Here is a 72,089-nt window from a genome sequence, read left to right on the forward strand (position 1 = left end):
ACTATTTGGAAAAAAAGATATAAAAATAACTAAAAACTTGTTGAAAAATAAACAAGTGATTCAAATATAAATAAAGATTTTTACACATAGAAGTAATCAAATTAAAGTGCCCTCTTTGGGGATTGCAATAGAGATCCATCTGGATTCATGAACTTCATTCTCAACATTTCTTCACAAAAAAAGAAATCTTTAACATCAATATTTATGGAACATGTCCACTACGCTTTAACCAAGCCTCCATTGTTTTCTACATGGATAGTTGATTGACAGTTGGTGCCGTGTGGCACCGCCAGGTAGAGTCAAACCACCATGGCATGGGGGAAACTCTGGCTTTATGGTAATGAATGGAATAGCCTACTTGATTAGTTGTTCAGTTTATGAACTTACATTCATATTTTGTCGAAGTATTATTCAATAAATATATTTATAAAGGATTTTTGAATTGTTGCTATTTTTAGAATATTTAAAAAAAATCTCACGTACCCCTTGGCATACCTTCAAGTACCCCCAGGAGTACGCGTACCCCCATTTGAGAACCACTGCCTTAGGAGACTAGATGTAAACAGAGTAAAGAGAGAGCGAGTGAGGTGGCCATTCCAAATACTTTTAAAATGCTACCCATATTGGATACTGTTTAGGAACATAAACTGCATTTCTTGACTGTACCAGTTGCTGGTGACAAAGTCACAATAAAACGTTGGATGATCAGCATGGAAGGTGATGTCATCTGCAAAGGCGTCCAACCTAGCTTAATCTCAGGGCTTGCTGCCCTTCTTGCCACCTACTATGTGTTCAACTTGGAATACCAAGAGGAAGGTCCTCGGACATTGGAATTTGTTCAAAGGTAAATCCTCTTGATACTGTTAAAATACTGTTAGGATATTTTATTTTATATTTCTCACCTCTGTTCAGGAATTTGACTTGTCATTTCCCCAATTGTGTGCCTTAAATCAATGACTCTTCTGTTCCTTTGTGTACCTTCTTATTAGGGACCGAAGCACCAGTTTGACTCTAGGATACAGAGAAGGTAGGTAATGTGCAGGTAAAGATATGTTGACTGGGTCAAAGAAGGAAGCACCTGTTTGACCCCAGGATGCAGAAAAAGTAGGTAATTTGCAGGTAAAGATATGTTGACTGGATGATGGCAGGAAGCACCAGCTTGACCCGAGAATGCAGAGCAAGTAGGTAATGTGCGGGTGAAGATATGTTGAATGGGTAAAGGCAGGAAGCACCAGTGTGACCCCACCATGCAGGGAAGGTAGGTAATGTGCGGGTGAAGGTATGTTGAATGGGTGAAAGAAGGAAGCGCAGGTGTGGTCGAGGCCATGCAGACAAGGTAGGTATGTGCAGGTGAAGATATGTTGTATGGTGAAAGAAAGAAGCACCAGTGTGACCCAAGGATGCAGGGAAGTTAGGTAATGTGCAGGTAAAGATATGTTGAATGGGTGAAGGCAGGAAACACCAGCTAAACGCCAGGATACAGAGAAGGTAGGTAATGTGCAGGTAAAGATATGTTGAATGAGTAAAGGCAGGAAAAACCAGCTTGACTCCAGGATACAGAGAAGGTAGGTAATGTGCAGGTAAAGATATGTTGAATGGGTAAAGGTAGAAAGCACCAGCATGACCACACTATGCAGAGAAGGTAGGCAATGTGCAGGTAAAGATATGTTGAATGGGTAAAGGCAAGAAGCACCAGTGTGACCCCAGGATGCAGAGAAGATAGGTAATGAGCAGGTAACGATATGTTAAATGGGTGAAAGCAGGAAACATCAGCGTAAATACACGGTCCCGTAGATGGAGAGAAAACATAAATAGAAAGAGGGATTGGGGAGGCTTTAGCATTGTCTTCCTCTCTGAATTTGTCTTAATGGGTTTTAGAGCATTCACTCATCTACAGCTGTGGTTATGGTATAGGCTCACATATATCCTAAAATTGATATTAATATTTGTGCAGTGCATATTCCTAAATAACAATGTGAGGGGGGTTCTGTATCGACTGCAAGTAATCTTCAATCACAACAGAATATCTAATATGCTTTCTCTCTTTTTTAGGCGATTCATTGGCGTTAACCCTGAGAGGGGAACAAAGGCTAGCCAGGGAAAGGTGGTGTCCAAGAAGACCAGGAAGCTGGTCCAGAAAAAGGCAGCAACTGTAAATCCTCACGTAGCCACCCTTATAAAACATCTCACAGACTTTGAGTGGGGCTTTATGTAGCCGACAACTAAACACTGGACTCGTGTTCAGTGTTTTGTCTCCAGTTAGAAATTAAGTGGACATGTTATAAATGTTAAAATGCTTTACTGAAAATAAGAAGAATGCACTAAATGTACTTTGAATGTATTTGATGCACTTTAAAATAATTGGTTAATAAAAACATAATCTTGCAAGGCCATTTCTCCAGTCATTTTTATGCCAGCAGATTGCAGGGATTTTGATTTTGAAAAATTAAAAGTTCAACTCATTAACTTCTAGTGGCATTATACTGTAAAGCTCAGTCTATAGTGCTTACAATTATTTTACTGTAATTAACTGTTAATGGATATTACAGTAGATACACTAAAATAACAGTGTAATGCCGCTAAACAGATGACAGTATTATGCTGTGAAGCGTATATTTGACCGGTAAATTGAGAGCTTTTCCTTCTGGCGCAGCTCCTTCTTACCACAACGAATCGATATAACGTCCTCATTACTGAAGACGCCGCACCGATCAGCCTGTGCATCTCATGATCCACTCTTCCCTCACTCATGAACAAGACTCCAGGTACTTGAACTCATCCACTTGGGGCAAGATCTCCTGCCCAACCTCGAGATAGCACTCCACCCTTTCCCGGGCGAGAACCTCGGACTTGGAGGTGCTGATTCTCATCCCAGTCGCTTCACACGTGGCTGCGAACCAATCCAATGAGAGCTGAAGATCCTGGCCAGTTAAAGCCAAAAGGACCACATCATCTGCAAAAAGGAGAGACCTAATCCTGCAGCCTCCAAACCGGATCCCCTCAACGCCATGACTGCGCCTAGAAATTCTGTCCATAAAATTTATGAACACATTTGGTGACAAAGGGCAGCCAACACGAGGGTTGGACTCCGGTCCAACCCTCCCTGGAAAGGGGTCCGACTTACTGCTGGCAATGCGGACCAAGCTCTGACACTGATCATACAGGGAGCGACCCGCCACAATCAGACATGCCGATACCCCATACTCTCTAAACACTCCCCACAGGACTTCCCGGGGTGGCCACGGTCGAATGTCTTCTCCAAGTCCAAAAAGCACATGTAGACCGGTTGGACAAACTCCCATGCACACTCAAGGACCCTGCCGAGAGTATAGAGCTGGTCTACCGTTCCACGACCAGGACGAAAACCACACTGTTCGTCCTGGATCCGAGGTTCCTCCTCTCCAGTACACATGAATAGACCTTACCGGGAAGGCTGAGGAGTGTGATCTACGATAGTTGGAACACACCCTCCGGTTCCCCTTCTTAAAGAGAGGAACCACCATCCCGGTCTGCCAATCCAGAGGTACCGCCCCTGATGTCCACGCGATGTTGCAGAGTCTTGTCAACTAAAACAGCCCCACAGCATCCAGAGCCTTAAGGAACTCCGGATGGAGCTCATCCACCCCCGGGGCCTTGCCACCGAGGAGCTTTTTAACTACCTTGGCAACCTCAGCCCCAGAAATAGGAGAGCCCAACACAGATTCCCCAGGCACTGCTTGGCCTGTCGGTATGCCCGCTGCCTCTGGAGTCCCATGAGCCAAAAGGACCAGATAAGCTCTTTCTTCAGCTTGACGGCATCCCGCACTGCTGGTGGCCACCAGCGGGTTCTAGGATTACCGCCACGACAGGCACCAAACACCTTGCGGCCACAGCTCCAATCAGCTGGCTTGAAAAGAGAGGCACGGAACATGATCCATTCAGACTCAATGTCCAGCACCTCCTTTGTGACATGTTCAAAGTTCCTCCGGAGGTGGAAAAAGAAACTCTCTCTGACAGGAGACTCTGCTAGGCATTCCCAAAAGACTCTCACAATGCGTTTGGGCCTGCCAGGTCTGTCCGGGATCCTACCACACCATCGGAGCCAGCTCACCAGGTGGTGATCGGTAGAAAGCTCGCCCCTCTCTTCACCCGAGTGTCCAAAACATGAGGCCGCAAATCTCATGACACAACTACAAAGTCAATCATGGAACTGCGGCCGAGGGTGTCCTGGTGCCAAGTGCACATATGGACACCCTTATGTTTGAACATTGTGTTTGTTATGGACAATCCGTGACGAGCACAAAAGTCCAATAACAAAGCACCACTTGGGTTCAGATCCGGGTGGCCATTTTTCCCAATCACGACTCTCCAGGTTTCAAAGTCGTTGCCAACATGAGCGTTGAAGACCCCCAGCAGATCAAGGGAATCACCCGAGGGAGCACTCTCAAGGGAATCCAAAAAGAGTGGGTACTCTGAGCTGCTGTTTGGTGCGTAAACACCAACAACAGTCAGGACCCGTCACCCAACCCGAAAGCGGAGGGAAGCTACCATCTCGTCTTCTGGGTTAAGTCCAACGTGCAGGCTTTGAGCCGGGGGGCAACAAGAATTGCCAACCCAGCCTCTCATTACTTGCAACGCCAGAGTGGAAGAGAGTCCAACCCCTCTTGAGATAACAGGTTCCAGAGTCCTTGCTGTGCGTCGAAGTGAGTCCAGCTTTATCTAGCCGGGAACTTCTCCACCTCGCGAGGTGACGTTCCACGTCCCAAGAGCGAGCTTATGTAGCCGATAATCGGACCGCCAAGTGCCCTGCCTTCGGCTTCCGCCCAGCTAACACTGCACCCGACCTCTATGACCCAGCCCATGAGTGGTGAGCCTATTGCAGGGGGGACCCACGTTGCCTCTTCGAGCTGGGCCCCATGGGCACCAGTCGCTCGCCATCGTGCCCCACCTCTGGGCCTGGCTCCACAGGGGAGCCACGGTGACCCGCGTCTGGGCAAGAAAATATCTAGGTCCTCGATTTGTACTTTTCATAAAGGTCTTTGAGCTGCTCTTTGTCTGATTCCTCACCTAGGACCTGTTTGTCTTGGGGGACCCTACCAGGGGGCATAGAAGCCCCCGGACAACATAGCTCCTAGGATCAGTGGGACACGCAAACCACAAAGGTGGCGGCTCAGAAAGCAGGTTATATAAACATAACTCCAAAACCAAACATGCAAGATGTCTAAACATGCCTGTAATATTGTATCAATGTGAGTTTTACTAGAATCGGTTGTTTTTTTAAGGCTTGCAAACACAAAAAGTTTTTTTTACTCAATATGACAGTAAGTTCTTAAAATGCTGAGATAATGTGAAAAAAAGCAATACAAATGTATTCCAACATAATTCCTAAACCAAACATGCAAAATGTCTAAAAATGCCTGTAATATTGAATCCATGTGAGTTTTACTAGAATCATTTGTTTTTGTAAGGTTTGCAAATACAAAAATTGAGTTTTATGACAGACACAAGTTAGTTTTGTTTACTCATTATAACAGTATAAATGTCATACTATATATTAAACTTATATGAACATAACTCCAAAACCAAACGTGCATTATGTCCAAAATTGCCTGTAATATTGTATAGATGTGAGTTTTACTAGAATCAGGTTTGCAAATACAAAAATTGGGTTTTATGACAGTATACTGTCACACTCAATATGACAGTATAACTGTCATACTAAATCCATCCATTTTCTTCCGCTTATCCGAGGTCGGGTTGCGGGGGCAGCAGCCTAAGCAGAGAGCCCAGACTTCCCTCTCCCCAGCCACTTCGTCCAGCTCTTCTCGGGGGATCCCGAGGCGTTCCCAGGCCATAGTCTTTCCAATGTATCCTAGGTCTTCCCCATGGCCTCCTGCCGTTCGGACCTAGGGAGGCGTTCGGGTGGCATCCTGAGCAGATGCCCGAACCACCTCATCTGGCTCCTCTCAATGTGGAGGAGCAGCGGCTTTACACTGAGTTCCTCCCAGATGACAGAGCTTCTCACCCTATCTCTAAGGGAGAGACCCACCACCCGGCGGATGAAACTCATTTCGGCCGCTTGTACCCGTGACCTTGTCCTTTCGGTCATAACCCACAGCTCATGACCATAGGTGAGGATGGGAACATTGATCGACCGGTAAATTGAAAGCTTTTCCTTCTGGCTCAGCTCCTTCTTCACCACAACAGATCGATATAGCGTCCTCATTACTGAAGACGGCGCACCGATCCGCCTGTAGATCTCACAATCCACTCTATCCTCACTCGTGAACAAGACTCCTAGGTACTTGAACTCCTTCACTTGGGGAAAGATCTCTTTCCAAACCTCGAGATGGCACTCCACCCTTTCCCGGGCGAGAACCATGGACTCTGACTTGGAGGTGCTGATTCTCATCCCAGTCGCTTCACTGCGAACCGATCCAATGAAAGCTGAAGATCTTGGCCAGTGAAGCCATCAGGACCACATCATCTGCAAAAAGCAGAGACCTAATCCTGCAGCCACCAAACCAGGCGCAGTCATGGCGTTGAGGGGATCCTCAAAGCCATGACTGCGCCTAGATATTCTGTCCATTAAAGTTATGAACAGAATCGGTGACAAAGGGCAGCCTTAGCGGAGTCCAACCCTCACTGGAAAGGGGTCCGACATACTGCCGGCAATGCGGACCAAGCTCTGACACTGATCATACAGGGAGACACCCGCCACAATCAGACATGCCGATACTCCATACTCTCTGAGCACTCCCCACAGGATTTACCGGGGACCAAGGTCGAATGTCTTCTCCAAGTCCACAAAACTTATGTAGACTGGTTGGGCAAACTCCCATGCACACTCAAGGACCCTGCCGAGAGTATAGAGCTGGTCTACCGTTCCACGACCAGGACGAAAACCACACTGTTCGTCCTGGATCCGAGGTTCCTCCTCTCCATTACACATGAATAGACCTTACCGGGAAGGCTGAGGAGTGTGATCTACGATAGTTGGAACACACCCTCCGGTCCCCTTCTTAAAGAGAGGAACCACCACCCCGGTCTGCCAATCCAGAGGTACCGCCCCCGATGTAGACGCAATGTTGCAGAGTCTTGTCAACCAAGACTGCCCCACAGCATCCAGAGCCTTAAGGAACTCCGGACGGAGCTCATACCCCCGGGGCCTTGCCACCGAGGAGCTTTTTAACTACCTTGGCAACCTCAGCCCCAGAAATAGGAGAGCCCACCACAGACTTCCCAGGCACTGTTTCCTCATAGGAAGACGTGTTGGTGGGACTGAGGAGGTCTCGCTTGGCCTGTCGGTATGCCCACTGCCTCTGGAGTCCCATGAGCCAAAAGGACCCGGTGGCTCTTTCTTCAGCTTGACAGCATCCCTCACTGCTGGTGGATTACCGCCACGACAGGCACCAAACACCTTGCGGCCACAGCTTCAATCAGCTGGCTCAACAAGAGAGGAACGGAACATGGTCCACTCAGACTCAATGTCCAGCACCTCCCTCGTGACATGTTCAAAGTTCTTCCGGACATGTTCAAAGTTCTTCAGGAGACTCTGCTAGGTGTTCCCAGCAGACCCATACAATGCGTTTGGGCCTGCCAGGTCTGACCGGCATCCTCCCCTAACATCGGAGCCAGCTCACCACCAGGTGGTGTTTGGTGGAAAGCTCTGCCCCTCTCTTCACAGAGTGTCCAAAACATGAGGCCGCAAATCCCATGACACAACTACAAAGTCAATCATGCGGCCGAGGGTGTCCTTGTGCCAAGTGCACATATGGACACCCTTATGTTTGAACATTGTGTTTGTTATGGACAATCCGTGACAAGCACAAAAGTCCAATAACAAAGCACCACTTGGGTTCAGATCCGGGTGGCCATTTTTCCCAATCACGACTCTCCAGGTTTCACTGTCGTTGCCAACATAGCGTTGAAGTCCACCAGCAGAACAAGGGAATCACCCGAGGGAGCACTCTCCAGTACTCCCTCAAGGGAATCCAAAAAGAGTTGGTACTCTGAGCTGCTGTTTGGTGTGTAAACACAAACAACAGTCAGGACCCGTCACCCAACCCGAAGGCTGAAGGAAGCTACCATCTCGTCTATTGGGTTTAAAGTCCAACGTGCAGGCTTTGAGCCGGGGGGCAACAAGAATTGCCACCCCAGCCTCTCATTAGTTGCAACGCCAGTGTGGAATCTCTTCCACTCTGGCGTTGCAAGTAATGAAAGTTCAGCTCAGTCCAGCCCCTCTGAGAGAACAGGTTCCAGAGCCCTTGCTGTGAGTCCAACTATATCTAGCCGGGAACGTCTCCAACTCATGCACCAGCTCAGGCTCCTTCCCTCCCAGCGAGGTGACGTTCCATGTCCCAAGAGCGAGCTTATGTAGCCGATAATCGGACCACCAAGTGCCCTGCCTTCGGCTGCCGCCCAGCTCACACTGCACCCTCTATGACCCAGCCCATGAGTGGTGAGCCCTGGAAGGGGGATCCACGTTGCCTCTTCGAGCTGAGCACGGCAGGGCCCCATGGGGACAGGCCCGTCAATCGCCATCGTGCCACACCTCTGGGCCTGGCTCCACAGGGGAGCCACGGTGACCTGCGTCCGGGCGAGAAAAAATCTAGGTCCTCAATTGTACTTTTAATAAAGGTCTTTGAGCTGCTCTTTGTCTGATCCCTCACCTAGGACCTGTTTGTCCTGGATCAGTGGGACACGCAAACCACAAAGGTGGCGGCTCAGAAAGCAGGTTATATAAATATAACTCCAAAACCATCGGTTGTTTTTGTAAGGTTTGCAAATACAAAAATTAGGTTTTACTCACAATGACAAAATCACACTCAATATGACAGTTATTTAAACATAACTCATAAACCACACAAAAAAATGGCTAATAATGCCTGAAATAATGAATCATTGGGAGTTTTACTGAGTTTTATATTTTGCAAACACAAAAAGTAGTTTTTTACTTGACTCTAATGTTCTTAGAACCCTGAGATAATGGGAAAAAAGCAATAAAAATGTATTTAAACCTAACTCCTAAACAACACATGCAAAATGGCTAATAATGCCTAGGGAGACATGTAACGTTGTTAGTTTAAAAAAATGATCTTTTGTAAAGATATCAAAGACACAAGCTAGTTTTTTTATTCAATATGACAGTATAACAGTCATACTAAATATGAAAGTTATATAAACATAACTCCAAAACCAAACATGTGTCATGTCTAAAAATGCCTGTAATAATGTATTTATGTGAGTTTGTAAGGTTTGCAAAAACAAAAAGTAGTTTTTTACTCAATATGAAAGTAATGTTCTTAGAATCCTGAGATAATGCGAAAAAAGCAATAAAAATGTATTCAAACATAACTCCTAAACAACCCAGGCAAAATGGGTAATAATGCCTGGAGACATGTATCTTTGTTAGTTTTACTAGAAAATGTATTTTTTGTAAAGTTTGCAAAGACACAAGCTAGTTGTTTTTATTCAATAAGACAGTATAACAGTCATACTACATATGAAAGTTATATAAACATAACTCCAGAACCAAACGTGTGTCATGTCTAAAAATGCCTGTAATAATGTATTTATGTGAGTTTGTAAGGTTTGCAAACACAAAAAGTAGTTTTTTACTCAATATGAAAGTAATGATCTTAGAATCCTGAGATAATGCAAAAAAGCAATAAAAATGTATTTAAACATAATTCCTAAACAACCCATGCAAAATGGGTAATAATGCCTGGAGACATGTATCTTTGTTAGCTTTACTAGAAAAATGATCTTTTGTAAAGTTTGCAAAGACACAAGCTAGTTTTTTTTTAATCAATATGACTGTATAACAGTCATACTAAATATAAAAGTTATATAAACATAACTCCAAAACCAAACATGTCTCATGTCTAAAAATGTCTGTAATAATGTATTTATGTGAGTTTGTAAGGTTTGCAAAAACAAAAAGTAGTTTTTTACTCAATATGAAAGTAATGATCTTAGAATCCTGAGATAATGCGAAAAAAGCAATAAAAATGTATTTAAACATAAATCCTAAACAACCGATGCAAAATGGGTAATAATGCCTGGAGACATGTATCTTTGTTAGTTTTACTAGAAAAATGATCTTCTGTAAAGTTTGCAAAGACACAAACTAGTTTTTTTTAATTCAATATGACAGTATAACAGTCATACTAAATATGAAAGTTATATGAACATAACTCCAAAACCAAACATGTGTCATGTCTAAAAATGCCTGTAATAATGGATTTATGTGAGTTTGTAAGGTTTTCAAAAACAAAAAGTAGTTTTTTACTCAATATGAAAGTAATGATCTTAAAATCCTGAGATAATGCGAAAAAAGCAATAAAAATGTATTTAAACATAATTCCTAAACAACCCATGCAAAATGGGTAATAATGCCTGGAGACATGTATCTTTGTTAGTTTTACTAGAAAAATGATCTTTTGTAAAGTTTGCAAAGACAAAAGCTAGTTTTTTTTATTCAATATGACAGTATAACAGTCATACTAAATATAAAAGTTATATAAACATAACTCCAAAACCAAACATGTGTCATGTCTAAAAATGTCTGTAATAATGTATTTATGTGAGTTTGTAAGGTTTGCAAAACAAAAAGTAGTTTTTTCCTCAATATGAAAGTAAGGATTTTAGAATCCTGAGATAATGCGAAAAAAGCAATAAAAATGTATTTAAACATAACTCCTAAAAAACACATGCAAAATGGCTAATAATGCCTGGAGACATGTATCTTTGTTAGTTTTAGTAGAAAAATTATCTTTTGTAAAGTTTGCAAAGACACAAGCTAGTTTTTCTTATTCAATATGACAGTATAACAGTCATACTAAATATGAAAGTTATATAAACATAACTCCAAAACCAAACATGTGTCATGTCTAAAAATGCCTGTATTAATGTATTAATGTGAGTTTGTAAGGTTTGCAAAAACAAAAACTCGTTTTTTACTCAATATGAAAGTAATGATCTTAAAATCCTGAGATAAAGCAAAAAAAGCAATAAAAATTTATTTAAACATAATTCCTAAACAACCCATGCAAAATGGGTAATAATGCCTGGAGACATGTATCTTTGTTAGTTTTACTAGAAAAATGATATTTTGTAAAGTTTGCAAAGACACAAGCTAGTTTTTTTGTATTCAATATGACAGTATAACTGTCATACTAAATATGAAAGTTATATAAACATAACTCCAAAACCAAACATGTGTCATGTCTAAAAATGCCTGTAATAATGTATTTATGTGAGTTTGTAAGGTTTGCAAAAACAAAAAGTAGTTTTTTACTCAATATGAAAGTAATGATCTTAGAATCCTGAGATAATGCGAAAAAAGCAATAAAAATGTATTTAAACATAATTCCTAAACAACCCATGCAAAATGGGTAATAATGCCTGGAGACATGTATCTTTGTTAGTTTTACTAGAAAAATGATCTTTTGTAAAGTTTGCAAAGACACAAACTAGTTTTTTTTAATTCAATATGACAGTATAACAGTCATACTAAATATGAAAGTTATATGAACATAACTCCAAAACCAAACATGTGTCAGTCTAAAAATGCCTGTAATAATGTATTTATGTGAGTTTGTAAGGTTTGCAAAAACAAAAAGTAGTTTTTTACTCAATATGAAAGTAATGATCTTAAAATCCTGAGATAATGCGAAAAAAGCAATAAAAAATGTATTTAAACATAATTCCTAAACAACCCATGCAAAATGGGTAATAATACCTGGAGACATGTATCTTTGTTAGTTTTACTAGAAAAATGAACTTTTGTAAAGTTTGCAAAGACACAAGCTAGTTTTTTTTTATTCAATATGACAGTATAACAGTCATACTAAATATGAAAGTTATATAAACATAACTCCAAAACCAAACATGTGTCATGTCTAAAAATGCCTGTAATAATGTATTTATGTGAGTTTGTAAGGTTTGCAAAAACAAAAAGTAGTTTTTTACTCAATATGAAAGTAATGATCTTAGAATCCTGAGATAATGCGAAAAAAGCAATAAAAATGTATTTAAACATAATTCCTAAACAACCCATGCAAAATGGGTAATAATGCCTGGAGACATGTATCTTTGTTAGTTTTACTAGAAAAATGATCTTTTGTAAAGTTTGCAAAGACACAAACTAGTTTTTTTTAATTCAATATGACAGTATAACAGTCATACTAAATATGAAAGTTATATGAACATAACTCCAAAACCAAACATGTGTCAGTCTAAAAATGCCTGTAATAATGTATTTATGTGAGTTTGTAAGGTTTGCAAAAACAAAAAGTAGTTTTTTACTCAATATGAAAGTAATGATCTTAAAATCCTGAGATAATGCGAAAAAAGCAATAAAAATGTCTTTAAACATAATTCCTAAACAACCCATGCAAAATGGGTAATAATGCCTGGACACATGTATCTTTGTTAGTTTTACTAGAAAAATGATGTTTTGTAAAGTTTGCAAAGACACAAGCTAGTTTTTTAAAATTAAATATGACAGTATAACAGTCCTACTAAATATGAAAGTTATCAAAACATAACTACAAAACCAAACATGTGTTATGTCTAAAAATGCCTGTAATAATGTATTTATGTGAGTTTGTAAGGTTTGCAAAACAAAAAGTAGTTTTTTCCTCAATATGAAAGTAAGGATTTTAGAATCCTGAGATAATGCGAAAAAAGCAATAAAAATGTATTTAAACATAACTCCTAAAAAACACATGCAAAATGGCTAATAATGCCTGGAGACATGTATCTTTGTTAGTTTTAGTAGAAAAATTATCTTTTGTAAAGTTTGCAAAGACACAAGCTAGTTTTTCTTATTCAATATGACAGTATAACAGTCATACTAAATATGAAAGTTATATAAACATAACTCCAAAACCAAACATGTGTCATGTCTAAAAATGCCTGTATTAATGTATTAATGTGAGTTTGTAAGGTTTGCAAAAACAAAAACTCGTTTTTTACTCAATATGAAAGTAATGATCTTAAAATCCTGAGATAAAGCAAAAAAAGCAATAAAAATTTATTTAAACATAATTCCTAAACAACCCATGCAAAATGGGTAATAATGCCTGGAGACATGTATCTTTGTTAGTTTTACTAGAAAAATGATATTTTGTAAAGTTTGCAAAGACACAAGCTAGTTTTTTTGTATTCAATATGACAGTATAACTGTCATACTAAATATGAAAGTTATATAAACATAACTCCAAAACCAAACATGTGTCATGTCTAAAAATGCCTGTAATAATGTATTTATGTGAGTTTGTAAGGTTTGCAAAACAAAAAGTAGTTTTTTACTCAATATGAAAGTAAGGATTTTAGAATCCTGAGATAATGCGAAAAAAGCAATAAAAATGTATTTAAACATAATTCCTAAACAACCCATGCAAAATGGGTAATAATGCCTGGAGACATGTATCTTTGTTAGTTTTACTAGAAAAATGATCTTTTGTAAAGTTTGCAAAGACACAAACTAGTTTTTTTTAATTCAATATGACAGTATAACAGTCATACTAAATATGAAAGTTATATGAACATAACTCCAAAACCAAACATGTGTCAGTCTAAAAATGCCTGTAATAATGTATTTATGTGAGTTTGTAAGGTTTGCAAAAACAAAAAGTAGTTTTTTACTCAATATGAAAGTAATGATCTTAAAATCCTGAGATAATGCGAAAAAAGCAATAAAAAATGTATTTAAACATAATTCCTAAACAACCCATGCAAAATGGGTAATAATACCTGGAGACATGTATTTTTGTTAGTTTTACTAGAAAAATGAACTTTTGTAAAGTTTGCAAAGACACAAGCTAGTTTTTTTTTATTCAATATGACAGTATAACAGTCATACTAAATATGAAAGTTATATAAACATAACTCCAAAACCAAACATGTGTCATGTCTAAAAATGCCTGTAATAATGTATTTATGTGAGTTTGTAAGGTTTGCAAAAACAAAAAGTAGTTTTTTACTCAATATGAAAGTAATGATCTTAGAATCCTGAGATAATGCGAAAAAAGCAATAAAAATGTATTTAAACATAATTCCTAAACAACCCATGCAAAATGGGTAATAATGCCTGGAGACATGTATCTTTGTTAGTTTTACTAGAAAAATGATCTTTTGTAAAGTTTGCAAAGACACAAACTAGTTTTTTTTAATTCAATATGACAGTATAACAGTCATACTAAATATGAAAGTTATATGAACATAACTCCAAAACCAAACATGTGTCAGTCTAAAAATGCCTGTAATAATGTATTTATGTGAGTTTGTAAGGTTTGCAAAAACAAAAAGTAGTTTTTTACTCAATATGAAAGTAATGATCTTAAAATCCTGAGATAATGCGAAAAAAGCAATAAAAATGTCTTTAAACATAATTCCTAAACAACCCATGCAAAATGGGTAATAATGCCTGGACACATGTATCTTTGTTAGTTTTACTAGAAAAATGATGTTTTGTAAAGTTTGCAAAGACACAAGCTAGTTTTTTAAAATTAAATATGACAGTATAACAGTCCTACTAAATATGAAAGTTATCAAAACATAACTACAAAACCAAACATGTGTTATGTCTAAAAATGCCTGTAATAATGTATTTATGTGAGTTTGTAAGGTTTGCAAAACAAAAAGTAGTTTTTTCCTCAATATGAAAGTAAGGATTTTAGAATCCTGAGATAATGCGAAAAAAGCAATAAAAATGTATTTAAACATAACTCCTAAAAAACACATGCAAAATGGCTAATAATGCCTGGAGACATGTATCTTTGTTAGTTTTAGTAGAAAAATTATCTTTTGTAAAGTTTGCAAAGACACAAGCTAGTTTTTCTTATTCAATATGACAGTATAACAGTCATACTAAATATGAAAGTTATATAAACATAACTCCAAAACCAAACATGTGTCATGTCTAAAAATGCCTGTATTAATGTATTAATGTGAGTTTGTAAGGTTTGCAAAAACAAAAACTCGTTTTTTACTCAATATGAAAGTAATGATCTTAAAATCCTGAGATAAAGCAAAAAAAGCAATAAAAATTTATTTAAACATAATTCCTAAACAACCCATGCAAAATGGGTAATAATGCCTGGAGACATGTATCTTTGTTAGTTTTACTAGAAAAATGATATTTTGTAAAGTTTGCAAAGACACAAGCTAGTTTTTTTGTATTCAATATGACAGTATAACTGTCATACTAAATATGAAAGTTATATAAACATAACTCCAAAACCAAACATGTGTCATGTCTAAAAATGCCTGTAATAATGTATTTATGTGAGTTTGTAAGGTTTGCAAAACAAAAAGTAGTTTTTTACTCAATATGAAAGTAAGGATTTTAGAATCCTGAGATAATGCGAAAAAAGCAATAAAAATGTATTTAAACATAATTCCTAAACAACCCATGCAAAATGGGTAATAATGCCTGGAGACATGTATCTTTGTTAGTTTTACTAGAAAAATTATCTTTTGTAAAGTTTGCAAAGACACAAGCTAGTTTTTTCTTATTCAATATGACAGTATAACAGTCATACTAAATATGAAAGTTATATAAACATAACTCCAAAACCAAACATGTGTCATGTCTAAAAATGCCTGTATTAATGTATTAATGTGAGTTTGTAAGGTTTGCAAAAACAAAAACTAGTTTTTTACTCAATATGAAAGTAATGATCTTAAAATCCTGAGATAATGCGAAAAAAGCAATAAAAATGTATTTAAACATAATTCCTAAACAACCCATGCAAAATGGGTAATAATGCCTGGAGACATGTATCTTTGTTAGTTTTACTAGAAAATTATCTTTTGTAAAGTTTGCAAAGACACAAGCTAGTTTTTTCTTATTCAATATGACAGTATAACAGTCATACTAAATATGAAAGTTATATAAACATAACTCCAAAACCAAACATGTGTCATGTCTAAAAATGCCTGTATTAATGTATTAATGTGAGTTTGTAAGGTTTGCAAAAACAAAAACTAGTTTTTTACTCAATATGAAAGTAATGATCTTAAAATCCTGAGATAATGCGAAAAAAGCAATAAAAATGTATTTAAACATAATTCCTAAACAACCCATGCAAAATGGGTAATAATGCCTGGAGACATGTATCTTTGTTAGTTTTACTAGAAAAATGATCTTTTGTAAAGTTTGCAAAGACACAAACTAGTTTTTTTTAATTCAATATGACAGTATAACAGTCATACTACATATGAAAGTTATATGAACATAACTCCAAAACCAAACATGTGTCATGTCTAAAAATGCCTGTAATAATGTATTAATGTGAGTTTGTAAGGTTTGCAAAAACAAAAAGTAGTTTTTTACTCAATATGAAAGTAATGATCTAAGAATCCTGAGATAATGCGAAAAAAGCAATAAAAATGTATTTAAACATAATTCCTAAACAACCAATGCAAAATGGGTAATAATACCTGGAGACATGTATCTTTGTTAGTTTTACTAGAAAAATGATCTTTTGTAAAGTTTGCAAAGACACAAGCTAGTTTTTTTTTATTCAATATGACAGTATAACAGTCATACTAATTATGAAAGTTATATAAACATAACTCCAAAACCAAACATGTGTCATGTCTAAAAATGCCTGTAATAATGTATTTATGTGAGTTTGTAAGGTTTGCAAAAACAAAAAGTAGTTTTTTACTCAATATGAAAGTAATGATCTTAGAATCCTGAGATAATGCGAAAAAAGCAATAAAAATGTATTTAAACATAATTCCTAAACAACCCATGCAAAATGGGTAATAATGCCTGGAGACATGTATCTTTGTTAGTTTTACTAGAAAAATGATATTTTGTAAAGTTTGCAAAGACACAAGCTAGTTTTTTTTAATTCAATATGACAGTATAACTGTCATACTAAATATGAAAGTTATATAAACATAACTCCAAAACCAAACATGTGTCATGTCTAAAAATGCCTGTAATAATGTATTTATGTGAGTTTGTAAGGTTTGCAAAAACAAAAAGTAGTTTTTTACTCAATATGAAAGTAATGATCTTAGAATCCTGAGATAATGCAAAAAAAGCAATAAAAATGTATTTAAACATAATTCCTAAACAACTCATGCAAAATGGGTAATAATGCCTGGAGACATGTATCTTTGTTAGTTTTACTAGAAAAATGATCTTTTGTAAAGTTTGCAAAGACACAAGGGAGTTTTTTTTTTATTCAATATGACAGTATAACAGTCATACTAAATATGAAAGTTATATAAACATAATTCCAGAACCAAACGTGTGTCATGTCTAAAATTGCCTATAATAATGTATTTATGTGAGTTTGTAAGGTTTGCAAAAACAAAAAGTAGTTTTTTCCTCAATATGAAAGTAAGGATTTTAGAATCCTAAATAATGCGAAAAAAGCAATGAAAATGTATTTAAAGATCATTCCTAAACAACCCATGCAAAATGGCTAATAATGCCTGGAGACATGTATCTTTGTTAGTTTTACTAGAAAAATGATCTTTTGTAAAGTTTGCAAAGACACAAGCTAGTTTTTTTTATTCAATATGACAGTATAACATTCATACTAAATATAAAAGTTATATAAACATAACTCCAAAACCAAACATGTGTCATGTCTAAAAATGTCTGTAATAATTAATTTATGTGAGTTTGTAAGGTTTGCAAAAACAAAAAGTAGTGTTTTACTCAATATGAAAGTAATGATCTTAGAATCCTGAGATAATGCGAAAAAAGCAATACAAATGTATTCAAACACAACTTTTAAACCCAACATGTAAATTGTCTAAAAATGCCTGTAATATTGAATCTATGTAAGTTTTACTAGAATCAATTGTTTTTGTAAGGTTTGCAAATACAAAAATTAGGTTTTACACATAATGACATTATAACTTTAACACTCAATATGAAAGTTATTTAATTATAACTCCTAAATACACATGAAACATGTCTAATAGCGTGAAAAAAATTATCTTTGTGAGTGTTGCTAGAAACATTTTCTTTTGTAAGGCTTGCAAAGACACAAGTTAGTTTTCTTAACTCAATATGACAGTATAACGCCACACTCAATATGAGAGTTATTTAAACATAACTCCTAAACCACACCTGAAAAATGGCTAATAATGCCTGAAATAATGCATCTTTGGGAGTTTTACAGGAAACATATGCTTTTTTTAAGGCTTGCGAACACAAAAATTATTTTTTTACTCAATATGACAGTAATGTTCTAAAAATCCTGAGATAATGTGAAAAAAGCAATACAAATGTATTACAACATAATTCCTAAACCAAACATGCAAAATGTCTGAAAATGCCTGTAATATTGAACCCATGTGAGTTTTATTTGAATTAGTTGTATGGTTTGCTAATACAAAAATTGGGTTTTATGACAAACACAAGTTATTTTTTTTACTCAATATAACAGTTTAGCTGTCATACTATATATATGAAAGTTATATAAACATAACTCCAAAACCAAACATGCATTATGTCCAAAACTGCCCGTAATATTGTATATATGTGAGTTTTACTAGAATCAGGGTTGCAAATACAAAAATTGGGTTTTATGACAGTATACTGTCACACTCAATATGACAGTTATTTAAACATAACTCAAACAACACATGCAAAATGGCTAATAATGCCTGGAGCATGTATCTTAGTTAGTTTTACTAGAAAAATGGTATTTTGTAAGGTTTGCAAAGACACAAGTTAGTTGTTTTTTTTTTATTCAATATGACAGTATAACTGTCATACTAAATATGAAAGTTATATAAACATAACTCTAAAACCAAACATGCATTATGTCTAAAAATGCCTGTAATGTTGTATCTGTGTGAGTTTAACTAGATATAGTTGTTTTTGTAAGGTTTGCAAATACAAAATAAGGGTTTTACTCACTGTCACAGTTTACTGTCACACTCAATCTGACAGTTATTTATTTAAACATAACTCCTAAACCACACATGCAAAATGGCTAATAATGCCTGGAGATATGTATCTTTGTGAGTTTTACTAGAAACATTATATTGTGTAAGGATTAGTTAGTTTTTGTACTCAATCTGACAGTATAACTGTCATTCTAAATCCATCCATTTTCTTCCGCTTATCCGAGGTCGGGCAGCAGCCTGAGCAGATAATCCCAGACTTCCCTCTCCCCAGCCACTTCGTCCAGCTCTTCTCGGGGTATTCCGAGGCGTTCCCAGGCCAGCCGGGGACATAGTCTTTCCAATGTGTCCTAGGTCTTCCCCGTGGCCTCCTGCCACACCTCCCTAGAGGCGTTCGGGTGGCATCCTGAGCAGATGCCCGAACCAACTCATGGCTCCTCTCAATGTGGAGGAGCAGCAGCTCTACTTTGAGTACCTCCCGGATGACAGAGCTTCTCACCCTGTCTCTAAGGGAGAGACCCACCACCCGGCAGAGGAAACGCATTTCGGCCGCTTGTCCTTTCGGTCGTAACCCAAAGCTGGGAACGTAGATCGACGGTAAATTGAGAGCTTTTCCTTCTGGCTCAGCTCCTTCTTCACCACAACGGATCGATATAGCGTCCTCAATACTGAAGACGCCGCACCAATTCGCCTGTGGATCTCTCGATCCACTCTATCCTCACTCGTGAACAAGACTCCTAGGTACTTGAACTCCTCCACTTGGGGCAAGATCTCCTCCCCAACCTGGAGATGGCACTCGACCCTTTCCTGCGCGAGAACCATGGACTTGGACTTGGAGGTGCTGATTCTCATCCCAGTCGCTTCACACTCAAGGACCCTGCCGAGAGTATAGACCTGGTCTACCGTTCCACGACCAGGACGAAAACCACACTGTTCGTCCTGGATCCGAGTTTCCTCCTCTCCAGTACACATGAATAGACCTTACCGGGAAGGCTGAGGAGTGTGTTTCACGATAGTTAGAACACACCCTCCGGTTCCCCTTCTTAAAGAGAGGAACCACCACCCCGGTCTGCCAATCCAGAGGTACCGCCCCCAATGTTCACGCGATGTTGCAGAGTCTTGTCAACCAAGACAGCCCCACAGTATCCAGAGCCTTAAGGAACTCATCCACCACCGGGGCCTTGCCACAGAGGAGCGTTTTAACTACCTAGGCAACCTAAGCCCCAGAAATAGGAGAGTCCACCACAGACTCCCCAGGCACTGCTTGGCCTGTCGGTATGCCCGCTGCCTCTGGAGTCCCATGAGCCAAAAGGACCCGATAGGCTCTTTCTTCAGCTTGACGGCATCCCTCACTGCTGGTGGCCACCAGCGAGTTCTAGGATTACCGCCACGACAGGCACCAAACACCTTGCGGCCACAGCTCCAATCAGCAGACTCGACAAGAGAGGCACGGAACATGGTCCACTCAGACTCAATGTCCAGCACCTCCCTCGTGACATGTTCAAAGTTCTTCCTTATGTTTGAACATTGTGTTTGTTATGGACAATCCGTGACGAGCACAAAAGTCCAATAACAAAGCACCACTTGGGTTCAGATCCGGGTGGCCATTTTTCCCAATCACGACTCTCCAGGTTTCACTGTCCTTGCCAACATGAGCATTGAAGTCCCCCAACAGAACAAGGGAATCACCCGAGGGAGCACTCTCCAGTACTCCCTCAAGGGAATCCAAAAAGAGTGGGTACTCTGAGCTGCTGTTTGGTGCGTAAACACAAACAACAGTCAGGACCCGTCACCCAACCCGAAGGCGGAGGAGCTACCATCTCGTCTACTGGGTTAAAGTCCAACGTGCAGGCTTTGAGCAACAACTATTGCCACCCCAGCCTCTCATTGCTTGCAACGCCAGAGTGGAAGAGAGTCCAGCCCCTCTTGAGAGAACAGGTTCCAGAGCCCTTGCTGTGCGTCGAAGTGAGTCCAACTATATCTAGCCGGAACTTCTTCACCTCGCGCACCAGCTCAGGCTCTTTCCCTCCCAGCGAGGTGACGTTCCACGTCCCAAGAGCGAGCTTATGTAGCCGATAATCGGACCGCCAAGTGCCCTGCCTTCGGCTGCCACCCAGTTCACACTGCATCCGACCTCTATGACCTCAATGGGCCCATGAGTGGTGAGCCCATTGGAGGGTTGACCCACGTTGCCTCTTCGAGGCAGGGCCCCATGGAGACATGCCCGGCCACCAGTCGCTCGCCATCGTGCCCCACCTCTGCGCCTGGCTCCACAGGGGAGCCACGGTGACCTGCGCCTGGGCGAGAAAAACTCTAGGTCCTCGATTTGTACTTTTCATAAAGGTCTTTGAGCTGCTCTTTGTCTGATCCCTCACCTAGGACCTTTTCTCAGGGGATCCCGAGGCGTTCCCAGGCCAGCCGGGAGACATAGTGTTCCCAATGTGTCCTGGGTCTTCCCCGTGGCCTCCAGGATGACAGAGATTCACCTTCACCAGGGGTGTCAAACTCAAATACAGAGTGGGCCAAAGTTTAAAACTGAACAAAGCCGCGGGCCAAGGTTGAACAAATTAACCTTTTAATAGGGACCCAAACAAGTTTTGCATTGAATATTGAACAAGCAAGGCTTATATAACTTTATAGTGACATGCAAAATGGAGTTTCAAATAATAATAATAATCATTAAAAAATATCAATTGCATATCAAATACAATTTAAATAAAAATTGAATGCCTCTTTTCTATTTGCAGCCTTCTGAGGTAAATATCAACATTAAAGGCCTACTGAAACCCACTACTACCGACCACGCAGTCTGATAGTTTATATATCAATGATGAAATCTTAACATTATAACACATGCCAATACGGCCGGGTTAACTTATAAAGTGACATTTTAAATTTGCCGCTAAACTTCCGGTTCGAAACGCCTCTGAGGATGACGTATGCGCGTGACGTAGCCCGACGAACACGGGTATGCCTTCCACATTGAAGCCAATATGAAAAAGCTCTGTTTTCATTTCATAATTCCACAGTATTCTGGACATCTGTGTTCGTGAATCTGTTTCAATCATGTTCATTGCATTATGGAGAAGGAAGCCAAGCAAGCAAAGAAGAAAGTTGTCGGTGCGAAATGGACGTATTTTTCGAACGTAGTCAGCCACAACAGTACACAGCCGGCGCTTCTTTGTTTACATTCCCGAAAGATGCAGTCAAGATGGAAGAACTCGGATAACAGAGACTCTAACCAGGAGGACTTTTGATTTGGATACACAGACGCCTGTAGAGAACTGGGACAACACAGACTCTTACCAGGATTACTTTGATTTGGATGACAAAGACGCAGACGTGCTACTGTGAGTATGCAGCTTTGGCTTTTTTTTGCGTATGTACGTAACTTTTTTAAAATATATAAGCTTTATGAACCTTGGGTTAGGTGAACGGTCTTTTGGGCTGAGTGATTGTGTGTGTTGATCATGTGTTTGAATTGTATTGGCGTGTTCTATGGAGCTAGGAGCTAGCAGAGGAGCTAGGAGCTAGCATAACACGTACCGTACCGTAAGTGCGCGTCACGTACGTAACTTTTTAAAAATATATAAGCTTTATGAACCTTGGGTTAGGTGAACGGTCTTTTGGGCTGAGTGATTGTGTGTGTTGATCGGGTGTTTGAATTGTATTGGCGTGTTCTATGGAGCTAGGAGCTAGCAGAGGAGCTAGGAGCTAGCATAACAAACACGCAGGTGTTTTTATGCAGGATTAATTTGTGGCATATTAAATATAAGCCTGGTTGTGTTGTGGCTAATAGAGTATATATATGTCTTGTGTTTATTTACTGTTGTAGTCATTCCCAGCTGAATATCAGGTACCGTGAGTATGCAGCCTTGGCTGCTAAACATTCGATAACTTCACCGTATGTGCGCGTCACGTACGTAACTTTTTAAAAATATATAAGCTTTATGAACCTTGGGTTAGGTAAACGGTCTTTTGGGCTGAGTGATTGTGTGTGTTGATCAGGTGTTTGAATTGTATTGGCGTGTTCTATGGAGCTAGGAGCTAGCAGAGGAGCTAGGAGCTAGCATAACAAACACGCAGGTGTTTTTATGCAGGATTAATTTGTGGCATATTAAATATAAGCCTGGTTGTGTTGTGGCTAATAGAGTATATATATGTCTTGTGTTTATTTACTGTTGTAGTCATTCCCAGCTGAATATCAGGTCACCCCCGGCTCTCACAGCATCTTCCCTATCTGAATAGCTTCAACTCCCCACTAGTCCTTCACTTGCACTTTACTCATCCACAAATCTTTCATCCTCGCTCAAATTAATGGGGAAATTGTCGCTTTCTCGGTCCGAATCTCTCTCACTTCATGCGGCCATCATTGTAAACAATAGGGAACTTTGCGTATATGTTCAACTGACTACGTCACGCTACTTCCGGTAGGTGCAAGCCTTTTTTTTATCAGATACCAAAAGTTGCAATCTTTATCGTCGTTGTTCTATACTAAATCCTTTCAGCAAAAATATGGCAATATCGCGAAATGATCAAGTATGACACATAGAATAGATCTGCTATCCCCGTTTAAATAAAAAAAATTCATTTCAGTAGGCCTTTAACTTTTTCCACAGGCTACTAAATTTGAAAATAAAATAACAATGAATAAAACAACCATTCAGGACTTTAAACTGCTCAGTTTGCAACACACTGATCTAATTTGATGTGCCCAAGCCAGATACCTAACATCTTTTTTTAGATGCTAGTTCTTTAATGTCAGGGCTCAGGCTTTGAGCTGAGGCAACTTTCATTATCGAACGAAGGTGTTCAACAGTCATATCTCGTACATCCAATTCTAACATCATTCACACCCAGTCACAAGATATGTGCAGCTTCAGCACGCATACACAAATGAATGCAACGCATACTTCATCAACAGCGATACAGGTTACACTGAGGGTGCCAGTATAAAAAACTTTAACACTGTTAGAAATATACGCCACACTGTGAACCCACACCAAACAAAAATAAGAAACACTTTTCGGGAGAACATCCGCACCATAACATAACATAAACACAAAAGAACAAATACCCAGAATCTTTTGCAGCACTAACTCTTTCGGGACGCTACAAAATACACCCCCGCTACCACCAAACCTCCCCCCCCCCCCACACACACACACACCTTGTAGCGTCCCGGAAGATTTAGTGCTACAAAGGGTTCTGGGTATTTGTTGTGTTGTGTTTATGTTGTGTTACGGTGCGGATGTTCTCCCGAAATGTGTTTGTCATTCTTGTTTGGTGTGGATTCACAGTGTGGCGTATATTTCTAAAAGTGTTAAAGTTTTTTATTTGGCTACCGTCAGTGTAACCTGTATCGCTCTTGATGAAGTATGCGTTGCATTCAATTGTGTGTGTGTTGGTGCTTCTGAGTAACCCCTGGCTGCACCCCGCAGATCGAGGAGGGGCTTATTTTCCCTCAATGTGGGCGGGCTCCATCTGGTGGCGGAGATCCGAAGATGGAAAAAGGTTCATGTATTTGATAGACTTAGACATTCCTACTTTTAACTTGTCAAATGTGTTTTTTTACCATGAAAATATATATATATATATATATATATATATATATATATATATATATATATATATATATATATATATAAACCATAGCATTTACCATGAAAAAAAAAGAATAATAATTATATATAAACCATAGCATTTCCAAAAGAGTATAGACACATATTATTTTGCACACTCAATTATATTAGCTAAGTCAAATAAACCAAAGACAGAATACTTTGCATCATTGATTTTATTTTTCACCCCAGGTTAAAAATGTTTGATCTGTAAAGAAAAAAAAAATGTTGTAGCCTAGCCAAATACATTCCTTAAGCTTCCATAAATGTTTAACAATGGCAAGTATCAAGGTATTTTTCTGGCCCATAACAAGCAACCCTGTTCCCTGTTTCCAGTTCTGTTCATTTTCCACTGTCTAGAAAGGAAACCGATTGCGGTTCTTATAGGCACAATAACAATGCAAGATGTAAAACTAAGGTAATTGAAATAAGTGGAGGAATTACGCTTTAGTCTAGCAATAGTTGACTACAAGACTAATTAATCACATGACCTCTCACCTGTAGCCCTCCTTGCACTCGTCGCCGTTTTCTGTCCTGCAATCGGTCTTCTTCAGACCTTAGTGATTTAATGACAACATACATTCACTATGAAAACATTCATGTTGGTCTGTTGACCGTGAGTAAAACATTTTTTTTGTGATTTGTGATATTCAAAGCACTTACGGCATGGGGAAGTTCTGCAGGAGAGCGAGACACCACCATCTCCTAATTTGCAGCATGTTTTCCTTTGAAGAAGGAAATGCAGGAAGATGTTAATATCCATCCATCCATCCATTTTCTACCGCTTATTCCCTTCGGGGTCGCGAGGGGCGCTGGAGCCTATCTCAGCTACAATTGGGCGGAAGGTGGGGTACACCCTGGACAAGTCGCCACCTCATCGCAGAGATGTTAATATGTTGTAAAAAAAATAACACCTTGTACACTAAGCATAATGTGTCACGATTTACACATACCTCTCTGAAATCACAATTGGCCCCCATTACAATGTACAGAGTGTACTGTAAGCCAAGAGGTACTGCTTAATATAATGTCAGGCGTATTCCCAAGGATACATTTTTTTCAATACAAATTAATGTGGTTTTAATGTAGCAAGCAAACATTTTGACAGACAACAGCAATGCTATAACATGCTGATTTGGTCTTACCATCAAAACAAACACGCCACAGTTGTTGGAGCACCCTTGCTTTGTTAGGCCCTGAGGTGTGAACAATGTATTTTAATAAAAGTATGGCAAGAAAATAGTAAAAAGTTAGCAAGTGCTATTATGTAATGTCTCACCTGGACATCATTCACACCAAGCTCTCTCCAGGGGCCAGAAGAGAGGCTGTGAGCAACGTGTCTGTACAAATAATAAGCGAAATAAAAGTCACTCAACTTCAATCAACTTTTGATTGAAAAGCACGCATAAACGCTTGGAACAAAGCCTGAACTGAATAAGGAAAAGGTTGGAACTTCAAATCAAAAAGTTTTCATAACAGGCTTAAACAGAACTGCCCGTCTCAAAAAAGATAAATAGTTCTGTTTCCATCTGTTTAAGGAATCAAAATAGTTGGAATATGGAATGGAATATTTTAGATCAAATAAAAACAGAACCATTAATTAAAACAAACAAAGGACAAGTGGTTTAAAACAGAACTACCACTGTCCAGGAGGTGCCCTAAAAACCTGAATAGACTGGTTCTACTCTCATCTCTCCAAGACATGAGACAGCTAGTGGAAGAAAACAAAGTCTTAATACGTGTATGATTATATGAGTGACATTCATAGATAACCACAGTGGCACAATAGTTAACTTTACCAGTTGTTCCTGGCTGTCTTGGAGTTTCTGTCCCCAGTATGCAGTGTGTGCTGAAAACTTGTGGAGACTAGGGAAGTCTCCATGAGGTCTCTGCTCACTGTCATCATTTACTAGTGTAGAAAGCAACAACCGAAAAATAAAATCAAGTGTGAAATGTCACATTTCTCATTTGAATGATGTGCAAAATAGAGCCAAAACTTTTTGATTTGAAGTTCAAACCTTTTCCTTATTCAGTTCAGGCTTTGTTCCAAGCGTTTATGCGTGCTTTTCAATCAAAAGTTGATTGAAGTTGAGTGACTTTTATTTCGCTTATTATTTGTACAGACATGTTGCTCACAGCCTCTCTTCTGGCCCCTGGAGAGAGCTTGGTGTGAATGATGTCCAGGTGAGACATTACATAATAGCATTTGCTAACTTTTTACTATTTTCTTGCCATACTTTTATTAAAATACATTGTTCACACCTCAGGGCCTAACAAAGCAAGGGTGCTCCAACAACTGTGGCGTGTTTGTTTTGATGGTAAGACCAAATCAGCATGTTATAGCATTGCTGTTGTCTGTCAAAATGTTTGCTTGCTACATTAAAACCACATTAATTTGTATTGAAAAAAATGTATCCTTGGGAATACGCCTGACATTATATTAAGCAGTACCTCTTGGCTTACAGTACACTCTGTACATTGTAATGGGGGCCAATTGTGATTTCAGAGAGGTATGTGTAAATCGTGACACATTATGCTTAGTGTACAAGGTGTTATTTTTTTTACAACATATTAACATCTCTGCGATGAGGTGGCGACTTGTCCAGGGTGTACCCCCGCCTTCCGCCCAATTGTAGCTGAGATAGGCTCCAGCGCCCCTCGCGACCCCGAAGGGAATAAGCGGTAGAAAATGGATGGATGGATGGATATTAACATCTTCCTGCATTTCCTTCTTCAAAGGAAAACATGCTGCAAATTAGGAGATGGTGGTGTCTCGCTCTCCTGCAGAACTTCCCCATGCCGTAAGTGCTTTGAATATCACAAATCACAAAAAAAATGTTTTACTCACGGTCAACAGACCAACATGAATGTTTTCATAGTGAATGTATGTTGTCATTAAATCACTAAGGTCTGAAGAAGACCGATTGCAGGACAGAAAACGGCGACGAGTGCAAGGAGGGCTACAGGTGAGAGGTCATGTGATTAATTAGTCTTGTAGTCAACTATTGCTAGACTAAAGCGTAATTCCTCCACTTATTTCAATTACCTTAGTTTTACATCTTGCATTGTTATTGTGCCTATAAGAACCGCAATCTGTTTCCTTTCTAGACAGTGGAAAATTAACAGAACTGGAAACAGGGAACAGGGTTGCTTGTTATGGGCCAGAAAAATACCTTGATACTTGCCATTGTTAAACATTTATGGGAGCTTAAGGAATGTATTTGGCTAGGCTACAACATTTTTTTTTCTTTACAGATCAAACATTTTTAGCCTGGGGTGAAAAATAAAATCAATGATGCAAAGTCTTCTGTCTTTGGTTTATTTGACTTTGCTAATATAATTGAGTGTGCAAAATAATATGTGTCTATACTCTTATGGAAATGCTATGGTTTAGATATATATTTTTTTAAATTGTTTTTTCATGGTAAAAAAAAATACATTTGACAAGTTAAAAGTAGGAATGTCTAAGTCTATCAAATACATGAACCTTTTTCCATACTAGGGTTTATATATATTTTTTTAAAATTGTTTTTTCATGGTAAAAAAAAATACATTTGACAAGTTTTTTGTGTGTTTTTTTTTGCAAATATTTGTATTGAATTTTACAGTTAAAATCACATTTAACAGTCATACTTTGGTCACGCAAAACCTTCATACAATCGCACATCCACTCATACCCACTCACATGCACACTTGAGGAGAGAGGTGCACTTAAACTTTAACAATTCAAGGTTTACAGTATAAACAGTATTAGAAAAGATACCCAGATATTGTATATATATATATATATCCATCCATCCCGCTCTGGCTCAGGATCAGCTACAGGCTATCCAGACCATAGTGGATGAACATTCCTCGGCATCAAGGATCCTCAGGAAGTGATCCCAAGATCACCTCTCGAGGACCTCTCCACCGTTCACACTTAAAAAAGAAAAGGAAAGTCACAGAAGTTGATCAGATGTAAAACAATACAAAATAAAAAGACACAAAAAATAAATAAATAAATAAGCAAATAAACCGTGGCAAGGCCATATCAGAAGTAACAAAAAAAACACAATAATAGTGTAGGATCAATACAGAAAATAATGAAGATAATAAAAAAGGAATAAAACTACAAAAAAGATGGCAGATACATTTGACAAGTTAAAAGTAGGAATGTCTAAGTCTATCAAATACATGAACCTTTTTTCATACTATGGTTTGTATATATATATATTTTTTATTGTTTTTTCATGGTAAAAAAAATACATTTGACAAGTTAAAAGTAGCTTTATTGACGTTTGAGAATGTGTGCTGCCGGATCTCCGCCACCAGATGGAGCCCGTGGGCTCAACGTTGAGACCCGCCCACATTGAGGGAAAATAAGCCCCTCCTCGATCTGCGGGCTGCAGCCAGGGGAACTTGAGTAATTCCGCTGGTCATCACAGTGTTAAAAATAACCACGTATCAACCAGACTACAAAACCATGCAGCATTAAAGGTAAGAAGTATTTAATTTATTATTGGTTACCTTCAGAATAACAATGTTATTAAAAAGAAAAATAAACTTATTGTACTCTAAAAATGTTGGTCTTACTTAAAAATGCACGCACTTAGTTGTATTCAGAGTTAAAGAATATTATATGGCTCTCACGAAAATACATTTTAAAATATTTGGCTTTCATGGCTCTCATGGCTCTCTCAGCCAAAAAGGTTCCCGACCCCTGTTATAGAGGATAAGACTAGAGAAAGCAATTATATCCCAAGCTCACTTGTGCTTAATTTGCTAATTTTCATTTGCAGTTATGGAGCTAGGAAAAAGTCTGCCGCAGCTGCGATTGGACCTGACCAGCTTCCGGGTACAAGTACTGGAGTACCAATTGCTTGCCAGGGAACATCTTCCCCAGGAAGCAAGGATTGACCGGTTTTGGGCCATGCTAGGGAGAGATGAAAGATTCCCAACACTCGTGCATTTGATGAAAGCACTTTTGTGCGTGCCACACAGCAATGCATCATCAAAGAGGGTGTTCAGTATGGTTCGAAAAATAGTGACAGAGAATTGAAAGAGGATGGACAATTCAACCCTTAAAGGCCTACTAAAAGCCACTACTACCGACCATGCAGTCTGATAGTTTATATATCAATGATGAAATCTTAACATTGCAACACATGCCAATACGGCCGGGTTAACTTATAAAGTGACATTTTAAAATTCCCGGGAAATATCCGGCTGAAACATCGCGGTATGATGACGTATGCGCGTGACGAAGTCCGAGTAACGGAAGTTATGGTACCCCGTAGAATCCTATACAAAAAGCTCTGTTTTCATTTCATAATTCCACAGTATTCTGGACATCTTTTGCAAGTTTTTTAATGAACAATGAAGGCTGCAAAGAAGACAGTTGTAGGTGGGATCAGTGTAGTAGCAGCGGACTACAGCAACACAACCAGGAGGACTTTGTTGGAGCGCAAGCCGCGCTAGCCGCCGACCTCACCTTGACTTCCTACGTCTTCGGGCCGCCAAACGCATCGGGTGAAGTCCTTCGTCCTTCTGCCGATCGCTGGAACGCGGGTGAGCACGGGTGTTGATGAGCAAATGAGGGCTGGCTGGCGTAGGTGGAGAGTTAATGTTTTTAGCATAGCTCTGTGCAGTCCGGTTGCTAAGTTAGCTTCAATGGCGTCGTTAGCACAGCATTGTTAACCTTCGCCAGCCTGGAAAGCATTAACCGTGTATTTACATGTCCACGGTTTAATAGTATTGTTGATTTTCTATCTATACTTCCAGTCAGGGGTTTATTTCTTTTGTTTCTATATGCAGTTAAAGCAAGATGCTATCACGTTAGCTCGTAGCTAAAGCATTTCGCCGATGTATTGTCGTGGAGATAAAAGGCACTGAATGTCCATTTCGCGTTCTCGACTCTCCTTTTCAAGAGGATATAGTATCCGAGGTGGTTTAAAATACAAATCTGTGATCTACAATAGAAAAAGGAGAGTGTGGAATCCAATGAGCCAGCTTGTACCTAAGTTACGGTCAGAGCGAAAAAAGATACGTCCATCGCTGCCTCTCAAGTCATTCACTGTAACGTTCCTCATCTACGAATCTTTCATCCTCGCTCAAATTAATGGGGTAATCATCACTTTCTCGGTCCGAATCTCTCTCGCTCCATTGTAAACAACGGGGAATTGTGAGGAATCCTAGCTCCTGTGACGTCACGCTACTTCCGGTAAAGGCAAGGCTTTTTTTTTATCCGCGAGCAAAAGTTGCGAACTTTATCGTCGATTTTCTCTACTAAATCCTTTCAGCAAAAATATGGCAATATCGCGAAATGATCAAGTATGACACATAGAATGGATCTGCTATTCCCGTTTAAATAAAAAAAAATCATTTCAGTAGGCCTTTAACTCACTCCTTTCCTGCAAAATAAATTTCACAGATGCTGCCCACAACTATATTCCTTCAAAGGCTGTGCTTCTGGCTGCAAAGCATTGTACTTTCAAGTACAACAATGAGTAGATGAGTGTTGTGTGTGTGTGTGTATATGTGTAAATAAATGAACACTAAAATTCAAGTATTTCTTTTATTTATATTTATATATATATAATAAAATAAATATATATATATAGCTAGAATTCACTGAAAGTCAAGTATTTATATATATATATATATATATATGTATATATACATATATATATATATATATATATATATATATATATATATATATATATATATATATATATATATATATATATATTGAAATACTTGAGTTGGTGAATTCAAGCTGTAAAATACTCTCCTCTTAACCACGCCCCCAACCACGCCCCCGGTCAGCCACGCCCTAAACCACGCCCCCCGGCCAAGACACTGTTTTGCAGGACACTGTAATAAAATAAATTCATAATCCACCTGGTGCCAGTGATATGTTGAAGCGACAGCAGTGTGGAGCTGCATTTTGCCACATACAGTTGTGGACCGTCACATATACATATATATATATATATATATATATATATATATATATATATATATATATATATATATATATATATATATATATATATATATATATATATATATATATATATATATATATATATATATATATATATACATGTATATATATATAGCTAGAATTCACTGAAAGTCATGTATTTATATATATATATATATATATATATATATATGTATATATATATATATATATATATATATATATATATATATATATATATATATATATATATATATATATATATATATATATATATATATATATGAAATACTTGAGTTGGTGAATTCTAGCTGTAAATATACTCTCCTCTTAAACACCTCCCGATATTGGAGGTCTCAAGGTTGGCAAGTATGCCAGGGGGCATAGAAGCCCCCGGACAACATAGCTCCTAGGATCAGTGGGACACGCAAACCACAAAGGTGGCGGCTCACAAAGCAGGTTATATAAACATAACTCCAAAACCAAACATGCAAGATGTCTAAACATGCCTGTAATAATGTATCAATGTGAGTTTTACTAGAATCGTTTTTTTTGTAAGGTTTGCAAATACAAAAGTTAGGTTTTACTCACTATGACAGTGTCACACTCAATATGACAGTTATTTAAACATAACTCCTAAACTACACATAAAAATGGCTAATAATGCCTGAAATAACTCGAAACATTGCTTTTTTAAGGCTTGCAAACACAAAAAGGTTTTTTTACTCAATATGACAGTAATGTTCTTAAAATGCTGATATAATATGAAAAAAGCAATACAAATGTATTCCAACATAATTCCTAAACCAAACATACAAAATGTCTACAAATGCCTGTAATATCAATCAATCTTGAATAATGATAAATAAATAATGATAAATGGGTTGTACTTGTATAGCGCTTTTCTACCTTCAAGGTACTCAAAGCGCTTTGACAGTATTTCCACATTTACCCATTCACACACTGATGGCGGGAGCTGCCATGCAAGGCACTAACCAGCAGCCATCAGAGGCAAAGGGTGAAGTGTCTTGCCCAAGGACACAACGGACGTGACTAGGAAGATAGAAGGTGGGAATTGAACCCCAGTAACCAGCAACACTCCGATTGCTGGCACAGCCACTCTACCAAATTCGCCACGCCATCCCATGAGAGTTTTACTAGAATCAGTTGTTTTTGTAAGGTTTGCAAATACAAAAATTGGGTTTCATGACAGACACAAGTTAGTTTTTTTACTCATTATAACAGTATGGATGTCATACTATATATTAAAGTTATATAAACACAACTCCAAAACCAAACGTGCATTATGTCCAAAATTGCCTGTAATATTGTATAGGTTTGAGTTTTACTAGAATCAGGTTTGCAAATACAAAAATTGGGTTTTATGACAGTATACTGTCACACTCAATATGACAGTATAACTGTCATACTAAATTCATCCATTTTCTTCCGCTTATCCGAGGTCGGGTTGCGGGGGCAGCAGCCTAAGCAGCGAGCCCAGCCTTCCCTCTCCCCAGGCACTTCGTCCAGCTCTTCTCGGGGGATCCCGAGGCGTTTCCAGGCCAGCCGGGAGACATAGTCTTTCCAATGTGTCCGGGTCTTCCCCATGGCGTCCTGCTGGTCGGACTTGCCCTAAACACTTCCCTAGGGAGGCGTTCGGGTGGCATCCTGAGCAGATGCCCGAACCACCTCATCTGGCTCCTCTCAATGTGGAGGAGCAGCGGCTTTACACTGAGTTCCTCCCGGATGACAGAGCTTCTCACCATATCTCTAAAGGAGAGACCCACCACCCGGCGGAGGAAACTCATTTCGGCCGCTTGTACCCGTGACCTTGTCCTTTCGGTCATAACCCAAAGCTCATGACCATAGGTGAGGATGGGAACGTTGATCGACCGATAAATTGAAAGCTTTTCCTTCTGGCTCAGCTCCTTCTTCACCACAACGGATCGATATAGCGTCCTCATTACTGAAGACGCCGCACCGATCTGCCTGTAGATCTCACGATCCACTCTATCCTCACTCGTGAACAAGACTCCTAGGTACTTGAACTCCTTCACTTGGGGCAAGATCTCTTTCCCAACCTGGAGATGGCACTCCACCCTTTCCCGGGCGAGAACCATGGACTCGGACTTGGAGGTGCTGATTCTCATCCCAGTCGCTTCACTGCGAACCGATCCAATGAGAGCTGAAGATCCTGGCCAGTTGAAGCCATCAGGACCACATCATCTGCAAAAAGCAGGGACCTAATCCTGCAGCCACCAAACCAGGCGCAGTCATGGCGTTGAGGGGATCCTCAACGCCATGACTGCGCCTAGATATTCTGTCCATTAAAGTTATGAACAGAATCGGTGACAAAGGGCAGCCTTGGCGGAATCCAACCCTCACTGGAAAGGGGTCCGACATACTGCCGGCAATGCGGACCAAGCTCTGACACTGATCATACAGGGAGACAGCTGCCAATCAGACATGCCGATACTCCATACTCTCCGAGCACTCCCCACAGGATTTACCGGGGGGACCAAGGTCGAATGTCTTCTCCAAGTCCACAAAACTTATGTAGACTGGTTGGGCAAACTCCCATGCACACTCAAAGACCCTGCCGAGAGTATAGAGCTGGTCTACCGTTCCACGACCAGGACGAAAACCACACTGTTCGTCCTGGATCCGAGGTTCCTCCTCTCCAGTACACATGGATAGACCTTACCGGGAAGGCTGAGGAGTGTGATCTACGATAGTTGGAACACACCCTCCGGTTCCCCTTCTTAAAGAGAGGAACCACCACCCCGGTCTGTCAATCCAGAGGTACCACCCCCGATGTCCACGCAATGTTGCAGAGTCTTGTCAACCAAGACTGCCCCACAGCATCCAGAGCCTTAAGGAACTCCGGACGGAGCTCATCCACCCCCGGGGCCTTGCCACCGAGGAGCTTTTTAACTACCTTGGCAACCTCAGCCCCAGAAATAGGAGAGCCCACCACAGATTTCCCAGGCACTGCTTCCTCATAGGAAGACGTGTTGGTGGGATTGAGGAGGTCTCGCTTGGCCTGTCGGTATGCCCACTGCCTCTGGAGTCCCATGAGCCAAAAGGACCCGATGGCTTTTTCTTCAGCTTGACAGCATCCCTCACTGCTGGTGGATTAACGCCACGACAGGCACCAAACACCTTGCGGCCACAGCTTCAATCAGCTGGCTCGACAAGAGAGGAAAGGAACATGGTCCATTCAGACTCAATGTCCAGCACCTCCCTCGTGACATGTTCAAAATTCTTCCGGACAGGTTCAAAGTTCTTCAGGAGACTCTGCTAGGCGTTCCCAGCAGACCCTAACAATGCGTTTGGGCCTGCAAGGTCTAACCGGCATCCTCACCTACAATCGGAGCCAGCTCACCACCAGGTGGTGATTGGTAGAAAGCTCTGCCCCTCTCTTCACCGAGTGTCCAAAACATGAGGCTGCAAATCCCATGACACAACTACAAAGTCAATCATGCGGCCGAGGGTGTCCTTGTGCCAAGTGCACTTATGGACACCCTTATGTTTGAACATTGTGTTTGTTATGGACAATCCGTGACAAGCACAAAAGTCCAATAACAAAGCACCACTTGGGTTCAGATCCGGGTGGCCATTTTTCCCAATCACGACTCTCCAGGTTTCACTGTCGTTGCCAACATGAGCGTTGAAGTCCACCAGCAGAACAAGAGAATCACCCGAGGGAGCACTCTCCAGTACTCACTCAAGGGAATCTAAAAAGAGTGGGTACTCTGAGCTGCTGTTTGGTGCGTAAACACAAACAACAGTCAGGACCCGTCACCATCTCGTCTATTGGGTTAAAGTCCAACGTGCAGGCTTTGAGCAACAATAATTGCCACCCCAGCCTCTCATTAGTTGCAACGCCATTGAGGAATTTCTTCCACTCTGACGTTGCAAGTAATGAAACTTCAGCTCAGTCCAGCCCCTCTTGAGAGAACAGGTTCCAGAGCCCTTGCTGTGAGTCCAACTATATCTAGCCGGGAACTTCTCCACCTCATGCACCAGCTCAGGCTCCTTCCCTCCCAGCGAGGTGACGTTCCATGTCCCAAGAGCGAGCTTATGTAGCCGATAATTGGACCACAAGTGCCCTGCCTTCGGCTGCCGCCCAGCACACACTGCACTCTCTATGACCCAGCCCATGAGTGGTGAGCCCTGGAGGGGGGGTCCACGTTGCCTCTTCGAGCTGAGCACGGCTGGGCCCAATGGGGACAGGCCCGTACACCATTCAATCGCCATCGTGCCCCACCTCTGGGCCTGGCTCCACAGGGGAGCCACGGTGACCTACGTCCGGGCAAGAAAAAATCTAGGTCCTCAATTGTACTTTTCATAAAGGTCTTTGAGCTGCTCTTTGTCTGATCCCTCACCTAGGACCTGTTTGTCTTGGGGGACCTTACCAGGGGGCATAGAAGCCCCCGGACAACATAGTTTGTGGATCAGTGGGACACGCAAACCACAAAGGTGGTGGCTCAGAAAGCAGGTTGTATAAATGTAACTCCAAAACCAAACATGCAATATGTCTAAACATGCTTGTAATATTGTATCAATGTGAGTTTCACTAGAATCGCTTGTTTTTGTAAGGTTTGCAAATACAAAAATTAGGTTTTACTCACTATGACTAAATCACACTCAATATGACAGTTATTTAAACATAACTCATAAACTACACATAAAAAAAGCTAATAATGCCTGAAATAATGAATCCTTGGGAGTTTTACTGAGTTTTACATTTTGCAAACACAAAAAGTAGTTTTTTACTCAATATGACTGTAATGTTCTTAGAATCCTGAGATAATGCGAAAAAAGCATTAAAAATGTATTTAAACATAACTCCTAAACAACACATGCAAAATGGCTAATAATGCCTAGGGAGACATGTAACGTTGTTAGTTTAAAAAAATGATCTTTTGTAAATATATCAAAGACACAAGCTAGTTTTTTTTAATTCAATATGACAGTATAACAGTCATACTAAATATGAAAGTTATATAAACATAACTCCAAAACCAAACATGTCTCATGTCTAAAAAGCCCAGTAGGTATGTATTTATGTGCGTTTGTAAGGTTTGCAGAAATAAAAAGTAGTTTTTCACTCAATATGAAAGTAATGATTTTAGAATCCTGAGATAATGTGAAAAAAGCAATAAAAATGTATTTAGACATAACTCCTAAAAAACACATGCAAAATGGCTAATAATGCCTGGAGACATATATCTTTGTTAGTTTTACTAGCAAAATTATCTTTTGTAAAGTTTGCAATGACAAAGCTTGTTTTTTTTTAATTCAATATGACAGTATAACATCCATCCATCCATCCATTTTCTACCGCTTATTCCCTTCGGGTCGTGGGGGGTGCTGGAGCCTATCTCAGCTACAATCGGTCTGATGGCGGGGTACACCATGGACAAGTTGCCACCTCATCGCAGGGCCGACAGTATAACTGTCATACTAAATATGAAAGTTATATAAACATAACTTCAAAAGCAAACATGTGTCATGTCTAAAAATGCCTTTAATAATGCATTTATGTGAGTTTCTAAGGTTTGCAAAAACAAAAAGTAGTTTTTTACTCAATATGAAAGTAATGTTCTTAGAATCCTGAGATAATGCAAAAAAAGCAATACAAATGTATTTAAACATAATTCCTAAACAACACATGCAAAATGGCTGATAATGCCTGGAGACATGTATCTTTGTTAGTTTTACTAGAAACATGATCTTTTGTAAAGTTTGCAATGACACAAGCTAGTTTTTTTAATTCAATATGACAGTATAACAGTCATACTAAAAATGAAAGTTATATATTAATATAACTCCAAAACCAAACATGTGTCAAATCTAAAAATGCCTGTAATAATGTATTTATGCAAGTTTGTTAGGGTTGCAAAAACAAAAAGTAGTTTTTTACTCAATATGAACGTAATGATTTTAGAATCCTGAGATAATGCGAAAAAAGCAATACAAATTTATTTAAACATAACTCCTAAACAACACATGCAAAATGGCTAATAATGCCTGGAGACATGTATCTTTGTTAGTTTTACTAAAAAAAATATCTTTTGTAAAGTTTGCAAAGGAACAAGCTAGTTTTTTTTATTCAATATGACAGTATAACAGTCATACTGAATATGAAAGTTATAAAAACATAACTCCAAAACCAAACATGTGTCATGTCCAAAAAGCCCTGTAGTAATGTATTTATGTGAGTTTGTAAGGTTTGCAAAAACAAAGAGTAGTTTTTTACTCAATGTGAAAGTAATGTTCTTAGAATCCTGAGATAATGCAAAAAAAGCAATACAAATTTATTTAAACACAATTCCTAAACAACACATGCAACATGGCTAATAATGCCTGGAGACATGTATCTTTGTTAGTTTTACTAGAACAATGATCTTTTGTAAAGTTTGCAAAGACACAAGCTAGTTTTTTTTTTATTCAATATGACAGTATAACAGTCATACTAAATATGAAAGTTATATAAACATAACTCCAAAACCAAACATGTGTCATGTCTAAAAATTCCTGTAATAATGTATTTATGTGAGTTTGTAATGTTTGCAAAAACAAAAAGTATTTTTTTTTACTCAATATGAAAGTAATGATCTTAGAATCCTGATATAATGTGAAAAAAGCAATACACATGTATTTCAACATAACTCCCAAAGAACACATGCAAAATGGCTAATAATGCCTGGAGACATGCATCTTTGTTAGTTTTAATAGAAAAATTATCTTTTGTAAAGTTTGCAAAGACACAAGCTAGTTTTTTTTTATTCAATATGACAGTATAACAGTCATACTAAATTTGAAAGTTATATAAACATAACTCCAAAACCAAACATGTGTCATGTCTAAAAATGCCTGTAATAATGTTTTTATGTGAGTTTGTAAGGTTTACAAAAACAAAAAGTATTTTTTTACTCAATATGAAAGTAATGTTCTTAGAATCCTGAGATAATGCGAAAAAAGCAATAAAAATTTATTTAAACATGACTCCTAAACAACACATGCAAAATGGCTAATAATGCCTGGAGACATGTATCTTTGTTAGTTTTAATAGAAAAATTATCTTTTGTAAAGTTTGCAAAGACACAAGCTAGTTTTTTATTCAATATGACAGTATAACAGTCATACTAAATATGAAAGTTGTATAAACATAACTCCAAAACCAAACATGTGTCATGTCTAAAAATGCCTGTAATAATGTATTTATGTGAGTTTGTAAGGTTTACAAAAACAAAAAGTATTTTTTTACTCAATATGAAAGTAATGTTCTTAGAATCCTGAGATAATTCGAATAAAGCAATACAAATGTATTCAAATACAACTTTTAAACCAAACATTTAAAATGTCTAAAAATGCCTATAATATTGAATCTATGTAAGTTTTACTAGAATCAGTTGTTTTTGTAAGGTTTGCAAATACAAAAATTAGGTTTTACACATAATGACAGTATAACTGCCACACTCAATATGACAGTTATTTAATTAAAATTCTAACCACACATGAAACATGTCTAATAATGCGTGAAGAAATGTATCTTAATATGACAGTTATCTAAACAAAACTCTTAAACTACACATGAAAAATGATTAACAATGCCTGAAATAATGCATTCTTGTGAGTTTTACTCGAAACATATGCTTTTTTAAGGCTAGCAAACACAAAATTTTTTTTTTACTCAATATGACAGTAATGTTTTTAAAATCCTGAGATAATGCGAAAAAAGCCATAACAATGTATTCCAACATAATTCCTAAACCAAACATGCAAAATGTCTAAAAATGCCTGTAATATTGAATCCATGTGAGTGTTATTTGAATCAGTTGTAAGGTTTGCAAATACAAAAATTGGGTTTTATGACCAACACAATTTAGTTTTTTTACTCAATATAACACTACTATACTATATATGAAAGTTAAATAAACATAACTCCAAAGCCAAACATGCATTATGTCCAAATATGCCTGTAATAGTGTATATATGTGAGTTTTACTAGAATCAGGGTTGCAAATACAAAAATGGGTTTTATGACAGTATACTGTCACACTCAAGATGACATTTATTTAAACATAACTCAAACAATAGATGCAAAATGGCTAATAATGCCTGGAGACATGTATCTTAGTTAGTTTTACAAGAAAATGGTCTTTTGTAAGGATTGCAAAGACACAAGTTAGTTTTTTTAATTCAATATGACAGTATAACTGTCATACTAAATATGAAAGTTTTATAAACATAACTCTAAAACCAAACATGCATTATGTCTAAAAATGCCTGTAATATTGAACTGTGTGAGTACAACTAGATTTAGTTGTTTTTGTAAGGTTTGCAAATACAAAATATGGGTTTTAAACACTATGACAGTATACTGTCACACTCAATCTGACAGTTATTTAAACATAACTCCTAAACCACACATGCAAAATGGCTAATAATGCCTGGAGATATGTATCTTTGTGAGTTTTACTAGAAACAATATATTGTGTAAGGTTTAGTTAGTTTTTGTACTCAATCTGACAGTAAACTGTCATGAATCCATCCATTTTCTTTCGCTTATCCGAGGTCGGGTTGCGGGGGCACAGCCTAAGCAGAATAGCCCAGACTTCCCTCTCAACCAGCCACTTCGTCCAGCTCTTCTCGGGGTAATCCGAGGCGTTCCCAGGCCAGCCGGGAGACATAAATCCTAGGTCTTCCCCGTGGCCTCCTGCCGGTCGGACTTGCCCTAAACACCCCCCTAGGGAGGCGTTCGGGTGGGATCCTGAGCAGATGCCCGAACCACCTCATCTGGCTCCTCTCAATGTGGAGGAGCAGCGGCTTTACTCTGAGTTCCTCCCGGATGACAGAGCTTCTCACCCTATCTCTAAGGGAGAGACCCACCACCCGGCAGAGGAAACTCATTTCGGCCGCTTATACCCGTGACCTTGTCCTTTCGGTCATAACCCAAAGCTGGGAACGTAGATCGACCGGTAAATTGAGAGCTTTTCCTTCTGGCTCAGCTCCTTTTTCACCACAACGGATCGATATAGCATCCTCATTGCTGAAGACGCCGCACCGATCCGCCTGTGGATCTCCTGATCCACTCTATCCTCACTCGTGAGCAAGACTCCTAGGTACTTGAACTCCTCCACTTGGGGCAAGATCTCCTCCCCAACCTGGAGATGGCACTCCACCCTTTCCCGGGCGAGAACCATGGACTAGAACTTGGAGGTGCTGCTTCTCATCCCAGTCGCTTCACACTTGTTTGCGAACTGATCCAATGAGAGCTGAAAATCCTGGCCAGTTGAAGCCATCAGGACCACATCATCTGCAAAAAGCAGAGACCTAATCCTGCAGCCACCAAACCAGATCCCCTCAACGCCATGACTGCGCCTAGAAATTCTGTCCATAAAAGTTATGAACAGAATCGGTGACAAAGGGTTGCCTTGGCGGAGTCCAACGCTCACTGGAAAGGGGTCCGACTTACTGCCGGCAATGCGGACCAAGCTCTGACACAGATCATACAGGGAGCCACCCGCCACAATCAGACATACTCTCCCCACAGGACTTCCCGGGGGGGGGGGGGACACTGGTCTACCGTTCCACGACCAGGACGAAAACCACACTGTTCGTCCTGGATCCGAGGTTCCTCCTCTCCAGTACACATGAATAGACCTTACCGGGAAGGCTGAGGAGTGTGTTTCACGATAGTTGGAACACACCCTCCGGGTTCCCCTTCTTAAAGAGAGGAACCACCACCCCGGTCTGCCAATCCAGAGGTACCGCCCCCAATGTCCACGCGATGTTGCAGAGTCTTGTCATCCAAGACAGCCTTACAGTATCCAGAGCCTTAAGGAACTCCGGACGGAGCTCACCACCGAGGAGCTTTTTAACTACCTTGGCAACCTCAGCCCCAGAAATAGGAGAGCCCACCACAGATTCCCCAAGCACTGCTTCCTCATAGATTGAGGAGGTCTCGCTTGGCCTGTCGGTATGCCCGCTGCCTCTGGAGTCCCATGAGCCAAAAGGACCCGATAGGCTCTTTCTTCAGCTTGACGGCATCCCTCACTGCTGGTGGCCACCAGCGGGTTCTGGGATTACCGCCACGACAGGCAGCAAACACCTTGCTGCCACAGCTCCAATCAGCCGGCTCGACAAGAGAGGCACGGAACATGGTCCACTCAGACTCAATGTCCAACACCTCCCTTGTGACATGTTCAAAGTTCTTCCGGAGGTGCATATTGAAACTTTCTCTGTCAGCAGACTCTGCTAGGCGTTCCCAGCAGACCCTCACAATGCGTTTGGGCCTGCCAGGTCTGTCCGGCATCCTCTCTCACCATCGGAGCCAGCTCACCACCAGGTGATGATCGATAGAAAGCTCTGCCCGTCTCTTCACCAGAGTGTCCAAAACATGACACAACTACAAAGTCAATCATGGAACTGCGGCCGAGAGTGTCCTGGTGCCAAGTACACATATAGACACCCTTATGTTTGAACATTGTGTTTGTTATGGACAATCAGTGACGAGCACAAAAGTCCAATAACAAAGCACCACTTGGGTTCAGATCCAGGTGGCCATTTTTCCCAATCACAACGCTCCAGGTTTCACTGTCGTTGCCAACATGAGCATTGAAGTCCCCCAACAGAACAAGGGAATCACCCGAGGGAGCACTCTCCAGTACTCCCTCAAGGGAATCCAAAAAGATTGGGTACTCTGAGCTGCTGTTTGCTGCGTAAACACAAACAACAGTCAGGACCCGTCACCCAACCCGAAGGCGGAGGGAAACTACGATCTCGTCTACTGGGTTAATAAAGTCCAACGTGCAGGCTTTGAGCAACAACAATTGCCACCCCAGCCTCTCATTGCTTGCAACGCCAGAGTGGAATAGAGTCCAGCCCCTCTAGAGAGAACAGGTTTCAGAGCCCTTGCTGTGCGTCGAAGTGAGTCCAACTATATCCAGCCGGAACTTCTCCACCTCGCGCACCAGCTCATGCTCCTTCCCTCCCAGCGAGGTGACGTTCCACATCCCAAGAGCGAGCTTATGTAGCCAATAATCGGACCGCCAAGTGCCCTGCCTTCGGCTGCCGCCCAGCTCACACTGCATCCAACTTCTATGACCTCAACTGGCCCATGAGTGGTGAGCCCATTGGAGGGTTGACCCACGTTGCCTCTTCGAGCTGAGCCCAGCAGGGCCCCATGGGGACAAGCCCGGCCACCAGTCGCTCGCCATCGTGCCCCACCTCGACGCCTGGCTCCACAGGGGAGCCACGGTGACCCGCGCCCGGGCGAGAAAAAATCTAGGTCCTCGATTTGTACTTTTCATAAAGGTCTTTGAGCTGCTCTTTGTTTGATCCCTCACCTAGGACCTGTTTGTCTTGAGGGACCCTACCAGGGGGCATAGAAGCCCTCGGACAACATAGCTCCCAGGTTCAGTGGGACACGCAAACCACAAAGGTGGCGGTTCAGAAAATGGGTTATATAAACATAACTCCAAAACCAAACATGCAATTTGTCTAAACATGCCTGTAATATTGTATCAATGTGAGTTATACTAGAATCGTTTTTTTTTGTAAGGTTTGCAAATACAAAAATTAGGTTTTACTCACTATGACAGTGTCACACTCAATGTGACAGTTATTTAAATATAACTCGTAAACCACACATGAAAAATGGCTAGTAATGCCTGGAGAAATGTATCTTTGTGAGTTTTACTGGAAAAAATTTTTTTTGTAAGGTTTGCAAAAACAAAAAGTAGTTTTTTACTCAATATGAAAGTAATATTCTTAGAATCCTGAGATAATGCGAAAAAGCAATAAAAATGTATTCAAACACAACTCCTAAACCAAACATGCAAAATGTCTAAAAATGCCTGTAATATTGAATCCATGTGAGTTTTAATAGAATCCGTTGTTTTTGTAAGGTTTGCAAATACAAAAATTGGATTTTATGACAGACACAAGTTACTCATTTTAACAGTATAGCTGTCATACTATATATCAGGGGTGTCAAACTCAAATACAGAGTGGGCCAAAGTTTAAAACTGAACAAAGCCGCTGGCCAAGGTTGAAAAAATTAACCTTTTAATAGGGACCCAAACAAGTTTTGCATTGAATATTGAACAAGCAAGGCTTATATACCTTTAGAGTGACATGCAAAATCGAGTTTCAAATAATAATAATAATAATTAAAAAATATCAATTGCATATCAAATACAATTTAAATAAAAATGGAATGCCTCTTTTCTATTTGCAGCCTTCTGAGGTAAATATCAACATTAACTTTTTCCACAGGCTAATACATTTGAAAATAAAATAACAATGAATAAAACAACCATTCAGGACTTTAAACTGCTTAGTTTGCAACACACTGATCTAATTTGATGTGCCCAAGCCAGATACCTGGCATCCTCTCTTGGATGCAAGTTCTTTAATGTCGGGGCTCAGGCTTTGAGCTGAGGCAACTTTCATTATCGAGCGAAGGTGTTCAACAGTCATATCTCGTCCACCCAATTCTAACATCGTTTAGACCCAGTCACAAGATATGTGCAGCTTCAGTACGCATACACAAATGAATGCAACGCATACTTCATCAACAGCGATACAGGTTACACTGAGGGTGACAGTAGAAAAAAACTTTAACACTGTTAGAAATATACGCCACACTGTGAACCCACACCAAACAAAAATGCCAAGCACTTTTCGGGAGAACATTCGCATCGCAACACAACATAAACACAACAGAACAAATACCCAGAATCCTTTGCAGCACTAACTCTTTCGGGACGCTACAAAATACACCCCCGCTTCCACCAAACCTCCCCCCCACACACACACACCTTGTAGCGTCCCGGAAGATTAAGTGCTACAAAGGGTTCTGGGTATTTGTTCTGTTGTGTTTATGGTTAGGGTTGTGTTTACCCTAATCTGACAGTTATTTAAACATAACTCCTTAACCACACATGCAAAATGGCTAATAATGCCTGGAGATATGTATCTTTGTGAGTTTTACTCGGAACAATATATTGTGTAAGGTTTAGTTAGTTTTTGTACTCAATATGACAGTATACCTGTCATACTAAATCCATCCATTTTCTTCCGCTTATGGTCGGGTTATGGTCGGGTTGCGGGGGCCGCAGCCTAAGCAGAGAAGCCCAAACTTCCCTCTCTCCAGCCACTTCGTCCAGCTCTTCTCGGGGGATCCCGAGGCGTTCCCAGGCTAGCCGGGAGACATAGTATTCCCAATGTGTCCTGTGTCTTCCCCGTGGCCTCCTGCCGGTCGGACTTGCCCTGAACACCTCCCTTGGGAGGCGTTCGGGTGGCATCCTGAGCAGATGCCCGAACCACCTCATCTGGCTCCTCTCAATGTGGAGGAGCAGCGGCTTTACTGTGAGTTCCTCCAGGATGACAGAGCTTCGCCTTACACTGTAAAAAATTACTGTAAAAATACAATAAAATTACAGTTATATACTGTTCTTCTTAAATGCAGTTAAGTACTGTAAATTTTGTTGCATTTTACAAAAAATATCAACCAGCAGTAAGCTACTGTAAAACCTACAGTGTAATTCAGTATTTTTCAGACTTGTTTCTTGGGTCCGCCCACAATTCGTCCAACCGAGCTTCATTTCACCTGGCCGCCCCTGCTAAATCCATCCTACTGCATCGTGTGTCTTTGATAACAAGGTAAGAGTCACTTGTACCTTGATGTGTCATTTTCTGTTTGAATTACTTTATATATATATTTATAAAGTCCGAAATGACATAGCGTCACAGTCAGCTAGCTAAGTTTTCTTCTTTTTTGTCATAGTCATCATAAAAAGATGATAACTTGCAACATATGTGCTACGACTTGCAATGTATTTGCGTATGTTAGACACATGCGAAGTCATAGTTATATGCCTAATGCATCGTTTAAGTGTGCTTTCCCTAAATGCACAAGAGTTTTTTCCAACTTCTCAGCCTTCAAAACTCACAGCCGTCGTCATAAATATGGCAAGAGTAGGACTGATATGTACAGCGCAGAAGGTTTACCTTGTAATATGTAGCGCGAAGTGCGATGATATACTTCTCCTGCATTTGAAAAGTCATATTACCGAAGGTAGGACAGTTGCGTGCCCCTTCGGTCAATGTGAAAAAAGATTTACAGTCAAGTCTACTTTCACAACGCACGTGTCAAGGAAGCACTACGGCTACACTGAACAAAGTTTGACTTCCTGAACAGCAAATCCAAGCAGCTCTTGTGTTATTAACACTGATGATGACTATTGTGATATGCAACTTGAGAATTCAGGATATTCCTGTTATGAAGACATGGAGGTCTACTTGCATTAAAAAAATGTTCACAGCACTGAAAAAAGGTTAAGAACCACTGCCTTAGGACAGTGGTTCTCAACCTTTTTTCAGTGATGTACCCCTGTGAACATTTTTTAAATTCAAGAACCCACTAATCAGAGCAAAGCATTTTTGGTTGAAAAAAAGAGATAAAGAAGTATAATACAGCACTATGTCATCAGTTTCTGATTCATTAAATTGTATAACAGTGCAAAATATTGCTCATTTGTTGAGGTCTTTCTTGAACTATTTGGAAAAAAAGATATAAAAATAACTAAAAACTTGTTGAAAAATAAACAAGTGATTCAATTATAAATAAATATTTTTACACATAGAAGTAATCAACTTAAAGTGCCCTCTTTGGGGATTGCAATAGAGATCCATCTGGATTCATGAACTTCATTCTCAACATTTCTTCACAAAAAAAGAAATCTTTAACATCAATATTTATGGAACATGTCCACTACGCTTTAACCAAGCCTCCATTGTTTTCTACATGGATAGTTGATTGACAGTTGGTGCCGTGTGGCACCGCCAGGTAGGGTCAAACCATCATGGCATGGGGGAAACTCTGGCTTTATGGTAATGAATGGAATAGCCTACTTGATTAGATGTTCAGTTTATGAACTTACATTCATATTTTGTCGAAGTATTATTCAATAAATATATTTATAAAGGATTTTTGAATTGTTGCTATTTTTAGAATATTTTTAAAAAAATTTCACATACCCCTTGGCATACCTTCAAGTACCCCCAGGAGTATGCGTACCCCCATTTGAGAACCACTGCCTTAGGAGACTAGATGTAAACAGAGTAAAGAGAGAGCGAGTGAGGTGGCCATTCCAAATACTTTTAAAATACTACCCATATTGGATACTGTTTAGGAACATAAACTGCATTTCTTGACTGTACCAGTTGCTGGTGACAAAGTCACAATAAAACGTTGGATGATCAGCATGGAAGGTGATGTCATCTGCGAAGGCGTCCAACCTAGCATCATCTCAAAGCTTGCTGCCCTTCTTGCCACCTACTATGTGTTCAACTTGGAATACCAAGAGGAAGGTGCTCGGACATTGGAATTTGTTCAAAGGTAAATCCTCTTGAAACTGTTAAATACTGTTAGGATATTTTGCCCCGTTTCTCACCTCTGTTCAGGAATTTGACTTGTCATTTCCCCAATTTTGTGCCTTAAATCAAAGACTCTTCTGTTCCTTTGTGGACCTTCTTATTAGGGACCGAAGCACCAGTTTGACTCTAGGATACAGAGAAGGTAGGTAATGTGCAGGTAAAGATATGTTGACTGGGTCAAAGAAGGAAGCACCTGTTTGACCCCAGGATGCAGAAAAAGTAGATAATTTGCAGGTAAAGATATGTTGACTGGGTGATGGCAGGAAGCACCAGCGTGACCCGAGAATGCAGAGCAAGTAGGTAATGTGCGGGTGAAGATATGTTGAATGGGTAAAGGCAGGAAGCACCAGTGTGACCCCACTATACAGAGAAGGTAGGTAATGTGCGGGTGAAGGTATGTTCAATGGGTGAAAGAAGGAAGCGCATGTGTGGTCGAGGCAATGCAGACAAGGTAGGTATGTGCAGGTGAAGATATGTTGTATGGTGAAAGAAAGAAGCACCAGTGGACCCCAGGATGCAGGGAAGGTAGGTAATGTGCAGGTAAAGATATGTTGAATGGGTAAAGGCAGGAAACACCAGCTGGACGCCAGGATACAGAGAAGGTAGGCAATGTGCAGGTAAAGATATGTTGAATGAGTAAAGGCAGGAAACACCAGGTTGACTCCAGGATACAGAGAAGGTAGGTAATGTGCAGGTAAATATATGTTGAATGGGTAAAGGCAGAAAGCACCAGCATGACCACACTATGCAGAGAAGGTAGGTAATGTGCAGGTAAAGATATGTTGAATGGGTAAAGGCAAGAAGCACCAGTGTGACCCCAGGATGCAGAGAAGATAGGTAATGAGCAGGTAACAATATGTTAAATCGGTGAAAGCTGGAAACATCAGCGTAAATACACGGTCCCGTAGATGGAGAGAAAACACATAAATAGAGAGAGGGATTGGGGAGGCTTTAGCATTGTCTTCCTCTCTGAATTTGTCTTAATGGGTTTTAGAGCATTCACTCATCTACAGCTGTGGTTATGGTATAGGCTCACATATATCCCAAAATTGATATTAATATTTGTGCAGTGCATATTCCTAAATAACAATGTGAGGGGAGTTCTGTATCGACTGCAAGTAATCTTCAATCACAACAGAATATCTAATATGCTTTCTCTCTTTTTAAGGCGATTCATTGGCGTTAACCCTGAGAGGGGAACAAAGGCTAGCCAGGGAAAGGTGGTGTCCAAGAAGACCGGGAAGCTGGTCCAGAAAAAGGCAGCAACTGTAAATCCTCACGTAGCCACCCTTATAAAACATCTCACAGACTTTGAGTGGGGCTTTATGTAGCCGACAACTAAACACTGGACTCGTGTTCAGTGTTTTGTCTCCAGTTTGAAATTAATTTGACATGTTCTAAATGTTAAAATGCTTTACTGAAAATAAGAAGAATGCACTAAATGTACATGATGCACTTTAAAATAATTGTTTAATAAAAGCATAAACTTGCAAGGCCATTTCTCCAGTCATTTTTATGCCAGCAGATTGCAGGGGTTTTGATTTTGAAAAATTAAAAGTTCAATTCATTAACTTCTAGTGGCATTATACTGTAAAGCTCAGTCTATAGTGCTTACAATTATTTTACTGTAATTAACTGTTAATGGATATTACAGTAGATACACTAAAATAACAGTGTAATGCCGCTAAACAGATGACAGTATTACGCTGTGAAGCGTATATTTGATACAGGACATTGATTGATTGAGATTGATTGATTGAGACTTTTATTAGTAGGTTGCACAGTGAAGTACATATTCCGTACAATTGACCACTAAATGGTAACACCCGAATAAGTTTTTCAACTTGTTTAAGTCGGGGTCCACTTAAATTGATGCATGATACAGATATATACTATCATATATACTATCATCATAATACAGTCATCACATAAGATAATCACATTGAATTATTTACATTATTTACAATCAGGGGTGTGGAGGGGGGGGGAGGATATGGACATCAAGTAGTGGACATAGAGAGAGAGAGAGAGAGAGAGAGAGAGAGAGAGAGAGAGAGAGAAAGAGAGAGAGAGAGAGAGAGAGAGAGAGAGAGAGAGAGAGAGAGAGAGAGAGAGATCAGAAGGCATAAGAAAAAGAAAAAGTATCTGCATTTGATTGTTTACATTTGATTATTAGCAATCCGGGGAGGGTGTTAGTTTAGGGTTGTAGCTGCCTGGAGGTGAACTTTTATTGCGGTTTTGAAGGAGGATAGAGATGCCCTTTCTTTTATACCTGTTGGGAGCGCATTCCACATTGATGTGGCATAGAAAGAGAATGAGTTAAGACCTTTGTTAGTTCGGAATCTGGGTTTAACGTGGTTAGTGGAGCACCCCCTGGTGTTGTGGTTATGGCGGTCATTTACGTTAAGGAAGTAGTTTGACATGTACTTCGGTATCAGGGAGGTGTAGCGGATTTTATAGACTGGGCTCAGTGCAAGTTGTTTAACTCTGTCCTCCACCTTGAGCCAGCCCACTTTAGAAAAGTGGGTAGGAGTGAGGTGGGATCTGGGGTGGAGGTCTAGAAGTAACCTGACTAGCTTGTTCTGAGATGTTTGGAGTTTAGATTTGAGGGTTTTGGAGGTGCTAGGGTACCAGGAGGTGCATGCGTAATCGAAAAAGGGTTGAACGAAAGTTCCCGCCAGAATCCTCATGGTGCTTTTGTTGACCAGAGAGGAAATTCTGTAGAGAAATCTCGTTCGTTGGTTAACCTTTTTGATTACCTTGGTTGCCATTTTATCACAGGAAAGGTTAGCCTCTAGAATGGAACCTAGGTAGGTGACCTCATCTTTCCTGGTGATAACAATGTCACCTACTTTTATGGTGAAGTCATTGACTTTCTTAAGTTTGATGTGGGACCCAAACAGGATGGATTCTGTTTTACCCAAGTGTATGGATAGCTTGTTGTCAGCGAGCCAGGTGCAAGTTCTACAGAGCTCAGTACTGAGGATTTTCTCCACCTGTGACTTGTCCTTGCCGGATACCAGCAAGGCAGAGTCATCCGCAAACAAAAACAATTCACAGTCGCATGCCGATGACATGTCGTTTATGTATATTAGGAACAGTAAAGGTCCCAATATACTGCCTTGGGGGACTCCACAGCTCACCGAGAGGGGTTTGGGGAGACACGGTGCTGTTCACCTTTACCACCTGCTCCCTCCCCTCCAAGTAAGATTGCATCCAGCTCCATGAGGTTTTGTTAAATCCGATTGCTCTGAGCTTATCCAACAGTATAGCGTGGTTAACGGTGTCAAAGGCCTTCTGAAGGTCCAGCATGACCATGCCGCAGTATTTGCCCGCGTCCACCTCATGTTTGATGTGGTCGGTCAGATAGAGAAGGCATGTGTCAGTGGAGTGGTTAGTTCTGAAGCCGGATTGGAATTTGTACATGAGTTTATTAGTGGCAAGGTAACTATCGACCTGTTCATAAACTATTTTCTCCATTACTTTCGAAACGGAACTGAGAATAGAAACAGGTCAGTAGTTGCCAGGTTCCAATTTGCTTCCTTTTTTAAAGAGGGGAGTTACTCTTGCTATCTTAAAATCTTTTGGTACTTGGCCTTGTGTAATTGATAGGTTTATTATGTGCGTGATGATCGGGGCAATGATGGAGGCAGAGTCCCTGAGGAATCTGGAGGGAATATTATCAAGGCCTTGTTAGGGTGGAGCGCGCTCAATTTTTTAAACACCTCACAGCTGTGACCATTTCTAATTTGAAATCATCGTTGGATACTCCTAGCTTTCTGTAGAAGGCTTTAATGTGTTCTACACCAAAGCGACCAGAGTGGTGGGACAGCTTGTTGACAAGAGTTGCGGCTATGCTGGTGAAAAAGATGTTAAGTCTGCTAGCTACCTCCATTTTGTCTGTAATGAGGGAGTCACCCTCCTTGATGCTGATGTTGGTGAGTCTTGTTTTAAGTTTCTGGCTGCAACCAGGAAGCTGGTTGTTGAGAATTTTCCAGAGCTCACGTGGCTTATTTGTGTTTTCCTCTATTTTGTCGTTAATGTAATTTTTTTTAAGGATTTAGTCAGGTTGGTTGACTTATTTCTTAATTTATTGCATTGCTTTTTGAGAGTTGAAAGGAGTAATTTGAGGTTGATATTATTGGGTTGTTTATCTACTTCTGTTTTACATTTTTGGTATTCAGAGTATTTCCTGTCTCTGTCTTTTATGGCAGCTAATAGGTCCGGATTCATCCATTGTTCCGAGCGGGCTTTGATCCTGACTGTTTTCACGGGAGCCATGTCATTTAGTATCTTTAGGAACGCCGTTTTGAAGCGATCCCAAGCAACATCGACCAGGTTGCTCGCGAGCACAGGGGACCAGTCCCACTCATCTAATTTTAAATTGAAATTGTCATTGGAGTATTTTTTGAGGGATCTGGATTGGGCTGTTATGTGGCCATTGGCTTCAGGTTTAGCTATTTTACGGGTGCAGAAGGTTAGATAGTGGTCGCTAAGACCACAGATCATGACCCCACTATTTTTTATTTTAGGCCGGTCTGAAGTGAGAATGAGATCTATGGTTGATTGGGTGGAATCACACACCCTTGTAGGTAGCGCTATTAGCTGGGAAAGACCGTGCAGATTACAAAACTTGCTGAAGGATCTGAAGACAGGCGCATCTTTGCGTTGAATATCTGTGTTCAGATCCCCAGTTATAATTTTCTCCATGTTGTCTGTCCCTGCCAAGCATTCTTCCAAAGCCCCATAGAAATCACTCTGATTAGGGGGTCTATAAACAGTCCCTATTAGAACCGGCTTAGCGTTTTTAAATTTGATTTCCGCCCACACAGATTCCAGGTCATTGTGCTTAAGATCAGTGCGAGTTATGTATCTAATATCCTGGTGAATATACATACAAATGTCCCCCCCGTGTTTATTCCTATCCTTTCTGATAACCGAAAAGTTTTGTATTTCTATCTCTGAGTCAGAAATACTTTGATCAAATTTGGTTTCAGAGAAACACACAATTTTTACCTTCGTGTTGAGGAACATTTCTCTGATTTGGTCAAGTTTGGCTCCAGAGAGGCTGTTCACATTAAGGTGGATGATGTGTAGTCCACTGGAACCAAAAAGAGCATCAGAGTCCGCTGTGTTGTGGTACTGACCAGAAAAATTGTTGGTTATTATCGCTGTTGAAGTTGAAGAGCAAGGAGAGAGAGGAGAGAGAGAGAGAGGCATATTGATCGTCCTCCAGGTGAAGGGGGAGGGAGAGGGAGGGCGAGGGGCGGAGTTGGAGAGGGGGAGAGGGGGAGGCCAGGTAGGGTTGCTGGGGGTGGGGTTGGGTTTCCTTTTGGCGGGCTTTTTTGAAGACAAAGAGAAAGAGAATAACGAAAATGTTTGTGTAAAGGCGCCTCTAAATCCTGTGTATGCCGCGTCCTCAACCGTCTGGGACCGGGGAGAGGCCGCGTGGACCCCCGCCATCTCGTGCAGTTCCCCGCAATCACCGATGTCTGGGTCTCCGTCCACCGCAGCCGCCGCGTCGTTCACCGCCGCTGAGTCGCTGCCTTCTCCGATGACCGGGTCGTCCTCCACCGCCGCTGCCGAGCCTCCGACCGTGTCGATGAACGGGGCGAAGTCCTCCGCCGAGCCGCCGATCACTGGAGCACAGGTGAGCTTGAGCTGAGATGAGCCGGTAGTCGAGTTAGATTCGATGGCGACGCTAGCAGTAGCATTGCTAGTCTTCGCCAGTCGGGACAACATTAACCGTGTTGTTGCAGGTCCATGGTTGAGTTCAGTGTTTCCTGATAGTAGAAGTAATAGTAGTATTATTGACTTTCTGTCTATCCTTCCAGTCAGGGGCATGTTTCTTCTGTCTCGATGTGCAGACAAGCATGATGCTAACACGTTAGCTCCAAAGCCAAGGTGCTAAGCTGATGTATTGTCGTGGAGATAAAAGTCACTGTGTATGTCCATTTCGCGTTCTTGACTCTCATTTTCAAGAGGGTAGAGTATCCGAGGAGGTTTAAAATATAAATCCGTGATCCACAGTAGAAAAAGGAGGAAGTGTGGGATAATCCGAGCAGTTGTTTGGATTCCCGATCGGGAGCGAAAGAGAGTGCGACCGCTCATCTCGGCGTCCAGAGTGTATGACAGTACTGTGATACCTTTTACAGTATAAACTGTAGTAATGAATCACAGTATGTGTGCTGTAGAAAAACAGTTTTATACTGGAACCATTAGCTGCCAGTAGGTTACTGTAATTAAACGGTGAAAATTCTTACAGTAAGGGAGACACCCGCCACACAGCGGAGAAAACTCATTTCGGCCACTTGTACCCGTGATCTTGTCCTTTCGGTCATAACCCAAAGCTCATGACCATAGGTGAGGATGGGAACGTAGACTGACTGGGAAATTGAGAGCTTTTCCTTCTGGCTCAGCTCCTTCTTACCACAACAAATCGATATAGCGTCCTCATTACTGAAGACGCCGCACCGATAAGCCTGTGCATCTCACGATCCACTCTTCCATCACTCATGAACAAGACTCCAGGTACTTGAACTCATCCACTTGGGGCAAGATCTCCTGCCCAACCTCGAGATGGCACTCCACCCTTTCCCGGGCGAGAACCTCGGACTTGGAGGTGCTGATTCTCATCCCGGTCGCTTCACACTCGGCTGCGAACCGATCCAATGAGAGCTGAAGATCTTAGCAAGTTGAAGCCATAAGGACCACATCATCTGCAAAAAGCAGAGACCTAATCCTGCAGCCACCAAACCGGATCCCCTCAACGCCATGACTGCGCCTAGAAATTCTGTCCATAAAAGTTATGAAGATAATTGGTGACAAAGGGCATCCTTGGCGGAGTCCAACCACACTGTTCGTCCTGGATCCGAGGTTCCTCCTCTCCAGTACACATGAATAGACCTTACCGGGAAGGCTGAGGAGTGTGATCTACGATAGTTGGAACACACCCTCCGGTTCCCCTTCTTAAAGAGAGGAACTACCACCCCGGTCTGCCAAACCAGAGGTACCGCCCCCGATGTCCACGCAATGTTGCAGAGTCTTGTCATCCAAGACTGCCCCACAGCATCCAGAGCCTTAAGGAACTCCGGACGGAGCTAATTCACCCTTCGGGGCCTTTCCACCGAGGAGCTTTTTAACTACCTTGGCAACCTCAGCCCCAGAAATAGGAGAGCCCACCACAGATTTCCCAGGCACTGCTTCCTCATAGGAAGATGTGTTGGTGGGATTGAGGAGGTCTCGCTTGGCCTGTCGGTATGCCCACTGCCTCTGGAGTCCCATGAGCCAAAAGGACCCGATGGCTCTTTCTTCAGCTTGACAGCATCCCTCACTGCTGGTGGATTACCGCCACGACAGGCACCAAACACTTTGCGGCCACAGCTTCAATCAGCTGGCTCGACAAGCGAGGAAAGGAACATGGTCCACTCAGACTCAATGTCCAGCATCTCCCTTGTGACATGTTCAAAGTTCTTCCGGACAGGTTCAAAGTTCTTCAGGGGACTCTGCTAGGCGTTCCCAGCAGACCCTTACAATGCGTTTGGGCCTGCAAGGTCTAACCGGCATCCTCCCCTACAATCGGAGCCAGCTCACCACCAGGTGGTGATTGGTAGAAAGCTCTGCCCCTCTCTTCACCGAGTGTCCAAAACATGAGGCTGCAAATCCCATGACACAACTACAAAGTCAATCATGCGGCCGAGGGTGTCCTTGTGCCAAGTGCACATATGGACACCCTTATGTTTGAACATTGTGTTTTTTATGGACAATCCGTGACAAGCACAAAAGTCCAATAACAAAGCACCACTTGGGTTCAGATCCGGGTGGCCATTTTTCCCAATCACGACTCTCCAGGTTTCACTGTCGTTGCCAACATGAGCATTGAAGTCCACCAGCAGAACAAGGGAATCACCCGAGGGAGCACTCTCCAGTACTCCCTCAAGGGAATCCAAAAAGAGTGGGTACTCTGAGCTGCTGTTTGGTGCATAAACACAACCAACAGTCAGGACCCGTCACCCAACCCGAAGGCTGAGGGAAGCTACAATCTCGTCTATTGGGTTAAAATCCAACGTGCAGGCTTTGAGCCGGGGGGCAACAAGAATTGCCACCCCAGCCTCTCATTAGTTGCAACGCCAGTGTGGAATTTCTTCCACTCTGGCGTTGCAAGTAATGAAAGTTCAGCTCAGTCCAGCCCCTCTTGAGAGAACAGGTTCCAGAGCCCTTGCTGTGAGTCCAACTATATCTAGCCGGGCACTTCTCCACCTCATGCACCAGCTCAGGCTCCTTCCCTCCCAGCGAGGTGACGTTCCATGTCCCAAGAGCGAGTTATGTAGCCGATAATTGGACCACTAGTGCCCTGCCTTCGGCTGCCGCCCAGCTCACACTGCACCCTCTATGACCCAGCCCATGAGTGGTGAGCCCTGGAGGGGGGATCCACGTTGCCTCTTCGAGCTGAACACGGCTGGGCCCAATGGGGACAGGCCCGTACACCAGTCAATCGCCATCGTTCCCCACCTCTGGGCCTGGCTCCACAGGGGAGCCACGGTGACCAGTGTCCGGGCAAGAAAAAATCTAGGTCCTCAATTGTACTTTTCATAAAGGTCTTTGAGCTGCTCTTTGTCTGATCCCTCACCTAGGACCTGTTTGTCTTGGGGGACCCTACCAGGGGGCATAGGAGCCCCCGGACAACATAGTTCCTGGATCAGTGGGACACGCAAACCACAAAGGTGGCGGCTCACAAAAAAGGTTGTATAAATATAACTCCAAAACCAAACATGCAATATGTCTAAACATGCCTGTAATATTGTATCAAAGTGAGTTTTACTAGAATCGGTTGTTTTTGTAAGGTTTGCAAATACAAAAATTAGGTTTTACTCACTCTGACAAAATCGCACTCAATATGACAGTTATGTAAACATAACTCATAAACTACACATAAAAAAAGCTAATAATGCCTGAAATAATGAATCCTTGGGAGTTTTACTGAGTTTTAAATTTTGCAAAAATAAAAAGTAGTTTTTTACTCAATATGACTGTAATGTTTTTAGAATCCTGAGATAATGCGAAAAAAGAAATAAAAATGTATTTATACATAACTCCTAAACAAGACATGCAAAATGGCTAATAATGCCTCGGGAGACATGTAACGTTGTTAGTTTAAAAAAATGATCTTTTGTAAAGATATCAAAGACACAAGCTATTTTTTTTAATTCAATATGACAGTATAACAGTCATACTAAAAATGAAAGTTGTATATTAATATAACTCCAAAACCAAACATGTGTCGTGTCTAAAATTGCCTATAATAGTGTATTTATGTGAGTTTGTAAGGTTTGCAAAAAAAAGAAGTAGTTTTTTACTCAATAGGAAAGTAATGATTTTAGAATCCTGAGTTAATGCGAAAAAAGCAATACAAATGTATTTAAACATAACTCCTTAAAAACACATGCAAAATGGCTAATAATGCCTGGAGACATGTATCTTTCTTAGTTTTACTAAAAAAATTATCTTTTGTAAAGATTGCAAAGGAACAAGCTAGTTTTTTTTAATTCAATATGACAGTATAACAGTCATACTAAAAATGAAAGTTATATAAACATAACTTCAAAAGCAAACATGTGTCATGTCTAAAAATGCCTGTAATAATGTATTTATGTGAGTTTGTTAGGTTTGCAAAAACAAAAAGTAATTTTTTACTCAATATGAAAGTAATGATCTTAGAATCCTGAGATAATGCAAAAAAAGCAATAAAAATGTATTTAAACATAACTCCTAAAAAAACACATGCAAAATGGCTAATAATGCCTGGAGACATGTATCTTTGTTAGTTTTACTAGAAAAATTATCTTATGTAAAGTTTGCAAAGACACAAGCTAGTTTTTTTTAATTCAATATGACAGTATAACGGTCATACTAAATATAAAAGTTATATAATCAGAACTCCAAAACCAAACATGTGTCATGTCTAAAAATGCCTGTAATAATGTATTTATGTGAGTTTGTAAGGTTTGCAAAAACAAAAAGCAGTTTTTTACTCAATAGGAAAGTAATGATTTTAGAATCCTGAGTTAATGCAAAAAAAGCAATACAAATGTATTTAAACATAACTCCTTAAAAACACATGCAAAATGGCTAATAATGCCTGGAGACATGTATCTTTGTTAGTTTTACTAGAAAAAATATCTTATGTAAAGTTTGCAAAGACAAAAGCTAGTTTTGTGTATTCAATATGACAGTATAACAGTCATACTAAATATAAAAGTTATATGAACATAACTCCAAAACCAAACATGTGTCATGTCTAAAAATGCCTGTAATAATGTATTTATGTGAGTTTGTTAGGTTTGCAAAAACAAAAAGTATTTTTTTACTCAAAATGAAAGTAATGATCTTAGAATACTGAGATAATGCGAAAAAAGCAATAAAAATGTATTTAAACATAACTCCTAAACAACACATGCAAAATGGCTAATAATGCCTGGAGACATGTATCTTTGTTAGTTTTACTAGAAAAATTATATTTTGTAAAGTTTGCAAAGACACAAGCTAGTTTTTTTTTAATTCAATATGACAGTATAACAGTCATACTAAATATAAAAGTTATATAATCATAACTCCAAAACCAAACATGTGTCATGTCTAAAATTGCCAATACTAATGTATTTATGTGAGTTTGTAAGGTTTGCAAAAACAAAAAGTAGTTTTTTACTCAATAGGAAAGTAATGATTTTAGAATCCTGAGATAATGCGAAAAAAGCGATAAAAATGTATTTATACATAACTCCTAAAAAACACATGCAAAATGGCTAATAATACCTGGAGACATGTATCTTTGTTAGTTTTACTAGAAAAATGATCTTTTGTAAAGTTTGCAAAGACAAAGCTAGTTTTTTTATTTCAATATGACAGTACTAAATATGAAAGTTATATAAACATAACTTCAACAGCAAACATGTGTCATGTCTAAAAATGCCTGTAATAATTTATTTATGTAAGTTTGTTAGGGTTTCAAAAACAAAAAGTAGTTTTTTACTCAATATGAAAGTAATGATCTTAGAATCCAGAGATAATGCGAAAAAAGCAATACAAATGTATTTAAACACAACTCCTAAAAAACACATGCAAAATGGCTAATAATTCCTGGAGACATGTATCTTTGTTAGTTTTACTAGAAAAAATATCTTATGTAAAGTTTGCGAAGACACAAGCTAGTTTTTTTTATTCAATATGACAGTATAACAGTCATACTAAATATAAAAGTTATATGAACATAACTCCAAAACCAAACATGGGTCATGTCTAAAAATGCCTGTAATAATGTATTTATGTGAGTTTGTAAGGTTTGCAAAAACAAAAAGGAATTTTTTACTCAATATGTAAGTAATGATTTTAGAATCCTGAGATAATGCGAAAAAAGCAATAAAAATGTATTTAAACCTAACTCCTTAAAAACACATGCAAAATGGCTAATAATGCCTGGAGACATGTATCTTTGTTAGTTGTACTAAAAAAATGATCTTTTGTAAAGTTTGCAAAGGAACAAGCTAGTTTTTTTAAATTCAATATGACAGTATAACAGTCATACTATATATGAAAGTTATAAAAACATAAATCCAAAACCAAACATGTGTCATGTCCAAAAAGCCCTGTAGTAATGTATTTATGTGAGTTTGTAAGGTTTGCAAAAACAAAAAGTAGTTTTTTACTCAATGTGAAAGTAATGTTCTTAGAATCCTGAGATAATGCGAAAAAAGCAATACAAATGTATTTAAACCTAACTCCTTAAAAACACATGCAAAATGGCTAATAATGCCTGGAGACATGTATCTTTGTTAGTTTTACTAAAAAAATGATCTTTTGTAAAGTTTGCAAAGGAACAAGCTAGTTTTTTTTAATTCAATATGACAGTATAACGGTCATACTAAATATAAAAGTTATATAATCATAACTCCAAAACCAAACATGTGTCATGTCTAAAAATGCCTGTAATAATGTATTTATGTGAGTTTGTAAGGTTTGCAAAAACAAAAAGCAGTTTTTTACTCAATAGGAAAGTAATGATTTTAGAATCCTGAGTTAATGCGAAAAAAGCAATAAAAATGTATTTAAACATAACTCCTTAAAAACACATGCAAAATGGCTAATAATGCCTGGAGACATGTATCTTTGTTAGTTTTACTAGAAAAAATATCTTATGTAAAGTTTGCAAAGACAAAAGCTAGTTTTGTGTATTCAATATGACAGTATAACAGTCATACTAAATATAAAAGTTATATGAACATAACTCCAAAACCAAACATGTGTCATGTCTAAAAATGCCTGTAATAATGTATTTATGTGAGTTTGTTAGGTTTGCAAAAACAAAAAGTAATTTTTTACTCAAAATGAAAGTAATGATCTTAGAATACTGAGATAATGCGAAAAAAGCAATAAAAATGTATTTAAACATAACTCCTTAAAAACACATGCAAAATGGCTAATAATGCCTGGAGACATGTATCTTTGTTAGTTGTACTAAAAAAATGATCTTTTGTAAAGTTTGCAAAGGAACAAGCTAGTTTTTTTAAATTCAATATGACAGTATAACAGTCATACTATATATGAAAGTTATAAAAACATAAATCCAAAACCAAACATGTGTCATGTCCAAAAAGCCCTGTAGTAATGTATTTATGTGAGTTTGTAAGGTTTGCAAAAACAAAAAGTAGTTTTTTACTCCATGTGAAAGTAATGTTCTTAGAATCCTGAGATAATGCGAAAAAAGCAATACAAATGTATTTAAACCTAACTCCTTAAAAACACATGCAAAATGGCTAATAATGCCTGGAGACATGTATCTTTGTTAGTTTTACTAAAAAAATGATCTTTTGTAAAGTTTGCAAAGGAACAAGCTAGTTTTTTTTAATTCAATATGACAGTATAACAGTCATACTAAATATGAAAGTTATATAAACATAACTCCAAAACCAAACATGTGTCATGTCTAAAAATGCCTGTAATAATGTATTTATGTGAGTTTGTAAGGTTTGCAAAAACAAAAAGCAGTTTTTTACTCAATATGAAAGTAATGTTCTTAGAATCCTGAGATAATGCGAAAAAAGCAATAAAAATGTATTGAAATACAACTTTTAAACCAAACATTTAAAATGTATAAAAATGCTTATAATATTGAATCTATGTAAGTTTTACTATATTCAGTTTTTTTTGTAAGGTTTGCAAATACAAAAATTAGGTTTTACACATAATGACAGTATAACTGCCACACTCAATATGACAGTTATTTAATTATAAATTCCAACCACACATGAAACATGTCTAATAATGCGTGAAGAAATGTATCTTAATATGACAGTTATCTAAACATAACTCTTAAACTATACATGAAAAATGATTAACAATGCCTGAAATAATGCATTCTTGTGAGTTTTACTCGAAACATATGCTTTTTTAAGGCTTGCAAACACAAAAATTATTTTTTTACTCAATATGACAGTAATGTTCTTAAAATCCTGAGATACTGTGAAAAAAGCCATAAAAATGTATTCCAACATAATTCCTAAACCAAACATGCAAAATGTCTAAATATGCCTGTAATATTGAATCCATGTGAGTGTTATTTGAATCAGTTGTAAGGTTTGCAAATACAAAAATTGGGTTTTATGACCAACACAATTTAGATTTTTTACTCAATATAACAGTACTAAACTATATATGAAAGTTAAATAAACATAAATCCAAAACGGTGAGCTCTCGCTGGCCCTTGAAAATCCGGTGGAGAAGGTGTAAATCTCGCGCCAGGCCGTACCCACATCCGCAGCAGGTATCAAAGGTGAACAGCCTCTGGCATGTTCTAACGTGTCCAAATCTGCTGTTCTAACAATGTCCAAATCTGCCTGTAATATTGTATATATGTGAGTTTTACTAGAATCAGGGTTGCAAATACAAAAATGGGTTTTATGACAGAATACTGTCACACTCAAGATGACAGTTGTTTAAACATAACTCAAACAACACATGCAAAATGGCTAATAATGCCTGGAGACATGTAACTTAGTTAGTTTTACAAGAAAATGGTATTTTGTAAGGATTGCTAAGACACAAGATAGTTTTTTTTTATTCAATATGACAGTGTAACTGTCATACTAAATATGAAAGTTATATAAACATAACTCTAAAACCAAACATGCATTATGTCTAATAGTGCCTGTAATGTTGTACTATGTGAGTACAACAAGATTTAATTGTTTTTGTAAGGTTTGCAAATACAAAATATGGGTTTTACTCACTATGACAGTATACTGTCACACTCAATCTGACAGTTATTTAAACATAACTCCTAAACCACACATGCAAAATGGCTAATAATGCCTGGAGATATGCATCTTTGTGAGTTTTACTAGAAACAATATATTGTGTAAGGTTTAGTTAGTTTTTGTACTCAATCTGACAGTAAACTGTCATAAATCCATCCATTTTCTTTCGCTTATCCGAGGTCGGGTTGCGGGGGCACAGCCTAAGCAGAATAGCCCAGACTTCCCTCTCAACCAGCCACTTCGTCCAGCTCTTCTCGGGGTATTCCGAGGCGTTGCCAGGCCAGCCGGGAGACATAAATCCTAGGTCTTCCCCGTGGCCTCCTGCCGGTCGGACTTGCCCTAAACACCCCCCTAGGGAGGCGTTCGGGTGGGATCCTGAGCAGATGCCCGAACCACCCCATCTGGCTCCTCTCAATGTGGAGGAGCAGTGGCTTCACACTGAGTTCCTCCCGGATGACGGAGCTTCTAACCCTATCTCTAAGGGAGAGACCCACCACCCGGCAGAGGAAACTCATTTCGGCCGCTAATACCCGTGACCTTGTCCTTTCGGTCATAACCCAAAGCTGGGAACGTAGATCGACCGGTAAATTGAGAGCTTTTCCTTCTGGCTCAGCTCCTTTTTCACCACAACGGATCGATATAGCGTCCTCATTGCTGAAGACGCCGCACCGATCCGCCTGTGGATCTCCCGATCCACTCTATCCTCACTCGTGAACAAGAATCCTAGGTACTTGAACTCCTCCACTTGGGGCAAGATCTCCTCCCCAACCTGGAGATGGCACTCCACCCTTTTCAGGGCGAGAACCATGGACTCGAACTTGGAGGTGCTGATTCTCATCCCAGTCGCTTCACACTTGTTTGCGAACCGATCCAATGAGAGCTGAAAATCCTGGCCAGTTGAAGCCATCAGGACCACATCATCTGCAAAAAGCAGAGACCTAATCCTGCAGCCACCAAACCGGATCCCCTCAACGCCATGACTCCGCCTACAAATTCTGTCCATAAAAGTTATGAACAGAATCTGTGACAAAGGGCTGCCTTGGCGGAGTCCAACCCTCACTGGAAAGGGGTCCGACTTACTGGCAATGCGGACCAAGCTCTGACACAGATCATACAGGGAGCCACCCGTCACAATCAGACATACTCTCTGAGCACTCCCCACAAGACTTCCCGGGGGGGGCCATGGTCGAATGTCTTCTCCAAGTCCACAAAGTACATGTAGACTGGTTGGGCAAACTCCCATGCATACTCAAGGACCCTGCCGAGAGTATAGAGCTGGTCTACCGTTCCACGACCAGGACGAAAACCACACTGTTCGTCCTGGATCCGAGGTTCCTCCTCTCCAGTACACATGAATAGACCTTACCGGGAAGGCTGAGGAGTGTGATCCACGATAGTTGGAACACACCCTCCGGTTCCCCTTCTTAAAGAGAGGAACCACCACCCCGGTCTGCCAATCCAGAGGTACCGCCCCCAATGTCCACGCGATGTTGCATAGTCTTGTCATCCAAGACAGCCTTACAGCATCCAGAGCCTTAAGGAACTCCGGACGGAGCTCACCACCAGGAGCTTTTTAACTACCTTGGCAACCTCAGCCCCAGAAATAGGAGAGCCCACCACGGATTCCCCAGGCACGCTTCCTCATAGATTGAGAAGGTCTCGCTTGGCCTGTCGGTATGCCCGCTGACTCTGGAGTCCCATGAGCCAAAAGGACCCGATAGGCTCTTTCTTCAGCTTGACGGCATCCCTCACTGCTGGTGGCCACCAGCGGGTTCTGGGATTACCGACACGACAGGCAGCAAACACCTTGCGGCCACAGCTCCAATCAGCCGGCTCGACAAGAGAGGCACGGAACATGGTCCACTCAGACTCAATGTCCAGCACTTCCCTCGTGACATGTTCAAAGTTCTTCCGGAGGTGGAAATTGAAACTCTCTTTGGGCGTTCCCAGCAGACCCTCACAATGCGTTTGGGCCTGCCAGGTCTTTCCGGCACCCTCTCCCACCATCGGAGCCAGCTCACCACCAGGTGATGATCGGTAGAAAGCTCTGCCCCTCTCTTCACCCGAGTGTCCAAAACATGAGGCCGCAAATCCCATGACACAACTACAAAGTCAATCATGGTACTGCGGCCGAGGGTGTCCTGGTGCCAAGTACACATATAGACACCCTTATGTTTGAACATTGTGTTTGTTATGGACAATCCGTGACAAGCACAAAAGTCCAATAACAAAGCACCACTTGGGTTCAGATCCAGGTGGCCATTTTTCCCAATCACAACTCTCCAGGTTTCACTGTTGTTGCCAACATGAGCATTGAAGTCCCCCAACAGAACAAGGGAATCACCCGAGGGAGCACTCTCCAGTACTCCCTCAAGGGAATCCAAAAAGATTGGGTAATCTGAGCTGCTGTTTGCTGCGTAAACACAAACAACAGTCAGGACCCGTCACCCAACCCGAAGGCGGAGGGAAGCTACGATCTCGTCTACTGGGTTAATAATGTCCAACGTGCAGGCTTTGAGCAACAACAATTGCCACCCCAGCCTCTCATTGCTTGCAACGCCAGAGTGGAATAGAGTCCAGCCCCTCTTGAGAGAACAGGTTTCAGAGCCCTTGCTGTGCGTCGAAGTGAGTCCAACTATATCTAGCCGGAACTTCTCCACCTCGCGCACCAGCTCAGGCTCCTTCCCTCCCAGCGAGGTGACGTTCCACGTCCCAAGAGCGAGCTTATGTAGCCGATAATCGGACCGCCAAGTGCCCTGCCTTCGGCTTCCGCCCAGTTCACACTGCATTTAACTTCTATGACCTCAATTGGCCCATGAGTGGTGAGCCCATTGGAGGGTTGACCCACGTTGCCTCTTCGAGCTGAGCCCTGCAGGGCCCCATGGGGACACGCCCGGCCACCAGTCGCTCGCCATCGTGCCCCACCTCTGTGCCTGGCTCCACAGGGGAGCCACGGTGACCCGTGCCCGGGCGAGAAAAAATCTAGGTCCTCGATTTGTACTTTTCATAAAGGTCTTTGAGCTGCTCTTTGTTTGATCCCTCACCTAGGACCTGTTTGTCTTGAGGGACCCTACCAGGGGTCATAGAAGCCCTCGGACAACATAGCTCCTAGGATCAGTGGGACACGCAAACCACAAAGGTGGCGGTTCAGAAAATGGGTTATATAAACATAACTCCAAAACCAAACATGCAATATGTCTAAACATGCCTGTAATATTGTATCAATGTGAGTTTTACTAGAATCGTTTTTTTTGTAAGGTTTGCAAATACAAAAATTAGGTTTTACTCACTATGACAGTGTCACACTCAATATGACAGTTATTTAAATATAACTCGTAAACCACACATGAAAAATGGCTAATAATGCCTGGAGAAATGTATCTTTGTGAGTTTTACTGGAAAAAAAATATTTTGTAAGGTTTGCAAAAACAAAAATTAGTTTTTTACTCAATATGAAAGTAATGCGAAAAAAGCAATAAAAATGTATTCAAACACAACTCCTAAACCAAACATGCAAAATGTCTAAAAATGCCTGTAATATTGAATCCATGTGAGTTTTACTAGAATCCGCTGTTTTTGTAATGTTTGCAAATACAAAAATTGGGTTTTATGACGGACTCAAGTTAGTTTTTTTACTCATTTTAACAGTATAGCTGTCACACTATATATCAGGGGTGTCAAACTCAAATACAGAGTGGGCCAAAGTTTAAAACTGAACAAAGTCGCGGGCCAAGGTTGAACAAATTAACCTTTTAATAGGGACCCAAACAAGTTTTGCATTGAATATTGAACAAGCAAGGCTTATATACCTTTATGGTGACATGCAAAATCGAGTTTCAAATAATAATAATAATAATTAAAAAATATCAATTGCATATCAAATACAATTTAAATAAAAATTGAATGCCTCTTTTCTATTTGCAGCATTCTGAGGTAAATATCAACATTAACTTTTTCCACAGGCTAATACATTTGAAAATAAAATAACAATGAATAAAACAACCATTCAGGACTTTAAACTGTTCAGTTTGCAACACACTGATCTAATTTGATGTGCCCAAGCTAGATACCTGGCATCTTTTCTTGGATGCTGGTTCTTTAATGTCGGGGCTCAGGCTTTGAGCTGAGGCAACTTTCATTATCGAACGAAGGTGTTCAACAGTCATATCTCGTCCACCCAATTCTAACATCGTTCAGACCCAGTCACAAGATATGTGTGGCTTCAGTACGCATACACAAATGAATTGTTCACGAGTGAGGGAACAGTGGATCGTTAGATCCACAGGCGGATCGGTGCGACGTCTTCTGTAATGAGGACGCTATACCGATCCGTTGTGGTGAAGAAGGAGCTGAGCCAGAAGGAAAAGCTCTTAATTTACCGGTCGATCTACGTTCCCATCGTCACCTATGGTCATGAGCTTTGGGTTATGACCGAAAGGACAAGGTCACGGGTACAAGCGGCCGAAATGAGTTTCCTCCGCCGGGTGGCGGGTCTCTCCCTAGAGATAGGGTGAGAAGCTCTGTCATCTGGGAGGAACTCAGAGTAAACCTGCTGCTCCTCCATATTGAGAGGAGCCTGATGAGGTGGTTCGGGCATCTGCTCAGGATGCCACCCGAACGCCTCCCTAAGGAGGTGTTTAGGGCAAGTCCGACCGGCAGGAGGCCATGGGGAAGACCCAGGACACATTTGGAAGACTATGTCTCCCGACTGGCCTGGGAACGCCTCGGGATCCCCCGAGAAGAGCTGGACAAAGTGGCTGGGGAGAGGGAAGTCTGGTCTTCTCTGCTTAGGCTGCTGTCCCTGCAACCCGACCTCGGATAAGCGGAAGAAAATGGATGGATGGATGGATTTAGTATGACAGTTATACTGTCATGTTGAGTAAAACAACTAACTTGTGTCTTTGCAAACCTTACAAAATATATTTTTTCTAATAAAACTTACAAAGATACATTTCTCCAGGCATTATTAGCCATTTTGCATGTGTGGTTTAGGAGTTATGTTTAAATAACTGTCAGATTGAGTGTGACAGTATACTGTCATAGTGAGAAAAACCCATATTTTGTATTTGCAAACCTTACAAAAACAACTGATTCTAGTTAAACTCACATGAATACAATATTACAGGCATTTTTAGACACGTGGCGGCGTGGCGAAGTTGGTAGAGTGGCCGTGCCAGCAATCGGAGGGTTGCTGGTTACTGGGGTTCAATTCCCACCTTCTACCATCCTAGACACGTCCGTTGTGTCCTTGGGCAAGACACTTCACCCTTGCTCCTGATGGCTGCTGGTTAGCGCCTTGCATTGCAGCTCCCGCCATCAGTGTGTGAATGTGTGTGTGAATATGTGAATGTGGAAATACTGTCAAAGCGCTTTGAGTACCTTGAAGGTAGAAAAGCGCTATACAAGTATAACCCATTTATCATTTATAATGCATGGTTGCTTTTGGAGTTATGTTTATATAACTTTCATATTTAGTATGACAGTTATACTGTCACATTGAGTAAAACAACTAACTTGTGTCTTTGCAAACCGTACACAAGATCATTATTCTAGTAAAACTAACAAATATACATTTCTCCAGGCATTTTTAGCAATTTCTTATGTGTTGTTTAGGAGTTATGTTTAAAAAACTGTCATATTGAGTGTGGCAGTATACTGTCATAGTGAGTAAAACCTAATTTTTGTATTTGCAAACCTTACAAAAAAACCTGATTCTAGTAAAACTCACATAGATACAATATTACAGGCATTTTTAGACAATATGCATATTTGGTTTTGAAATTATGTTTATAAAACGTTCATATATAGTATGACAGCTATACTGTCATATTGAGTAAAAAAAACTAACTTGTGTCTTTGCAAACCTTACAAAATATGATTTTTCTTGTAAAACTCACAAAGATAAAATGTTCACGCATTATTAGGAATTTTGCATGGTTGGTTTAGGAATTATGTTGGAATACATTTGTATTGCTTTTTTCGCATTGTCTCAGGATTTTAAAAACATTATTGTCATATTAAGTAAAAAAAACTACTTTTTGTGTTTGCAAGCCTTAAAAAAAGCATATGTTTCGAGTAAAACTCATGAGGATGCATTATATCAGGCATTTTTAGACAGATTGCATGTTTGGTTTTGGAGTTATGTTCAAATAACTTTCATATTTAGTAAGACAGTTATACTGTAGTATTAAATTAAAAAAACTAACTTGTGTCATTGCAAACCTTACAAAAGATAATGTTTCTAGTAAAACTAACAAAGATACATGTCTCTAGGCTTTATTAGCCATTTTGCATGTGTTGTTTAGGAGTTATGTTTCATTACATGTTTATTGCATTTTTCGCATTATCTCAGGATTCCAAGAACATTACTGTCATATTGAGTAAAAAACTACTTTTTGTTTTTGCAAGCCTTAAAAAAGCATATGTTTGGAGTAAAACTCCCAATGATGCATTATTTCAGGCATTGTTAGCCATTTTTCATGTATGGTTTACTAGTTTTGTTTAATAACTGTCATATTGAGTGTGACAGTATACTGTCATAGTGAGTAAAACCTAATTTTTGTATATGCAAACCTTACAAAAACAACTGATTCTAGTAAAACTCACATGGATTCAATATTGCAGGCATTTTTAGACATTTTGCATGTTTGGTTTAGGAATTATGATGGAATACTTTTTTATTGCTTTTTTCGCATTATCTCAGGATTCTAAGAACATAACTGTCATATTGAGTAAAAAACTACTTTTTGTCTTTGCAAGCCTTAAAAGCATATGTTTCGAGCAAAACTCACAAGAATGCATTATTTGAGGCATTATTAGCCATTTTTCATGTGCAGTTTAGGAGTTATGTTTAAATAACTTACATATTGAGCATGGCAGTTATACTGTCATATTGAGTAAAAAAAAATAACTTTTTTGTTTGCAAACCTTACAAAAGAAATGTTTCTAGTGAAACTCACAAAGATACATTTCTTAATTCATTATTAGACATTTTTCATGTGTGGTTTCATATTCAGTGTGGCAGTTATACTGTCATTATGTTTAAAACCTAATTTTTGTATTTGCAAACCTTACAAAAACAACTGATTCTAGTGAAACTCACATAGATTCAATATTACAGGCATTTTTAGACATTTTGCATGTTTGGTTTAGGAGTTGTGTTTGAATCATTTTTTATTGCTTTTTTCGCATTTTCTCACACTGTAAGAAATTTCACCATTTAATTACAGTAACCTACTGGCAGCTAATGGTTCCAGTATAAAACTGTTTTTAAAAACTGCTATGCAAATGTATTCATACTGCATAGCAGTTTTTAAAAACAGTTTTATACTGGAACCATTAGCTGCCAGAAGGTTACTGTAATTAAATGGTGACATTCTGTTGTTAGGGAGTTTTTGACGTGGCGACTTGAATTGTAATGGAGCTGTCCAGCTCTTGTCTGTGTCCTTTTGTAGTCCTTCTTCCATTATTTTCAAGAAGGCTTTGTCCTGCGATGTAATTGTCATGTCTGGTTTGTTTGAACACATTACATCCTAAATGATCAGGTTCACAAGCGCTATCCACAAGTTGAGTGCTGAAGCTGAATGGAACTTGTATCTCACAATGTCTCGCTATTACATTAAATACATTGGGGCATGGCCCAAACATTGTAGGACGCCCCTTCTCAGTTGTATTTGTGAACAGCGTCTTCACAGCGATAGTTTTGTGGACATCACCTAGACACACGTTTCCTACTATGACCCACCCGAGGTCCAATTTTTGTGCATTGGGTGCGTTGTTAGGGCCACTTATCTGTTTATGGACTTTGTGAACTCTAATAACATCCCGTCCGAGAAGCATGAGTATAGGGGCATTAGAGTCCAGGTCAGGGATAAGGTGAGCTACTGACTTTAGGTGACTGTGTTGCATAGCTGCACTGGGTGTGGGATTTGCATCTCTATCGTTTGGGATATTTTTACATTCAATGAGGCTAGGCAATGGGATGTGGACTGAACCATCCAAGGCTGTCACTACATATCCTGTAGCTCTCCTGCCCATTACTTTTTTAGTACCAGCACATGTCCTTAGTGAGTAAGGGGAACTAGGGCCACGGTCATTGAACAATTAAAAAAAACTCAGGACATACTAACGACCTGTTACTTTGTTCATCATGGATGGCATAGCGCCTTACTGCTTGTTCAGGATGGCCTGCAGGGTACACTTTAACAAGACTAATTTTAGAGCAGGATCTGCCTGCTTCGTTCACGCCACAAACCTGTGTGCACTTGGACGTGATCTCCTCCGACTTAGTGGAGTCACTCTCCCCGCCATACTCTGCTGCAGGTTCAGTTTCTTTAAACCAGGGTGCTGGTCCTGGGTGAAGAGCAGTGCAGTGTTATTCAACAATTGGATTTAATCCTCTTGCGGTATCCATAAACGCAAGGCCAGGAAGGTCTCCTTCAGCTTTAGCACTCTGCATTTCCATGAGCAGGTCACTAAACTTCCTTAGTTTGTGTAGTCTTTGGATGTGATTTGGGGGAACATATCAAGTCTTTTGAAGAGTGTATCCTCAATCACTTCAGCTGAGCCATAACATTGCTAAGCCTGTCCCACATCATATTGAGACCTTTTGTTGGGTTGTTAATGTGTATGGCTCTAATTTGTTCTACGTGTTCAGAGGATTCTTTGCCAAGCCACTTTAACATCAAGTCCATCTCCTCACTTGTTGATGAATCCAATCCATTTATTGCATTTTTAGAGGAGCGTTTCCAAGCTCTGAAATTTTGAGGCTTGTCGTTAAATTGCAGTAGTCCTGTTGCTACTATTTCCCGGCGAGCAAAGTATCTAATGAAGTCACTCACATTCGACATTTTTTTCGCTCCTGGCATGAAGGCCGGACTTTGATTGATTGATTGAGACTTTCATTAGTAAGTTGCACTGTGAAGTACATATTCCGTACAATTGACCACTAAATGGTAACACCCGAATAAGTTTTTCAACTTGTTTAAGTCAGGGTCCACTTAAATTGATTCATGATACAGATACACTACCAGATATATACTATTGTCATAATACAGTCATCACACAAGATAATCACATTGAATTATTGACATTATTTTACAATCCGGGGTCTTAAAGAGAGGAACCTCCACCCCGGTCTGCCAATCCAGAGGTACCGCCCCCGATGTCCACGCGATGCTGCAGAGTCTTGTCAACCAAGACAGCCCCACAGCATCCAGAGCCTTAAGGAACTCTGGGCGGATCTCACCGAGGAGCTTTTTAACTACCTCAGCAACCTCAGCCCCAGAAATAGGAGAGCCCACCACAGATTCCCCAGGCACTGCTTCCTCATAGGAAGACGTGTTGGTGGGATTGAGGAGGTCTTCGTAGTATTCCCTCCACCGATCCACAACATCCGCAGTCGAGGTCAGCAGAACACCATCCTCACCATACACGGTGTTGATAGTGCACTGCTTCCCCTTCCTGAGGCGGCAGATGGTGGTCCAGAATTGCTTCGAAGCCGTCCAGAAGTCGTTTTCCATGGCTTCCCCGAACTCCTCCCATGTCCGAGTTTTTGCCTCCGCGACCGCCGAAGCCGCACACCGCTTGGCCTTGGCCTCTTTAAGAAGGGGCACCGGAGGGTGTGTTCTAACTATCGTGGGATCACACTCCTCAGCCTTCCCGGTAAGGTCTATTCAGGTGTGCTGGAGAGGAGGCTACGCCGGATAGTCGAACCTCGGATTCAGGAGGAACAGTGTGGTTTTCGTCCTGGTTGTGGAACTGTGGACCAGCTCTATACTCTCGGCAGGGTCCTTGAGGGTGCATGGGAGTTTGCCCAACCAGTCTACATGTGTTTTGTGGACTTGGAGAAGACATTCGATCGTGTCCCTCGGGAAGTCCTGTGGGGAGTGCTCAGAGAGTATGGGGTATCGGACTGTCTGATTGTGGCGGTCCGCTCCCTGTATGACCAGTGCCAGAGTTTGTTCCGCATTGCCGGCAGTAAGTCGGACACGTTTCCAGTGAGGGTTGGACTACGCCAAGGCTGCCCTTTGTCACCGATTATGTTCATAACTTTTATGGACAGAATTTCTAGGCGCAGTCAAGGCGTTGAGGGGATCTGGTTTGGTGGCTGCAGGTATAGGTCTCTGCTTTTTGCAGATGATGTGGTCCTGATGGCTTCATCTGGCCAGGATCTTCAGCTCTCACTGGAGCGGTTCGCAGCTGAGTGTGAAGCGACTGGGATGAGAATCAGCACCTCCAAGTCAGAGTCCATGGTTCTCGCCCGGAAAAGGGTGGAGTGCCATCTCCGGGTTGCGGAGGAGACCCTTCCCCAAGTGGAGGAGTTCGAGTACCTCGGAGTCTTGTTCACGAGTGAGGGAAGAGTGGATGGTGAGATCGACAGGCGGATCGGTGCGGCGTCTTCAGTAATGCGGATGCTGTACCGATCCGTTGTGGTGAAGAAGGAGCTGAGCCGGAAGGCAAAGCTCTCAATTTACCGGTCGATCTACGTTCCCATTCTCACCTATGGTCATGAGCTTTGGGTTATGACCGAAAGGACTAGATCACGGGTACAAGTGGCCGAAATGAGTTTCTTCCGCCGGGTGGCGGGGCTCTCCCTTAGAGATAGGGTGAGAAGCTCTGCCATCCGGGAGGAGCTCAAAGTAAAGCCGCTGCTCCTGCACATCGAGAGGAGCCAGATGAGGTGGTTCGGGCATCTGGTCAGGATGCCACCCGAACGCCTCCCTAGGGAGGTGTTTAGGGCACGTCCGACCGGTAGGAGGCCACGGGGAAGACCCAGGACACGTTGGGAAGACAATGTCTCCCGTCTGGCCTGGGAACGCCTCGGGATTCCCCGGGAAGAGCTGGACGAAGTGGCTGGGG

The sequence above is a fragment of the Entelurus aequoreus genome, linkage group LG14 (assembly GCF_033978785.1).
Source record: "Entelurus aequoreus isolate RoL-2023_Sb linkage group LG14, RoL_Eaeq_v1.1, whole genome shotgun sequence".
Lineage (NCBI taxonomy): Eukaryota > Metazoa > Chordata > Actinopteri > Syngnathiformes > Syngnathidae > Entelurus > Entelurus aequoreus.